At 34.6% G+C, this 72,089-nt stretch overlaps 2 protein-coding genes across 2 annotated transcripts; both read right to left on the bottom strand.

Moving 5' to 3' along the window:
• Positions 1-41,084: 41,084 nt before the first annotated feature.
• Positions 41,085-43,529, bottom strand: LOC149193305 (laccase-12-like). Its single transcript, XM_089406567.1, has 5 exons — positions 43,384-43,529; positions 43,043-43,287; positions 42,785-42,925; positions 41,763-42,680; positions 41,085-41,607 (listed from the first exon to the last, which is right to left on the bottom strand). Exons 1-5 carry the CDS (start codon positions 43,524-43,526, stop codon positions 41,423-41,425), a joined length of 1,632 nt encoding a protein of 543 aa, XP_089262693.1. The 5' UTR covers positions 43,527-43,529; the 3' UTR covers positions 41,085-41,422.
• Positions 43,530-57,652: 14,123 nt separating this feature from the next.
• Positions 57,653-65,070, bottom strand: LOC149193304 (laccase-12-like). Its single transcript, XM_089407282.1, has 5 exons — positions 64,933-65,070; positions 59,416-59,540; positions 59,075-59,319; positions 58,190-58,957; positions 57,653-58,033 (listed from the first exon to the last, which is right to left on the bottom strand). Exons 1-5 carry the CDS (start codon positions 65,068-65,070, stop codon positions 57,849-57,851), a joined length of 1,461 nt encoding a protein of 486 aa, XP_089263408.1. The 3' UTR covers positions 57,653-57,848.
• Between the last annotated feature and the right edge of the window lie 7,019 nt (positions 65,071-72,089).

Raw genomic sequence — 72,089 nt, 5'->3', positions numbered from 1 at the left:
TAAAGAAATCTCCAGAAGCTCCAAGATGGATGGTCATTTAATATGTTAGGTGTTGGAATTACTATTTATCCAACACTTATTTCGTTGCATCAATCACATCAAATTCGTGAAGACAAATCGTGAAGTTTATAAAAACATAGTTGGACTATCTATACAGTATTGTTGGGTGTGGAGTCTATAAAAACATAGCCATCACATCGCTGAAACTGCGCCATTTCAAAATTAAGGCACTCTAGCTTATAATTGCATAGCATTGAATTAGTTACAGATTGGGCAGAATAGAATATCAATTTTATTGTTTCCACTGAGAACAAATACGCCATAAATTAGATTAATCAAACGAAATATTGTGATTTCTCACCATTGTCTTTATGTATTTTGATTCGAGTTACAAATGAATGAAGATCATAAAGCTTCTTCCACTTCTGCTCTACCTTTTATGTAATGAGTAATGAATAATTGTCATAATCATGCACTATAGGTTATTATTGCATTTGCATTGAATTTGTTACAGATTAGGTGGAGTAGAATACTAGTATATGGTTGATATAGGATGAAGGCTTATAAATTAATATTACTATTATTAATAATTAATATTATTTTTTTTAAATTTATTATACAAAAATTTAATATAAATATAATTAACTACTTATCGCTATTATTTATTAATAATATTTTATAAATATAAATAACTAATTATTGTTATTATTATTTTATATTAACTAATTAACTAATAATGTTTTATATTAAAAATAATTAATATAAATATTATTTTTTAATAATTATAGTAATTATTATTAATTAATTAAACTCAAGGATTTATATTTAACCCAAGGACTAATATTAAAAAGCCTATAAATAACATTATACCCAACGAATATGAACCCTTAAATTAATAAACCTAAGGGATTGATATTATAAACCCAAAGGATTTATACTAAAAATTGAAGGGATTATAAACCCAAGGAAATAATATTAAACCCAAGGGATCAATATTATAAACTCAAGGTATAAAAACCCTAAGATAAATATTATAAACCCTAAAACAATCATGGTTGACCATGATTGATTTTCATATTGAGACAATCTTTTTCACAATGCAATGTTGGACCATGGTTGATTATGATTGATTTTAATATGCAGACAATCTTTGTAACAATGCGACGTTGGACCATGGTTGATTTTCATATTGAGAAAATCTTTATCACAATGTAACGTTGGATTGAGGTTGACCATGATTATAAACTTAATGGATTTATATTAAACCCAAATATTAATATTATAAACTATATGAATAATATATACCCAAGAGATTAATATTATAAACCCAAGGGAATAATAAACCCTAGGGATTTAAATTATAAACCCAAGATATATAAACCCTAAAATAAACATGGTTGACCATGGTTGAGACAATCCTTGCCACAATGTGACATTGGACCATGGTTGACCATGCTACACCATGATTGATTTTCTTATCAAGACAATCTTTGAACTACAATACGATGTTGGACCATTGTTGACCATGGTTAATTTTCATATTTAGACAATCTTAGTTACAATGCGACATTCGATTATGGTTGACTATGGTTGACCATGATTGATATTATAAACCTAATGGAATAATAACTATAAACCCAAGGGATTAATATTAAAAACCCAAGGGATTACGAACCTAAGGGAATAATATTAAACCTAAGGGACAAATATTATAAACCCAAGGTATATAAAGCCTAAGATAAATATTATAAACATTAAAATAAACATCGTTGATAATGGTTGGACATGGTTGATTTTCATATTGAGACAATCATTGTCAAAATGGGACATTCGACCATGGTTGACCATGCTTAACCATCGTTGATTTTCATACCAACACAATCTTTGTGACAATGCGGCGTTTCACCATGGTTGACCATAATTGACCATGGACTACCATCTTTGATTTTATAAAACATGGTTGACGATGATTATCATATTAAGACAATCTTTGTCGATGCAACATAAATTATAAACCCAAGGTACATAAACCTTAAGAAAAATATTATAACCCTAAAATAAACATCGTTGACCATGGCTAAGCATGGTTGATTTCCATACTAAGAAAATATTTGTAACAATGTGACACTGGACCATGGTTGACAATGCTTGACCATGATTGATTTTCATATCGAGACAATCTATCACAATGCGACGTTACACTATGGTTGACCATGGTTGGTTTTCATATTGAGACAATCATTGTCACAATGGGACATTCGACCATGGTTGACCAAGGTTGGCTATGATTGACCATGGTTGACCATGATTGATATTATAAACCTAAGGGAATAATAAACCCAAGACATTGATATTATAAACCTAAGGGAATAATAAACCAAATGGATTAATACTAAAATCCAAAGGGATTATGAACCCAAGGGAATAGTATTAAACCCAAGGGACAAATATTATAAACCCAAAGTGTAAACCTTAAGATAAATATTGTAAACACTAAAATAAACATTGTTGACAATGGTTGACCATGGTTGATTTTCTTATTGAGACAATCCTTGTCACAATGCAACTTTGGACCATGGTTGACCACGGTTGATTTTCATATTGAGACAATACTTGTCACAATGTGGCGTTGGACTATGGTTGTTTTTCATATCAACACAATCTTTGTGACAGTGAGGCCTTTCACCACAGTTGACCATGATTGACCATGGATGGCCATGTTTGATTTTATAAAACATGGTTGACCATGGTTAACCAAGGTTGACCATGATTTACCATGGTTGACGATGATTATCATATTGAGGCAATCTTTGTCATAATGTGACGAAATTATAAACACAAGGTATATAAAATAAAAGATAAATATATTAAAGCCTAAAATAAATATGGTTGACCATGGTTGATTTCCATATTGAGACAATCCTTGTCACAATGCGACACTAGACCATGGTTGACCATGATTGATTTCAATATGCACACAATCTTTGTAACAATGTGATGTTGGACCATGTATAATTTTCATATTGAGAAAATCTTTATCACAATGTGACATTGGACCGAGGTTGACCATTATTATTAACCCAATGGATATATATCAAACCCAAAGATTAATAATATAAACCATATGAATAATATATACCCAAGGGATTGATATTATAAACCCAAGGGAAAAATGAACCCGCGGGATAAAAATTATAACCCCAGGATATATAAACCTTAAGATAAATATTATAAACCCTAAAATAAACATGGTTGATCATGGTTGAGACAATCCTTACCACAATGTGACGTTGGACCATGGTTGACCATGAAACACCATGATTGATTTTCATATCAAGATATTCTTTGTTACAATGCGATGTTGGACAATGGTTGACCATGGTTGATTTTCATATTGAGTCAATCTTAGTCATAATTCGACATTCGATCATGGTTGACCATTGTTGGCTATGATTGACCATGGTTGACCATGATTCACATTATATACCCAACAAAATAATAATTATAAATCCAAGGGATTAGTATTAAAACCTTAAGGGATTATGAACCCAAGGGAATAATATTAAACCTAAGGGACAAATATTATAAACCCAAGGTATATAAAGCCTAGGATAAATATTATAAACACTAAAATAAGCATCGTTGAAAATGGTTGCACATGTTTGATTTTCATATTGAGACAATCCTTGCCAAAATGTGACGTTCAGCCATGGTTGACCATGCTTAACCATCATTGATTTTCATATCAACACAATACTTGTGACAACGCAACGTTCGACCATCGCTGACCATGCTTGACCATGGATTACCATGTTTGATTTATAAAAGATGGTTTACCATGGTTGATCAAGGTTGACCATCATTGACCATGGTTGACAGTGGTTGACGATGATTATCATATTAAGACAACCTTTGTCAATGCGACATAAATTATCAACCATAAGATAAATATTATAAACCTAAAATAAACATGGTTGACCATGGTTGATTTCCATATTGAGACAATATTAGTCCCAATGCAATGTTGGAATATGGTTGACGATGCTTGACCATGATTGATTTTCATATCAAGACAATTTGTCGCAATGCGATGTTGCACTATGGTTGACCATGAATGATCCTCATATTGAGACAATCATTGTCACAATGCGAAATTCGACCATGGTTGACCATTGTTGGTTATGATTGACCATGGTTGACCATTATTCATATTAAAAACCCAAGGGAATAATAAACCAAGGCATTGATATTATAAACCTAAGGGAATAATAAACCAAAGGGATTGATACTAAAACCCAAATGGATTATGAAACCAAGGGAATAATATTAAACCTAAGGGACAAATATTATAAACCCAAAGCATATAAACCTTAAGATAAATATTATAAACACTAAAATAAACATCGTTCACAATGATTGACCATGGTTGATTTTCATATTGAGACAATCCTTGTCACAATGCAACGTTGGACCATGGTTGACCATGCTTAACCCTGGTTTATGTTCATATTAACACAATATTTGTTACAATGCGGCCTTCGACCATAGTTGACCAGGATTGACCATGGATGACCATGTTTGATTTTATAAAACATGGTTGACCATGGTTCACCAAGGTTGACCATGATTTACCATGGTTGTTAATGATTATCATATTGAGACAATCTTTGTCATAATGGAATGTAAAATATAAACCCAAGGTATATAAACTAGAAAGTAAATATTATAAACCCTAAAATAAACATGGTTGACCATGGTTGATTTCCATATTGATAAAATCCTTGTCACAATGCGACGCTGGACCATGATTGACCATGATTGATTTTACTTATGCACACAATCTTTGTAACAATGTGACGTTGGACCATCGTTAATTTTCATATTGAGAAAATCTGTATCACAATGTGACGTTGGACCAAGGTTGACCATGATTATAAAGGAAATGGATTTATATTAAACCCAAAGATTAATATTATAAACCATATGAATAATATATACCCAAGGGATTGATATTATGAACCCAAGGGAATAATAAACCTTAGGGATAAAAATTATAAACCCAGGATATATAAACCCTAAGATAAACATTATAAACCCTAAAATAAACATGGTTGACCATGGTTGAGACAATCCTTGCCACAATACGACGTTGGACCATGGTTGACCATGCTACACCATGATTGATTTTCATATCAAGACAATCCTTATTACAATGCGATGTTGGACCATGGTTGACCATGGCTGAATTTCATACTGATACAATCTTAGTCACAATGTGACATTTGATCATGGTTGACCATAGTTGGCTATGATTGACCAGGGTTGACTATTATTGATATTATAAACCCAATGAAATAAAAATTATAAACCCAAGGGAATAATAAACCTAAGGGATTAATATTAAAACCCCAAGGGATTATGAACCCAAGGGAATAGTATTAAACCTAAGGGACAAATATTATAAAGCCTAAGATAAATATTATAAACACTAAAATAAACATTGTTGACAATGGTTGGACATGTTTGATTTTCATATATACACAATCCTTGTCAAAATGTGATGTTCGACCATGGTTGACCATGCTTAACCATCGTTGATTTTCATATCAACACAATCTTTCTGACAATGCAACATTCGACCGTGGTTGACCATGTTTGACCATGGATTACCATGTTTGATTTTATAAAACATGGTGATCATGATTGACTATGGTTGACCGTGGTTGACGATGATTATCATATTAAGACAATCTTTGTCAAAGTGACATAAATTATAAACCAAAGTTATATAAACCCTAAGCTAAATATTATAAATCCTAAAATAAACATGGTTGACCATGGTTGAGTATGGTTGATTTCCATATTAAGACAATCTTTGTCACAATGCGATGCTGGACCATGGTTGACAATGCTTGACCATGATTGATTTTCATATCGAGACAATTTGTCACAATCCAACGTTACACTATGGTTGACCATGCATGATTTTCATATTTAGACAAAAATTATAAACCAACGATATATAAACCCTAAGATAAATATTATAAGCCCTAAAATAAACATGGTTGAGCATGGTTGAGACAATCCTTGCCACAATACGATGTTGGACCATGGTTGACCATGCTACACCATGATTTATTTTCATATCAAGACAATCCTTGTTACACTGTGATGTTGGACCATGGCTGATTTTCATATTGAGACAACCTTAGTAACAACGTGACATTCGATCATGGTTGACCATGGTTGGCTATGATTGACCATGGTTGACTATGATTGATATTATAAACCCAACGAAATAATAATTATAAACCCAAGGGAATAATATTAAAACTAAGGGACAAATATTATAAACCCAAGGTATATAAAGCCTAAATTAAAATAAACATCGTCGACAATGGTTAGACATGATTGATTTTCATATTGAGACAATCCTTGTCAAAATATGATGTTCGGTCATGGTTGACCATGCTTAACCATCGTTGATTTTCATATCGACACAATATTTGTGACAGTGTGACGTTCAACCATGGTTGACCATAATTGACCATGGATTACCATATTTGATTTTATAAAACATGGTTGACCATGGTTTATCAAGGTAAACCATGATTGGTGATGGCGGTCTGGGTGCAGGAAGGAGTGTTAATCTCACAAATTATGAGATTATATCTTCTACTTCTGTTTGCAGGTATATTTGTTGGTTCTACGGGCTCTTTGTCATCTACTGACAACTTTATAGCTTCTGTTAAGTTAGCAGATCCTTCCCAAAGTCGCAGAGTTCCACTAAACTTCCACTAGTCCATAACCGACGATAGCACAAGCCATAGTTTAATAAGATTTGAAGTCTGCCTTCTACAAACTCGTCGGCACTTCTTCACTGTTGATCTGTTAAAGATCCAACGGTCACCTCACTACCTGACCTCGAACTTTCTCCTTACCTGTCAACCGTTGATCTTGCTCCACCAGATCTAACAGCTCAAACAAATATTGATCGGTTAGCTTGCGCACTTTAAACCTGCCCAATAAGTGGTTTCTCCCTCTCTCCTCTCTACTCCGTGTCACGATGTATATAGAATCAGAGCCAATCGAAAAATACCACTTATGGCATTTCTTCACCCGAAGTCCACTTGTGGGTTTCTCCAACCGCTTCGACTCGTTAAGTGTCGGTTAACTTCTGCGCCCGAACATCGTTGATCTGCCTCAACTGAGATCTAACAATCCAAATAAAATCTTCACACGTTGCGTCCGTAGTCTTCCTCCGTTGATCTCGATCGTCTACTCCACACTCAGAATTCACGAGAAACTCAGTTAAAAAGAAAACACAATCAACACAACTTCATTCAATCTTACAGAACACCAATTAAACTTTGAATTTTACAATAACACAGAGATTTCGAAGGATATTATCCTTCAGAATTTGACAGAGAATTTCTCATCCACATACACAGAAACTAAATTTTCCCACTTTACTAGATTCGCTCCAGGAAAGCCAAATTTCTTCAACAGTCAAAAATCCCCTTACAAAAGTGTGAAAATTACATAAGTACTGGTTCATCCTAATGACCATATCCTAATTCAAAGGCTAAAATTTATTAACCCTATCTGTCCTACGAGGCATTTTCCTTGAGAATCTCCACTACAGCTAACTAACTCGAATTTATTACATCATGATCAAATCCTATATTCTAGCTCTATGCTTAACTAGAAAAACATGGAAATTGATGGCTAAAAGATCCCACTCCTTTGCCTGTAATATTTTTTTTTGTATTTTTGGAATAATTCTTCAAATTTGTCTTCAAGCCTTATTCTACTACATCAATTGACCATGGTTGACCGTGGTTGAGTATGATTATCATATTGAGACAATATTTGTCAGTGAAACCTAAATTATAAACCCAAGGTATATCAACCCTAAGATAAATATTATAAACCATAAAATAAACATGGATGACCATGGATGATCATGGTTGATTTCCATATTAAGACAATCTTTGTCATAATGTGACGTTGAACCATGGTTGACGATGCTTGACCGTGATGGATTTTCATATCGAGACAATCTATTGCAATGCGACGTTGCACTATGGTTGACCATGGATGATTTTCATATTGAGACAAGCATTGTCACAATGAGACATTCGACCATGGTTGACCATGGTTGGCTATGATTGACCATGGTTGACCATGATTAATATTATAAAACCAAGGGCATAATAAACCCAAGGCATTGATATTATAAACCCAAGGGAATAATAAACCAAAGGGATTAATACGAAAACCCAAAGGGATTATGAACCCAAGGGAATAATATTAAACCCAAGGTATAAATATTATAAACCCAAATAATATAAACCTTAAGATAAATATTAAACACTAAAATAAACATCGTTGACAATAGTTGACCATGGTTTATTTTCACATTAAGAAAATCATTTCCACAATGTGACGTTGTGCCATGGTTGAATATGCTTAACCATGAATGATTGTCATATCAACACAATCTTTGTGACAATGCGACCTTTCGACCATAATTGACCAAGATTGATTATGGATGACCATGTTTCATTTTATAAAACATGGTTGACCATGGTTCACCAAGGTTGACCATGATTTACCATGGTTGACGATGATTATCATATTGAGACAATCTTTGTCATAATGCGACGTAAATTATAAACCCAAGGTATATAAAATCAAAGATAAATATTATAAACCCTAAAATAAGCATGGTTGATCATGGTTGATTTCCATATTGAAACAATCCTTGTCACAATGACACGTTGGACGATGGTTGACCATGATTGATTTTAATATGCACACAATCTTTGTAACAATGCAACATTGGACTGAGGTTGACCATGATTATAAACCCAATGGATTTATATTAAACCCAAATATTAATATTATAAACCATATGAATAATATATACCCAAGGGATTGATATTATAAACCCAAGGGAATAATAAACCCTAGGGATAAAAATTATAAACCCAGGATATATAAACCCTAAGATAAATATTATAAACCCTAAAATAAACATGGTTGACCATGGTTGAGACAATCCTTGTCACAATGCGACGTTAGACCATGGTTGACCATGCTACACCATGATTGATTTTCATATCAAGACAATCTTTGTTACAATGCGATGTTGGACCATGGTTGACCATGGTTGATTTTCATATTGAGATAATCTTAGTCACAATGCGACATTCGATCATGGTTGACCATGGTTGGCTATGATTGACCATGGTTGACCATGATTGATATTATAAACCTAACGTAATAATAATTATAAACACAAGGGAATAATAAACCGAGGGGATTAATATTAAAACCCCAAGGGAATAATATTAAACCTAAGGGACAAATATTATAAACCCAAGGTATAGAAATCCTAAGATAAATATTATAAACACCAAAATAAACATCATTGACAATGGTTGGACATCGTTCATTTTCATATTAAGGCAAACATTGTCAAAATGCAACATTCGACCATGATTGACCATGCTTAACCATCATTGATTTTCATATCAACACAATCTTTGTGACAATGCGACATTCGACCAGGGGTGACCATGATTGACCATAGATTACCATGTTTGATTTTATAAGACATGGTTGACCATGTTTGATCAGGTTGACCATGATTAACCATTGTTGACTGTGGTTGACAATGATTATCATATTGAGAGAATCTTTGTCAATGCAACGTAAATTATAAACCCAAGGTATATAAACCCTACGATAAATATTATAAACCCTAAAATAAACATGGTTGACCATGGTTGAGTATGGCTGATTTCCATATTAAGACAATCTTTGTCACAATGCGACTGTGGACCATGGTTGACAATTCTTGACCATGATTGATGTTCATATCAGGACAATATGTCGCAATGCGACGTTGCACTATGGTTAACCATAGTTGATATTCATATTGAGTCAATCATTGTCACAATGCGACATTTGACCATGGTTGACCATGGCTGGCTATGATTGACCATGGTTGACCATGATTAATATTATAAACCCAAGGCATTGATATTATAAGCCCAAGGGAATAATAAACTGAAGGGATTAATACTAAAACCCAAAGGGATTATGAACCCAAGGGAATAGTATTAAACCCAAGGGACAAATATTATAAACCCAAATTATATAAATCTTAAGATAAATATTGTAAACACTAAAATAAACATCATTGACAATGGTTGATCATGGTTGATTTTCATATTAAGACAATCCTTGTCACAATCTGACGTTAGATCATGGTTGACCATGCTTAACCATGGTTGATTTTCATATCAATACAATCTTTGTGACATGCGACCTTCGACCATAGTTGACCATTATTGACCATGGATGACAATGTTTAATTTTGTAAAACATGGTTGACCATGGTTCACCAAGGTTGACCATGATTTACCATGGTTGACAATGATTATCATATTGAGATTGTCATAATGTGATGTAAATTATAAACCCAAGATATATAAACTCAAAGTTAAATATTATAAACCCTAAAATAAGCATGGTTAACCATAGTTGATCTTGGTTGATTTCCATATTGAGACAATCCTTGTCACAATGTGACATTGGATCATGGTTAACCATGGCTGATTTTCAAATTGACAAAATATTTGTCACAATGCGACATTGAACCATGGTTCACCATGGTTGATTCTCAAAATTGAGACAATATTTGTAATAATGTGATGTTGGACCATGGTTCACCGTGATCGATAATATAAACGAAAGGGAATAATAAAACCTAATGATTAATATTAAAATCCTAAGGTATATAAACCCTAAGATAAATATTATAAACCCTAAAATAAAATAAACATGGTTGACCATCGTTGGCAATGATTGATATTATAAAACCGTAGGGATAAATACTAAAAACCCAAGGGACAAATATTATAAACTGAAGGTATATAAAGACTAAGATAAATATTATAAACACTAAAATAAACATCATTGACAATGGTTGACCATGGTTGATTTTCATATTGAGACAATCCTTATCACAATGTAACGTTTGACCATGGTTGTCCATGCTTAACCATCGTTGATTTTCATATCAACACAATCTTTGTGACAATGTGATGTTCAACCATGGTTGACCATGATTGACCATGGATGACCATGTTTGATTTTACAAAACAATGTTGACCATGGTTGATCAACATTAACCATGATCTACCATGGTTGACCGTGGTTGAGGATGATTATCATATTGAGACAATCTTTGTTAATGTGACGTAAATTATAAACCCAAGGTATATAAACCCTAAAATAAACATGGTTGAGAATGGTTGAGCATGGTTTATTTCCATATTGAGACAATATTTGTCACAATGTGACGTTGGACCATGGTTGACCATGATTGATTTTCATATCAAGACAATCAGTCACAATGCGACGTTGCACTATTGTTGACCATGATTGATTTTCATATTGACACATTCATTGTCACAATGCGACATTCAACCATGGTTGACCATGGTTCACCATGATTGATATTCTAAACCCAAGGGAATAATAAACCCAAGACATTGATATTACAAACCCATGGGAATAATAAATCAAAGGAATTAATTCTAAAACCCAAATGGATTATGAACCCAAGGGAATAATATTAAACCCAGGGACAAATATTTTCAACCCAAAGTATATAAACCCTAAGATAAATATTATAAACACTAAAATAAACATCATTGACAATCATGGAAAATTTTAGGGGTGAATGTTCACCCTTTGGCGAAATTAAGGGGTTTTAAATTTTTAGTGGGTGAATATTTTGTATCATAGTACATTTTTACAAATCACCTCAAATAGCCCACCTTATTTTAAGGGAGAGGGTAAAAAAGGTAAATTTAGCCCTTGAAATTAGGAGTTACAACCTTCCATTCGCCCTAATTTTCAAGAATAGGTTTTATTTAAGTGAATCCTATGGGCCAAATACCATATTTATAAAAGAGGTATGGTAAATTAATAAAAATATAAATAAATGAGAGGTATGGTAAATAAATAAAACATTTTTTATATTTACTCCATAAGTCACCTTATATACATGCATGGGTGTAAACAAATAAAAACATAAGTAAAGTGGAGGTATGGTAAATAAATAAAACGTCTTTTTATACTTACTCAAAAGGTCTGGTAAATAAATAAAAATATAAATAAACTAGATGTATGGTAAATAAATAAAACCTCTTTTTATATTTAGTCCATAACCCTCGTTCTATTTATGAAGGATCAAAAAAGAGGTTTTATTTAAGTGAATCCTATGGGCCAAATACCATATTTGTAAAAGAGGTATGGTAAATTAATAAAAATATAAATAACCGAGAGGTATGGTAAACAAATAAAACATTTATTTATATTTACTCCATAAGTCACCTTATATTTACAAACACTCAAAAAATGTGTTATATTTAGGTGAAACCTATGGGACAAATACCATGGGCTATATTATTATTAATACCATGCAAAAAAACATTATTAACCCTAATATTAGTATTAATAAAAATAAAAATTGCACGTGGTATTGACCCATGGTATTCACCAAAATGGCACATGGTATTGACACATGGTATTCACCTAGAATGTAGCCTATTTAAATGGGGGAATTAAACCAGCATAGATCCATCTTTACTCTGGATCTACTAACCCCTAAGAGGTATCAAATATCGTGATATGCAAACTAGGATAGAGTGAAAAAATATTTGATCCCTCGCGGGGCTTGGTGGATCAAGAGTAAAAATGGATGTTGTAATTTAATGTATGTTAAACATTTTAGCTTGGTTAAAATAAAGAATAAAATAAAAATCAACTATTAATTTTATTAACTTTTATAAATTACTATAGTAATTTTTAAGCTCCAGATTTATGCTAACCCATGGTATTGACACATGGTAATACCATGGTATTCATGTGAGCATAGACTATTTAAAGGGGAAATTCTATCATCTTACATCCATCTTAATTCTGGGTCTACCAAGTGCTCAGAGGGATAAATAGATTTCATCCCGCTAAGAGTGGTAGATGTGGAGTTAAGATGGATATAGGTTGGTTTTTATGATAATGAAGATATTAAATAGACTTAGGAAATTATATTGTAAAAACATCTTAAGGTGAATGGTTAAAGCATAGACATTGGACAAGTATATTTGTATACTTCTGTTTTAAACTGAAACAAATCCAGGGCTAAAAGGAATGGATTGATTGCACTAGTCATCCTTCTATAACTTTCCAACATAGGCTGGAGTAAACAAATTGTAATTTGGGTAATTTTTCTAACTGCAAACAGGAACATACTTGTGTATTGGCAGGGTTGTTACGAGGTCCCTAGAAGTGATGAATTTGAATTTTTCTTGGTTTTATATATAGTATTAGGTTTTTTCTCATGCTTTTTGTGAATGACACAGGTGAATTTTATCCTACACCCACTAGGTTATCGATATGTAATTTCGGTAATTTTGATTTCAAAAGATATTTTAAAGAAATGCAATGATTTCATTTGTGTATTCAATAAACACAATATTCTAATGGAATTCTGCATTTGTGGTTTACCTATACAGATTCCATGGAGAAGTATTAGTGGCGTGACATCAATTGTCCTCAAGCAGAGGCTTTAGTTTTACTCTTTTCTGGAAGCAAATACTTTCTTCCAACATTTTTGAGTTCCATGAAAAATTTGAAAGTCCTAATAGTATTCAATTATGGGTTCAAGAGAGACATAGCATTCAATTATGGGTTAAAGAGACCCACATTGAATTATCTATCGGCCTTATCTTCACTTAGTTTAAGACTATTCACTTGGAGAGGCTGCATGTGCCCCCACTTCAAGAGCATAGTAAAGTCATGTAGAACTTAGAGACGCTATCTTTAAGATTTTAGTGATGATTGGAAAAAGGTCTGGGTTCAATAACACCCATTCGAGCATTAAGCTTCCAATAATGCTAGATTTTAACATGGAGCACTTTTGTGATTTGGAGGAGATGCCCCCTCATATTTGTGACACACCTTCAGTTGTGAATTGGACTATTACTAACAGTCATTTCCTTTGAAAGTTACCTGATGACTTGGGGAACCTCAACTCTTTAAGAATGTTAAGGAAGGAAAGAAAGTACATTATGCTAAGTTCTCTTATGCTTTTCAAGTTTTTCTTGGATATCTACAATGTTTCAGGTAGGAAAGTACATTCTGTTAATGAAAATTTGTCTTGATAGGAAGGCCCAATTTCAAATTCTAATGCTTTCAAAAAACATTGTATAATTGTAACGTTTCTAAAAGGAAAGCATATTTTTTCAATTTAAGAATCATGATCCCATATTCCAACTTATTTTTCAGTAACCCATTAGGCTTTGTAGCTTTGAATAAATCCATGTCTTTTGATAAGATCCTCTTCCAAATTAGAACGCAGTTTCCTTTTGGCAATAACCACATACAATGTCTTGATTTTGTTATTGAGAAAACAGAGGTTGTGAAACAAGCCTATGCCATACAAGGACTTGATTCATTGATTATGTATCAATTATGGCTCTTGATGTAACAATGTCTTGATTTTGTTTCTTGAAAATAGAGGTTATGCTTTACTATTTCATAGAATTTCTTACAATCTTTCCACAAGTATTGATTTGTAATCTCAGTCACTGAGGGATGATAGTAATGAAAAAGGTAATATTCCATGGCTTGAAGTTCCCCTCTTACTAAATATTTAAATATATCACCACAATTTAACTGTTAGTTAAAGGAATTGTATTTGATTTGTAAACAATTCATTGCTTGATTTATGGATTTTGATTTTTTCCCTTTTTTTTATTTTTTTCTCAGATTTGGTATGAGATATCTTTCAAGATTTGGGTTCCCTAGTTTCCCCAACATAGCTACGAGGTTCAAATGCTATCATTAAATATTCTCAGAACGTTACAAATTTTCCAATAACTGTGCTTTGAAACATTGTTGTTGCTTTTCCATGGTGTTAATGCAAATAAGCACTGCAACTAGTGCCATTATTTAGATTAAGTGCCGAAATCTAGGTGGTCTTGTAATGATGGAGTGATTGTTTTCTAGCTACTAAGGCCATATGCATTTTTATCTCTTATGTTGTCCTAAGATATTCAAATTCATAATAAGAATTGAGGTCTTGTTTCCACTATAGATTGCAGTCAGTTTCTTAAACATAATATATAGTAGATTATCTTTTACTAATCAACTGTGGATGTGATCCCTCGCAGGAAGGGAAATTCAAAGTGACTTTGATTTCACATTGATTTGTCAAAACATCCACACAGGAAAGGAGATCCAAAGTGACATTGATTTCACACTGATTTGTCAAAATGGAGGCAAGAGAAAAGGAAACTTTGTATTCAACAATGCTCTTAATTTCATATGTACATGCACAGACATATTAGTAGAAAATATTGAAGGGTTGCCTAAGTAATATTTTCCATTCCACTACATTCTTTACAGCTTGTAAATAAATAACTCGAAACAATTCATTACACTACTTGTTATTCTTTATTAATCAGTGGTTAAGATTTTGATATTGAATTGGCTAAGATTTTTCTTCCTTCTATGAAATTGTGTGTTCTATAATGCTTCTTTTCCATTCACAATGTATAGCATATGAAGTGTGTCTAATGGAGTAGGAAGATTGGAAAGTCTTGTGATCCTTGAACTATGTTACAAGGCAGAAACCCAACAGGGCAGGGTAGGTGCATCTCCACAAAGGGGTCACAAATACCAAAGTTGGTATTGGCGAGTGCCTTGAGCTAGAAAATTTCCTTTACCCTTGTATTAACAGTGAATCTGGAGAGGATTCTAATATTATCTTTATAATATTTATATCAGTTAATATTGATGAATAAAATTCATGAGACATGAGCTAGGATGTCCTTGCAAGGTGGTTGTTGATTATTGAAAGCTATGCTGGCCATTATGTCAGGCCAGGTGGTCGCACTCCCTTAATCGTGAGCACGATTGTGATCAAGATAGAAGACTTCATAGTCTAGATTTATTGTTTAGCAGTGATAGTTAGTGGGTTCATTCAGAAAAGCTTCTATTTCACTAATCCTTTTTATAGAGTTGTCAGATTCAATTTCCAAAGGTTTTAATTACACTATAGAGTTGAGTTCTGAGAGAGTTGTGATTCACAGTGTTAAGTATAGCAGCTATGACACTTGAATGAAGACAAGCATAGTAGAGGTATCATACTCTGCTATAAGCTTACCTGCATATTATAAGGGACTTGGTTGGCTTTTTTATAATTTTATAAACAAGTTCCATGTCGTGTAAATGTGAAAAAAAAAACAATGAGATTGCTACCATGTGGCTCTTGTCATATATGGTTTTATACTTTTTCAAAAAATTCTCTAAGAGTTCACAATGCTAAGATTCACTAGGACTTTACAAAGTTTTATTATTTAGTGAAAGACTCACCAAGATCTTACAAGATTTTATAATTGAGTAAAATATTTGCCATGCCTGGTGAGAGATTCGTGAAAAAAATTATATATACATATTATATTATTGATAAAATCACCTTCCATTTTTCCTATATACCATGGAGATTTGCCCATTTATTATACATATAAATTTAGGGGGGGTTCTTAAAATTTTCCCTATTGACAATGGTTTACCAAGGTTGATTTTCATATTGAGACAATCATTTTCGCAATGCGACGTTGGACTATGGTTGACCATGCTTAACCATGGTTGATTTTCATATCAACACAATCTTTGTGACAATGCGACCTTCGACCATAGTTGACCATGGTTCATGAAGGTTGACCATTATTTTCCATTGTTGGCGATGATTATCATATTGAGACAATCTTTGTCATAATGTGACATAAATTATCAACCCAAGGTATATAAACTCTAAGATAAATATTATAAACCCTAAATTAAACATGTTATTCCATGGTTGAGGATGGTTGATTTCCATATTGAGACAATCCTTGTCACAATGCGATGATGGACCATGATTGACAATGATTGACTTTTATATTGAGACAATCTATCGTAATGTGACATTGACCATGGTTAACAATGATTGATATTATAAACCCAAGGGAATAATAAACCAAAGGGATGAATACTAAAACCCAAAGGGATTATGAATAAACCCAAGGGAATAATATTAAACCCAAGGTATATAAACCTTAAGATGAATATTATAAATAGTAAAATAAATGTTATTGACAATGGTTGACCAAGGTTGAATTTCATATTGCGACAATCCTTGTCACAATGCGACGTTGGACCATGCTTGACCATGCTTAACCATGGTTGATTTTCATATCAACACAATCTTTGTGACAATGCGACCTTCGACCGTAGTTGATCATGATTGACCATGGATAACCATGTTTGATTTTATAAAACACAGTTGACCATGGTTCACCAAGGTTACCATTGTTTACCATGGTTGACGATGATTATCATATTGAGACAGTCTTTATTATAATGTGACATCAATTATAAACCCAAGGTATATAAACTCTAATATAAATATTATAAACCTAAAAATAAACATGGTGAGCCATGGTTGAGCATGGTTGATTTCCATATTGAGACAATCCTTGTCATAATCCGACTTTGGACCATGATTGACCATGATTGATTTTTATATTGAGACAATCTATCGCAATGCGACATTGACCATGGTTAACAATGATTGATATTATAAATCTAAGGGAATAATAAACCCTAGGGATAAATACTAAAAACCCAAGGGACTATAAACCTAAGTGAATAATATTAAAACCTAAGAATATGAACCCTTAGATTAATAAACCCAATCTATTTATATTATAAACCCAAGGGAATAATAAACCCAAGGGATAAAAATTATAAACCCAATGTATATAAACCATAAAATAAATATTATAAACCCTGAAATATACATCGTTGACCATGGTTGAATTCCATATTAAGATAATCCTTATCACAATGTGATGTTGGACCGTGGTCGATCATCCTTGATCATGATTGATTTTCATATTGTGACATTCTTTGTCACAATGCGACATTGGACCATGGTTGACCATAACTAGTTTCCATATCGAGCCAATCTTTGTGACAATGAGATGTTCGACCATGGTTGGCCATGTTTGATTTTATAAAACATGGTTGACCATGATTGATTATGGTTGACCATGATTGTCCATGGTTGACCATGATTGCTCATGGTTGACCATCATTGTTGATCATGATGAAGAATATTTTAATCAAGGTTGATCATGGTTGATGAAATTCAACCACGGTTAATTATGGGTGACCATCATTGACCATGGTTGACAATGGTTGACCATAAAGACATAGACCATGGTCTACCATATTCAAGCACGATTAGCCATCATTGATCATGGTTCATCATAAAGACATTGATTACCCATTATGACCACGGTTGATGATGGTGGAGCATGCTTGACCATGGAAGATCGTCGTGAACATGATTGATCATGATGAACAATGCTTGATATTAATTGAGCATATTTGAACATGGTTGAGCATGTTTGACCATATTCAATTATAGTTGATCAAATAAATTTTATTAAAATTAATTAATAATTTATTTAAGCTCATTTATTTTTAATAATTAATAATAATACTAATAAAAATATTAAAATTTATATTAAATAATACTTAAAACCAATTTTATTAATAATAAAAATAAAATTTTAATTAAAAACTTTCTATATAAAAAATCATTTTAAATTTTAATTTCCTTAAAGTTAAATATTATTTTTAATAAATTATTAAAAGAGAATGTTTCAAAAACAAATTATTTTTATATTAATATTAAAGTTAAAATATATAAAACATCAATAATATTAATGAAATTGTGGTTTATATAGGCTTTTGTAGTACATTGTTGGATAGAATTTGTCCAAAAAAAAAAAAAATATATATATATATATATATATATATAATGATTTTGCAGATGTTGCAGCCCTCCTTAAAAGTACCTGTCGTGTATTTTCCCACAGCAGAAAAAGAGAACGTATTTTCACGCAACAGAAGCTAATACAGTTGCAGAATAATTCGAGATAATCACACTACATAACGGTCTCTCTTTTATAATATCCCTACTGGACTTATTAGCCGTTTGGCATGAAAGATCATTCTTCGTCACCGTGCTCCGACCCTTCAATTTATTCCCTAAAATTACTTAGGTTTATAAGTCAAAATTCAGTAACTTTTCAGTAACCATTTATACGTCAAATTTTACATGTTCTTTTATCTACTTCAAATTAAATATTAAATTTATGTAATCTTATAAAATATATTCAAGATAGTTTTATTAAACTTTCATACACAACCATTTCATGTATATAAAAAATAATTTGATTTTAAAATCACCACACTACAAACAACAATGTTAATCCAATAAAAACATCAATGTTGTTATTTTATTTTTTTTAAACGAGGGGTAAGACGCTCTGAAGAAGAAGCATTATATTAATCTTGGTATACAATATTTATAATTTATATCTTAATTTAATAAAAACATCAATGTTGTTATTTTATTTTTTTTAAATGAAGGGTAAAAACATCAATGTTGTTATTTTATTTTTTTTAAACGAGGGGTAAGACGCTCTGAAGAAGAAGCATTATATTAATCTTGGTATACAATATTTATAATTTATATGTTAATTTAATAAAAACATCAATATTGTTATTTTATTTTTTTTAAATAAAAGGTAAAACGTGAAGGAAAAACATTATATTAACCCTGTATACAATATTTACAATTTTTCTACATTATATTAACCCAGTATACAATATTTACAATTTTTCTACATTATATTAACCCAGTATACAATATTTACAATTTATACATTGATCGAATATTACAATAGCTACGTCATACAATATTTACAGTATACAATATTTACAATTTTTCTACATTATATTAACCCAGTATACAATATTTACAATTTATACATTGATCGAATATTACAATAGCTACGTCATACAATATTTACAATTTATACATTGATCACAATTTATACATTGATCGAATATTACAATAGCTACGTCATATTAACGGCAGAACAACATGAATTGGTGGGTGGATCCCGGGTGAGGAGGCTATTAGCGCCCGTCCCAACCACGCGGGATATCGCCCACGTTCAACATCAATCTTGTTATGGTAAACTTAAAACACAAACATTATGCGGTAAGAATGATGCATCAATAAAGCATCCACATTGCACAAGAGGAGTTTTAACATGGGAAGATTATGAAATAGAGAAACGCATGGGAATTTTAAATGATGTTAAAATATATGTAATCAAAGCCGCCAATAGTCGTTAACGTAAATTTTTTAATTCAGAAACTGAATGTTCTTTCGGTTCCCATTATTGTTTCCATTTCTGGCCTGTTTCTTCAATTTCCATTTTTAAAATTATTAAAATAAGCTGATTACTAGCTTATGACGAGCAAAAATTAAAATAAACTAATTACTCGCCCATAAGGGCATCATAAAAATGGTTAAAATAAGTCGCTCATAAGGAGTTGGTTAAAATTAGAGAGTCATTTAATTAAGTGTTGAGTGTTAAGTGTTAAGTCGAGTTAAGTGATGGATGATTTTTAATGTGTGGTTGCATGTTAAGATATTTTTAAGATATTTTACGCAAGTAGCTCGTTGAAAGGTTAAACACCCTTAATGGGGTTCATTATAAGAATCAAGTTTTGTGTGATCAATAGAAAAGCAATGACTTATGTGTTTTATGTGTGATTTTTTGTTTTGTATTTTCTGCTTTTCCAACAAATTGATATCAAAACAAAATTGCAAAAAGCCAGAAAAAACAAATTAACAGCTTCCATCAGAAAAACGAGAAAAATATTGTATACAGTGCGTTATAACGCACAAGGGCTCAGCAGAAAGCCGCGTTAACAGGGGCAGACTTAACGTGTTTCGCATACATACAAGTCAAAGGTAAATTTGTAGCGTTATGAGATTAACGTGGGACTTCACTTTCGTGAAGGGCGTTAGCACGCATACTTCTGAATCAAAACAACGGACGGGTTAGCGTGAACCATTCGTTGACGTTTCAAAAGAATTCTGTGAGTTTTCAAAGGCGTACTTTAAAGTTAAGAAACTCACGTGGGGTACCTTTCTCATATTTGTTTCTCTCACATGGGTAGTTCTTTTGTGGAAGGGCACAAAAACTTATAAAAGGTCACTGTGTTTATTCAAAGTTCAAATTCAAGTGGTCTTTTTAATATGTGAGGTTTATATAAGTTTTTTTTTTTTTAATGGTGCGGTGAAAAGGTGTTTTTTAAAGTTTTCGAAAACGGATTTTTGAATTGGAAAAAGATTTTTTTTTAAGTGTTTTTTAATAAAAAATAAAAAATAAAAATGGGATTTTTTTATAAAAGGAGAAATTTAGGGTTTTTAAAGAGAATTTTTGAAAGAAAAGATGGTTTTCTGAAATTTTTAGCGCGAGTTCCCACCATTTACATGGAAGGATTATGATGTGTGGACCATTAAGATGGCGACCACATTGGAGGCACATGATGTTTGAGATTATGTCCAGTTTCGGTTTTCAAAACCTAAGAATGAAATAGAGGAACGAGTTCTCACTAATGCAGAGAGGGAACAATGGAAGAAGAACAAAAAGAAGAATGCACGAGCGTTGCAGCTTATCCATCAGGGAGTGGATCGAGCAGTGTTCAAGAAGATTATGATCATGTCTTCAGCAAAGGAAGCATGAGAGACTTTTGCGACAAACTATAAAGGTATGGCCATAATCAATATTGTTAAGTTGCAGAATACTAGTGGAGATTTTGAAAGTCTGCAGATGAAAGAGACATAGGACATCGATTCCTTCATGAATTGGGTCATAACACTCGTAATTCTTAAAGATTTATGGTGAACAAATTAAATATCAAATAGTGGTTGAGAAGGTCCTCAGATCTTTGTCTACCAAATTTGATGTTATGGTAGCAACCATAGAAGAAGCCAAAGATTTGGCATCATTAACAATTGATGAGTTAATGGTATCACTTATATCGCATGAGGCAAGGATAGACAGAAATAAGGATTCCACTTTAGAAATCGCTTTCAAAATCCAGGTTTCTATTTCAAGAGACAGAGATCGAGGTAGAAGTAGATCAAGAGGAAGAGGACGAGGCGGAATATATGGTGGTCAGAGAGATGGCTGAGAAGAGCGTGAACATGAAAGTGGAAGCAACTATAGAAGCTTCAACAATAATCAAAGAGTTGACAAATCAAAGGTGAGATGTATTGCGTAAATTTGGTCACTATGCTCGTGATTGCAGGGAGAAGATAGCTCATCAAAGGAACTAGATAGCTAATGTCACTACAGAGAGTACTAACTCCATGTTCCTAGCTTGCCATACCATGCATGAACTTTTTGATAATGTGTGGTTATTAGACAGTGGTTGTAGTAACCACATGACATGCAATAAGAATTTGGCTGTAAATCTGGATCAATATGTGAAAATAGAGGTAAAGTTGTGGACTGACAATACTATAGATGTAGATGGCAAAGGAGTGATCAACATTCTGACCAAGCAAGGGGAGCCAAAGACAATCTCAGAGGTATATTATGTTCTTAGTCTCAAACATAATTTATTAAGTGTTGGTCAATTGACACATAAAGGATATAAAGTTATCTTTCAAAGTCAAGAATGTGTTATATATGACAAGCACCCAAGCAAACAACTAATAGCAAAGGTGCAAATGATGAGGAACAAACTCTTTCCTCTAATTATGAATTACAGTGATCAGGTCAGTTTTTTTACAGTTGCATGTTCTAATGATTATTGGTTATGGCACTTTCGGTTTGGACACTTGCACTTTTCTGGTTCAAGATTGTTGCAGCAAAAACAGATGGTCAGAGGATTACATCCCATCAAAGAACCTACTAGTACTTGTGAGTGTTGCATCTTGGGAAAGTAACACCGTGAAAGTTTTCTGAAGGGAGTTTCATACCGAGCAAAGCAACCTCTTGAGCTAGTGCATATATACTTGTGTGGACCTATAAGGACACAGTCGATTGGTGGAAGTAGTTACTTCCTCACCTTCATTGATGACTATAGTAGAAAGACTTGGGTTTAATTCTTGAAGAAGAAGTCTGAAACTTTTGCAAGCTTTAAAGAATTCAAAGCCTTAGCAGAGAACCAAATTGATCGACAGATCAAGGTATTGAGGTCAGATAGTGGTGGAGAGTATGATTCAAAGGCATTCCATGATTACTGCAAACAACATGGAATCAGAATACAATTTACAACAAAATACACACCGCAGTAGAATAGTGTAGTAGAGAGAAAGAACAAAACCATTATGACTATGGCAAGAAGCATATTGAAAGGAAGAAATTTGTGTAATGAGTACTGGGCAGAAGTAGTTGCATATGCTATTTATGTTATCAACATATCTCCTACAAAGAGTTTGATGAACAGAGTACCAGAAAAAGCATTGTCAGGTATGTCTTGCAGCGTATCTCATCTCAGAGTATTTGGATGTGTAGCTTATGCATATGTGCCTAAGGAGCGAAGAGGCAAATTGGATGATAAAAGTGAAAAATGACATATTTAATGGTTATAGTGAGCAATCAAAAGATTACCAGTTGTATAACGATGTCACAAAGAAGACCATAATTCGCAGAGATGTTGTGTTCAAAGAAGAAGAGTCATGGAATGGAACTGTAGACAAAATAGTTGATGCACAAATGCCACTGATGGAAGAATATGATGTAGCAGAAAAGGAGCAACAAAAATCATAGGTTAAGACACCAAACAAAGACACACCAACAAGGACTCCAAGATTTTCATAGCAGCATGGTTCTTCAAGAAGATCAACATATTGAGATTCTCCTAGCAATCAATCGGGTGATTAATCAAGCAATGGTAAGATAAAGATGAGAAGTCTAAAAGATATTTATGATTATTTGGATGTTAGTTCAAATTTTGCATTGTTGTCATTCCAACCTTCTTCGTTTGAAGAAGCAATCATAGATGACAATTGGGTGCAAGCCATGGATGAAGAAATTGATGCTATTGAAAAGAATGATAGATGGGATTTGGTTGATTTAACAAAGGACAAAAATATCATTGGTGTAAAGTGGGTGTACAAGACAAAGTCGAAAGAGAAAGGTGAAATTGACATATTTAAAGCTAGACCTATAGCAAAAGGATTCTCGCAACAACCGAGAATATATTTTGGAGAAAAGTTTGCTTTGGTAGTCATATTGGATACTGTAAGAGCAGTTCTAACCATAGCAGCTCAGAACAAGTGAAAAGTATATCAGATGGATGTGAAATAAGCCTTCTTGAATGGAATTCTAGAAGAATAAATTTATGTGCAGCAGCCTCCAGGATATGAAGTTGAAAGTAACGAAGAGAAAGTTTATAGGTTGAAGAAAGTGCTCTATGGTCTGAATCAAGCGCCTAGAGCTTGGTATAGTATAATTGACAGCTACATGATTAAGAATAGATTTTGCAGAAGTAATATTTGACCTACCTTGTACACAAAGGTACATGATCATGGACAAATTTTGATTATTTTCTTATATGTTGATGACATGAATTTTACAGGTGATTTTGAGATAGATGAATTTAAAGTAGCCATGATGAAGATTTTGAGATGACAAATCTTGGTCTCATGAAATATTTTCTTGGCATTGAAGTTGAGCAATCTAAAAAAGGAATTTTCATCTGTCAAAATAAATATTCCAAAGATTTGTTGAAAATATTCAGGATGGAAAATTGCAAACTTGTCCCTACACCAGTTGCAACAGGTACAAATTTAAGCAAGGATGACGAAGGATCAAATGTCAATCCAACTCTATTCAAAAGATTGGTTGGTAGCCTCATGTATCTCATAGCTACAAGACCGGATACCATTCAAGGAGTGAGTTTGATTTCTAGATTTATGGGGACTCCAAAAGACACACATTGGAGTGTAGGAAAAAGAATTCTGAGATACATAGTGGGAACTACAGATTGTGGAATAATGTATACAAGCACAAAAAAGAAGGATTTGATTGGATACACAGATAGTAATTTTGCAGCCAGTTTGGATGATAGGAAGAGAACTTCTGGTTATGTGTTCCATCTTGGTTCAGGTGTGATTTCATGGGCATATAAGACACAACCCATTGTGACACTTTCGTCAGTAGAAGAAGAATATGTAGTTGGAACATCAAAAACATGTCAAGTAGTGTGGTTAAGAATAGTATTTGATGGACTCAAGCATAAACAATAAGAATCAACAACAATATATTTTGAAAACAACTCAGCGATTGCACTTTCCAATAATAGTGTGTTTCATCAGAAGAGCAAGCATATTGATACTAGATACCACTTTATTAGAGAACTTGTGAGCAATGGAGAAGTTCACTTGAAGCATTGTAAATCTAGTGATCAATTGGCTGATATATTTACTAAGTCATTAGCAAAATATGTGTTTGAGTTTCATAGAAGAGACTTGGGTGTTGTGATCCTAGCGGAGACATAGACCAACAAACATGTTTGAGTTGTCATGAGTAATATTTTAGTTTAGCGGTCGTAAATAAGGGGAGTGTTAAAATATGCTAATTACCCCTGCATGAGGAGTTGGCTAAAATTAGAGAGCCAGTTAACTAAGTGTCGAGTGTTGATTTTTGGAGTGTTGAGTTAAATGATAGATGACTTTTAGTGTGTGGTTGCATGTCAAGATATTTTAGGCAAGTCTCTAGTCAAAAAGGTTAAATACCCTTCATTGGGTTCATTATAGGAATCAAGTTTTGTGTGATCAATAAAAGAGCAGAAGCTCGTGTGTTTTATGTGTGAATTTGTGTTTTGTCTCCTCTGCCTTTCCAACAAAAACATCAAAATCCAACGCCTCTAATCTACGTATATCAAAATAATTTGTATTTCTTCTACTACTCTACTTCCATGTGTTGATAGCGAGATAAAAATTTGAAGGAATGTCACCGTCCTTCATGTCTTTGGAACTGAGGGAGTCGACTTGTTGCATGATGTCCCAGTTCAGGATTAAACAGCCAATCATGCACATCCCATAAGATTTGAAAGGGAACTCCTCCTACATAGATGGTACCATTGCCCCTGTATTTCCAAATCAAATGCTTCACTTCCACATCCACCTTCCTATTAACATTGATAACAAGCGTCGAATCGCTAACTCGTTTGGTTTGGCACCCAATCGATACTTCATGTGACCGTTTCCCATCACAAAACCGAGCCATCATAGAAAAATATTCCTTGTCGAGGACGTGTTACTATCTCACCCATTGAAGTCTATGTTTCATTTAACTCTCCTTAGGCAAGATCGTTGGGTATCCAACCTCCATATCAATAAGTGCCTTTGCCATCAAAACCAAAGAATATCTAGTTCGGTTCGCACAGAGGATCATCTAGAACATCTACAATGATAATTCCGCACTAAAATCACAGTTCTTCACTATAAATTGGATGAACTTAAGGTTGCATTCACTCGGAAGCTCCAATTTCCATAAGAGGATGTTGAACCTGTTGCTAAAAAAACTCGCAATAGAGGAATAGTTAGTCTTGGAGCTACGCAGTAGGATTAGGAATATGTTGTATGGAATATTCTGTGTATTTTTTGCCAATGATATGTAAATATAGTCTATTTATAAGATTATTTTGTCATTTTTATGTTAAAAAATGGAATGACCAAACTCGAACCAAACTTACACACTGAAAACTAACAGCTCACAAGGGATCAAGCTACACCTCGAGATTTCCAAAGTAGTACGCTCTCTCTCATTAATCATTAAATAATAAATATATAATTTTACATTCAATATAGGGAGATAAAAAACCATTTCCTAGAAAATAGGAACTAACTCTAATCTAGGACACACACACAACCATGAAACAAATTTTCTACATTAATTTTCAACTCTCACCCTTAATGGAGAAAGGATTCATTTGCACACCTAACATCTCCCTAAAAAATTCAAATTTAGTCTTCCCTAGAAGCTTGATGAAGATATCAGCAACATTTTCACAGGTGTTACAATATTCAATAAAAATCTCTTTGGACTGAACCTTTTCTCTAACAAAATGAAATTGAGTATCTATATGCTTTGTGTTTTTATGAAAACAGGATTATTTGCAACTTGATTGAACTTTCGTTGTCACATTTTATCACCATTTCTTCCTATTGTTCTGCTCTTGCATCATGAAGGATTCTCCTCAACCAAATTTATTCACAAGTGGCTGGACATACAACTTGGTACTCTGCTTCTTCTGATGATAATGATACAATAATCTACTCTTTACTGCTCCAAGAAATGACCCCAGACCCAATATTGAAAGCATACCCTATTATAGATCATCTATCATTCAGATCTCTAGCCCAATCTGAATCTAAATAGCCTGCTAGTCTAACATCAAAAGAATCGGTATATTTAATGTCAAAATTTATGGTTCCTTGAAGATACCTTAAGACACATTTCGCTGCCACCCAATGATTTTCAAGAGGTTTTGTGAAGAATTGACTCAACACACTGACTAAATATGCTAAGTCAGGTATGGTTGTATTCAAATAAATCAAACTTCCAACCAGTTGTCTATACAATGTAGCATCCACCTCTTTAGAACCATCATCATAGTGAAATTTAGCATTCTCTTTTATAGGTACTATAACATCTTTTCACTAATCCATTCTGAATTTATTCAATAATTCCCTGACATACTTTGCTAGACTAACAAAAGGCCAGAGTCCATCTAGACTTCAAGATCCAAACAATAATGTAGTTCTCCAAGAGCCTTCATTTTGAATACCTATGACATCTGCACTTTAAATTCTTCAACGAATTCATTAGAATTTCCAGTGATAGTCAAATCATCAACGTATAAGGAAATAAACACAATCTGCCCCTTTGAATCATATCTAGTATACATATTTGGGTAATTTTTACTTCTCTTATAACCATGTTGTAAGAAGAAAGAGTCTATCTTTTCGTACCAAGATCTGGGAGCCTGTTTCAATCCATACAATGCCTTCTTTGATTTACAGAAAAAGTGTTCCTACCCCTTTTTAATAAACCCTTCTGGTTGTGTTAAGTATACTTCTTCCTTCAACTCTCCATTTAGAAAATCGGATTTCACATCTAGCTAGTGTAAACTCTAATGGTAATTTGTAGCTAGAGCTATTTACATTATAATGGTGTTTAACTTAGCTACAGAAGAAAAAGTCTCCTCATAATCAATTCCTTATTTCTGTGAGTACCCTTTTGGCCACCAACCTAGCTTTATACTTGTCTACACTACCATCTACTTTAAACTTAGGTTTATAAATCCATTTACAACCTATGGGTTCTTTTCCTTTTGGAAGTTTAACTAATTCCCCTGTTTTATTTTTAATTATGGACTCATACACTTCTTTCTTCCCTGACCTGCATTCATCATACTAATTTGCTTCATTATAATTCATTGGCTCAACAACATTTAAAATACTAGTCAAAAGAGCATAATATTTGTACCTTGCAAGTAAGTGAGTCTGCCTACCTAATCTTCTTGGTAACATACTTGCCTAAATTATGTCCTGTGTGACTTCCTGCTCTCCTCTCAGTGGAGTTCGACTGCTAAATGTATCTACATCACTAGATTCCTCTTTTTTCTTTTGTTGTAAATGACTATCTTTGGCTTCATCATTACTATCATCAATCAATAAATGCATGTGCCACTCCTTATAACTTATTTCCTTATTCCCTTCATCAACTTGTTCATGAAAGATAACATCTCTACCCACAAACACCTTGTGAGTAAATGGATTAAACATCTTATATTCTTTGAAATCAGAAAAACACCCTACAAATATGCACTTTATAGCTTTAGCATCCAATTTCTTCCTATCTTCCTTAGGAATGTGTGCAAAAGCTTTAGAGCCAAATACTCTTAAGGGATGGACTACATGTTTGAAACCATACAAAGCCTCAAATGCAGTCTTGAAATCAAGACACCTAGTTGGAATTCTATTCTTTAAGTAAACTGCAATGCCAATTGCTTCTGCCCAAAAACCATTGGATAGGTTCTTACCTTTTATCATGATGCGCGCACACTCCACTAGAGTTTTGTCCTTCCTCTCTGCAACCCCATTTTGGTGTGGAGTGTGGGGTACTATAAACTATTGTGTTATCCCATGATCTCTGCAATATTTGATGAAGTTTCCAAGCCTATATTCTACCCCTTGATCTGAGCAGAGAATTTTGATGACTTTCCCTGTCTTCTTTTCAACCATATTTCTAAACTTTTTAAAATATTTGGAAGCATAACTTTTCCTTCTAAGAAAGTATACCCAAGAATATATTATGCAGTCATCAACAAATAACAATAAATAATAAACTCCACCTAAGGACCTTATCTGCATGGCTCCACATATATCAGTATGCACAAGTTCGAGTATATCTTTCTTTCTCCTATTTAAGTTAGAGGGAAATTCATCCCTGCATATTTTCCCAAGTACACAAACTTCACTATCAATATGTTCATTCTTTAAAACAGGAAGTCCGTCAACCATACCTTATTTATGTAGCAGCAATAAGTCATGAAGGCTGATGTGACCAAACCTTTGATGCCAAAGTTTCTCTGTAGTCATAGTCGTTGAAGTCAAAGTTTGATGTGGCACGCTTGGAAAATTCAACTTATATAGGCCTCCAACAAGTACTCATGATGTGACCAACTTCTGATGATCCAACAAATCCTTTATAATACTGTAATTTTTGAAAAATTCTACCTTTAAATTCTAAGCTGCAATCACAGAGACAAAGATCAAATTCTTCATAATACCAGGTACATACATGACATTCTAGATGCACCCGATATTACCATTAGGCAATATTACAGGCTCTACATACCATTTAATTTGATATGCTCTATCATCTCCCAGGTAGATGTTGGCACCATTGTTGGTCTCCTCAAAATTTTCATACCAATGTTTATTACCTACCATATGAGTGGATTCTCCAGAATCCACAAACCAAGTTTTAGCCTCATTGGCCTCAATAGAAAGAGAAACACAAGACACAAATAATTTAAGGTCATGATTCTGATCTTCGCCAGCAAAATGCCATGTATGCCTCTTGTGTCTATGTCTGGTTTCATCAGTCCTCTTTTTATAAAAATCTCTAACAATATGACCAGTTCTTCCACAGTAAAAACACTTAATTCCTTAATCATTTCTAGTAGATGACATACCTTGAAATGCACTTTCAAGGATGGACCACCACTTTTCTGTTCTCCTCTTGGTTTCCCTTTGAAGAACTTTTTCTTCGCCACCAATGCCAAATCTAGATTCTGTGGTTTCATATTCATATGCCTCTCTTCTTCCTACATCAAAATCCCTATCAAATCTTCAAAGGTGGGAGACTTATACCTCACCGCAAGCCCTGCAATGAACATTTGATAATCCTCTGTCATACCAGTTAAGGTCATTGTGACCAGATCTATATTGGACACTTTCTCCCCTTTATCGCCCAACTTGTCTCTCAATTTTTTGATCCGTGAGATGCATGCAGCAACAGATTCATTCTCCTTCATTTTGATGGAGAGAATCTTACTCTTCAGAAACAAGAGGTGATATGTATTTTTCGTCTCATACAAATCCTTGAGCCTCACCCAAATGTCATTGGTGGTTTTTCATAATCGGATGTGAGGGATTATGTTGTCCTTTAATGATATCTTCAACAACACCTTCGCTTTATTTTCCCTCTTCTCCTAATCCTGAACCAATGCGATTGTGGCACCACCGGCTGTAGTTGGCTTTACTTCATCTTTGTTTGCAATTGTCCACGCACTGGAACCCTTGAGAAGTGTCTGCAGCTTGAACTTCCAGTGGGCGTAATTTGACCCATAGAGCTTATTGCTCTCATTCAGGTACGTCTCTGCAATTTGATTCTTCATTGTGATAAAACCATGACTCCACTAACAAAAACATTGGTCCAAACTATAGATCCAGTAATCCAACACCTTATATATGGATCCAACACTAGATCCTCCAACAGTTGATCTGCAGATTGAACTCCAGATCCTTCAATAGTCGATCTACGAATCTAACTCCAGATCCTCCAACAGCTCCAAATTTAGGTGCTACATATCCAACTCCAGACAGATGACCTTTAAAAAAATATTAGACAGGACCACCAACTCAAGCACTTCTGTTTTCGGGCCGCCTCCTATGGGAAAAAAAACACCAATGCCCTTTCATCATACTACAGGTCGCACTGACGAAAAATTTTGTAAGTTTTCTATATCAAAGCGGGTTTGACCCCTAAAACCAACATTGATCATCACTATTTCACAATGCAGAGCCGGTGCTGATCAGCACAGGTTTCACCCCTAAAACCAGCACTAATAAGGCTTCCTCAAAATTTTAGCACTCTGTCACAAAGGCAATTGAACCAGCCACCAAGGCTTACACACTCTCCAATCTCGGCCACAAGGGCTCTCAGCCACCAAGGCTCTCAATCTAGCCACCAAGTTACATTCATCACAGACCCAATTCTCCGAGCTCCGATACCATGTTAAAAAATGGAAAGACCAAACTGGAATGAAACTTACACACTGAAAACTAGCAGTTCACAGGTGAGCAAGCTACACCTAGAGACTACCCAACCTATACGCTTTCTCTCATTAATCATTAAATCAGAAATATATAAATTTACATTCAATTTAGGGAGATAAAAAACCATCTCCTCAGAAATAGGAACTAAATCTAATCTAGAACACACGCAACCATGAAACAAAATTTCTACATTGATTTTCAACTATTTATAGCAAGGTCATTAGCATAAATTTTCCATTTTGTTATTGACCAAAGGTAACCTAATGTTGTGGGTGCTAAAATGTAATTTCAGCGAAAATATCAGCCAATTGTAAAGGTTCTATCCCATAAGCCAGCCACTTTTTTAATAGAATGTTATAACGGCTCCTTTGGAGAGGAAAAACAAAAGCCGTTTTGTATCCATCCCATTCTTCTTATTTACTTTAAATGTAATACAACTACTAATGTCTTAAGGTTGTAGATCATTATTGATTGGAATTATTCAATTGTTTAAATGACCTATCGAATAAACTATCAATTTCCAAAACCATTTCAATTTCCATGGCTCAAAAAGGCATAAATAGCTTTATCCAAAACCATTTCAATTTCCATGGTTCAAAAAAGCATAAATAGCTTTATCCAAAACATACCTTTTGTTTTACTTATCACTTTCAATTCAAACCATTCTTGATTTGAATGATTCAATTGTTTAAATGACCTATCGAATAAACTATCATAGACCATTTCAATTTCCATTGTTCAAAAAGGCATAAATAGCGTTATCCAAAACATACCGTTTGTTTTACTTATCACTTTCAATTCAAGGTACGGCAAGTGACTTTGGCTTATATTTTGTACATTGGTTATTCAAATATAAGTATATTGTATTTACCTCTCATGATACTATAACAAGATTTTATTATAATTTAATTAATAATATATTTTTATTATAATTAAATTTGTGTTAAATATAAATATATTATTTTAATGATCAGAAGTATTTAATTATTATAATTAAATTTATATTAAATATAAATATATTGTTTTTATGGTTAAAAGTATTTTTATAGAATTATTTTAAAATTTGAGCAACATCTTATTTTTATTTATCTATAATAAAAAAATATGATACTTACTTTACATGATATGAATCCATATAATCTCAAAATTATTTTCAAGCATTCCCATATAGACATGTTCTCAACTAGTAGTTCCACATGAAATTTATGTTATATAAATACTAATGGAGTAAGATACGGCATTGCAATAAGATAAGCTAAGTTGAAAATAAATAGTAGTATCACATTTTATGCTTATAATCATTATAATTACGTCATAAGGCATTCTCCTTTGAAATCAACTCCCCCAAGTTCTTTTCAGTCCCAATCCTATCCGTCAGATCCATTGTTAGACGATTAAACAATGGTCTGTCATCCAATTTAATTAAAAAACTATTAAAAACCTTTAAAAAAAAATAGATAATTAAAATTAATTTCCGTTACACAGCCGGTTACCCTAACCAACCCGCCTATCCTGCGAGCGCGGATAGCCGCATTTGCTACAGAGGAGCGCATTCCTTGCTGCAGACTAGAAACTGTACAGTTTGGGGTTTACCTGGTTATTCCTTCGAACCTCTAATTGAACCTCGTTTGGCTAGACTACTAGGTGCAGAGTAGGAGGCTTCTTGGAGATTGCTAAGGCCAGACTACTGGGTGCGGAGTAGGAGGTTTCATGGGGAATTTGTCCATCTTGGTTAATTTATGTGTTTCATGGGGAATCTGTCCATATTTTAATTTGAACCGAACCTAATTGGGTTTTCTTTGGTTTTTTTGCAGATTTACTTCATGATCCTGTCCCCCATGAACCCTCTGCTCTTGGTTCCTCTTGAAGTTGGTTCCTCTTGAAGTTCCTTCGGGAATCTATAGCTTCAAGGCTAGGGTTCTTTGCTCTGCAACTCGGTGTTGGTGTTTGCTGGCTGGTACTTCGGGTCGGCTGAGCTGCTTAGTAGAATCAACCCAAGAGAGTGCTTAATGAGGTTTTAATGGCCTCTGAATTTATGTTGGGGGTGATTATATTCTGATTATGTTGTATATCTATATGCATGTGTTATGATATGATGCTACTGATCATAGTGATGCAAGCCACTTTTCCTATATGATGAAAGAGGTGCGCATGACTGTATGGGATAACTCCAGCTTGGGAGTCTGACAAAAATAACCGCGAAGGGTAAATTGTGATGTTGAACATTTTATTTGACTATGTTACATATATTGTTCATTTACTTCATGTGTGTGTTCATGAATGCGCAAGACACAAGGCAAAGCCTTGCCAGCTCGCAAACAGATGGGTGTGGGACATAACCAGAATGCATTGGATTTGTTGTGCCAGGTTGCGTAGAGGTGTTGTGGATTTCCTACTCAGAGTCGAGGATGAGACACGGAGTTCATTATTACTTTGGCATCATTCATGATGGGAGGGGTAGAGGTGCTTCGGCTTGCCTACTCAGTCCTGAGATAGAGGCAAAAAGTCTCTCATAAGAATGTGGGATAAGGAAGTCAAATAGATAAGCATGCCTATCTAGGAGTAGAGGCAACATTTCTACTCTCAATACTTCCTGATGCAGCGTTAGGCTGCGATCAGAGTCACACAATGGAAAATATAAAACAGAAGAGCAAAGCTTGTGAATAGAATTCAACACAGCAAAGAAATTCACACACAGATTTAAGCAACTCAGAACACTGGTATCCTAAAAGGGATCAGCGTGTTTTTAAGGAAATCCTATAATCGTTTATCCTGGTTTTGTCCCTGGATTTATAGGTGCTGGAATCCAAATGGCGGTTGATCAAATTCTTCGCCACATCAACATTGCGGTTCGCTGCAGGAAAGAGTTGTCAGCTCTCCAAGATGTTGTAAGAGAGATTGAGCCTATCATCACCCACATCCAGAAATATCGCCTGCAGATAAACAAAAAGAGAGGTATTTCCACTTCTCATAGTCACAATAATGTTTCATATGTTAATGTATGGCTAAAAAGACTGGATGTGATTCTCTTACAAACATCTCCAATGGGTAAATCTAGGGAAAGGAATGATGCACTCCTTCCATGTCTTGGTGTCAACCCGTACCTTGCCTTACCTTTAATGAGGATATTTTAGAACTTGAATCTGAAAGGAAATCAAGGACACCAGGTGAAATCACAAAGATAAATTTAGGAACTTCATTTAACTACATTAAGATGCCTGCAAATGTTGAAATCATCTGCAGTGATAGATTTGCAAGGGAAAGGAATGAAACCCCACATTACAACGCACAAACATGGAGAGTAGAAACAAAGATTCCTGAGCAATCAGATGAAGTTATAAACATGAAAGGTGATGCAATCAAGAGTAAAAGGGCACGTCGTAAGAGGGATATTTCGAAGTTTGAATCACAAATACAACCAAGGAAGATTCCTGAACAATTAAATGAAGCTATAAACATGAAAGGTGATGCAATCAAGAGAAAAAGGGCATGTCATAAGAGAGCTAATTCTAATATTGAATCTCAAATACAAGCAAGCAAGTATGCTGAAGCAGAAAACACAAGTTTGGAGATGACATCGAATCAGTTAATGGCAATTCCAGACATTATTTGCAAGAAGGATTAATGACAATACAATCTGTATTACCAAATGCTTCTTCTGAAGCCTCTCTAGAAAATTTTGAACCTGGATTTGGAAGTCATGCCATGGTGGTAGGTAAATGGCAAAGGCAGATTCAAGGACGATATTTAGAAGCAGTCCATACATTCTTTCTATGGGGGAGTTAACGATCACATTGCCAAACATTCCCAATGTAGCCTCTGCAGAAAACTTTAAGGTGGATATTTTGGAACTTGAATCTGGATGTCAAGAAAGGATGGTAGGTGAAATGGAAAAGGTGGATTTAGGAACTTCATTTAAATTCTTGAAGATTATTGCATATGGAAAAATGAATAAACGTGGGGAATATCCAAGGGAAATGAATGACATGTCCCATCCCAACTGACAAACATGGAGAGTAGAAACAAAATTTGTTGAACAATTATATGAAGCATTAAACTCAGGGGAACTTGCAATTATAAAATGGAAGACAATAATTAAGGAGCCTATTCTGGAGCTTAAGTCTGAAAGACAAGCAAAGAATGTTGTTGAAAGAGAAAAATCATAAGGAATATTACAATTCTACTCCCTAACCTAACACAATTTTGTGCCTTTCTCTCCAATGTTGTAACCATCCAACAACTCTAATGTTTCCCTGAAATCTACATCATCATTATGATAGGATTGAAAATGCTTCCCCCTAAAGCCATCTTCATAAATGGTAGAATTGCATAGTGCCTAAGATTGGGATTAACTACTAACCGTAGAAACCCTATATCTTATCTTCACAATAGCCATTGGAAATAAAACATAAAAACTTGCAAATTGCAACAATATGTTTTATAGAAATCAAACATAACTTAACCAGAACTCTATATTGTCTCCAATACTCTGGTTCAAATTTTCAATCATATTAATACATAAAGGTGTTAATGACAAGATATTTCAAATAAATTCAAGAAAAACCATTAAGAATTACAGTGAAATAATCCAGGATAACCCATAAAGCATTGTTTAAATGATATATTCTAGCAAAATGCAAAAAAATATAAGCATAAAATAAGAAAATCTGACATACCATGGGAAATATTTTTCATTTTTCTTTGATGAGGCCTTATTGTGTTCAAGAATTCCCACTTTCGATGATTTTGGTAAAACAGGATGTGAATTTATACAAGAAATGTTGAACGTTAGATAGGGTCAAACCATGAATTGAACCTAGCCTTCAACCCTGCAACTTTCTATTGGTGTTAATGGTTGGTTCCAGAGAGAGCCCTATATTCTATATCATTATGAAAGAAGTAAATGAAGCAACAATTTCCTATGAAATGAGGTGTAGATGTTAGAACTTAGTGCCTGATGAATAATTGCAGCTTTCCTTTCCAACATTTTTCATTGTCAAAAGTTCACCATTGGTAAAACTTTCTGATTTATCACATTTTCCTTTTTAGATCTAACAACATGTTAAACAGACATCAAAGAGACACTCACAATGAAAGAAGATGTTGTGTACCAAAATTTGATCTCTGATTGACAGAGTAGCATTAAACACCAAACCAAGGTTTGTTATGAAGCATGATCACTGGTTCTAAAGGTTGTAACAAAGGTTTCCTAAGTTTGGCAGGCCAAAAAAATCATAAGGAATATTACAATTCTACTCCCTAACATAACACAATTTTGTGCCTTTCTCTCCAATGTTGTAACCATCCAACAACTCTGATGTTTCCCTGAAATCTACATCATCATTATGATAGGATTGAAAATGCTTCCCCTTAAAGCCATCTTCATAAATGGTAGAATTATGTAGTGCCTAATATTGGGATTAGCTACTAACTGTAGAAACCCTATATCTTATCTTCACAATAGCCATTGGAAATAAAACATAAAAACTTGCAAATTGCAACAAGATCTTTTATAGAAATCAAACATAACTTAACCAGAACTCTATATTATCTCCAATACTCTCGTTCAAATTTTCAATCATATTAATACATAAAGGTGTTACAATTCCTTCAACATGTGCATGAATATCTTCTGGTCAACATTGGAATATTTTGGAACTTGAATGTGAAAGACAAGTGAGGATTGCAGGTGAAATTGGAAAAGCATCCTCAGATATTTCATTGAAGTACTTGAAATGGTTGCAGATAAAGAAATAATCGAAGTGATGAAATTGTAAGGGAACAAGAAGACACTCTCCAACAAATCTATGAGACTTGGAGGGTAGAAAAAAATATTGCAAAATAATTAGATGAATCCTTAAACTTGAAAGAAGACACAATTAAGAGAAAACAGACATGACTTAAGGAGGCTATCCTGGAGGTTGAAGGTGAAAAGCAAGCAAGAAAGGTTGCTCAAATAGAAAAAGTAGGTTTAGAGACAACATTAAATCAGTTGAAGGTGATTTTAAATAGAGAAGTCAAGAAAAGTGATGAATTCAAGAGGAAAAGAGATGAGGTTTTTTGTTAACTAGTAGAAGCTTGCAGAGAGAAAACAAACATTGCCAAACAATTGGATGAAGTATATAGGGAAAGGAATGATGCACTCCATCAAAATGAAGGAACTTGGCAAGAAAATAAAAGGATTTCCAAATAATTAGCTGAGGTTTTGAGATTGAATGAAAATGCAGTTAAGCAGAAAGATGCAAGAATTTTGGAGGCTCTGTCAAAACTTGAATTTGAAAGGCGAGCATGAAAGTCTATTGAAGCAGAGAAAACATATTTGGAGATGGCATTAAACCAAACAAGGGTATTTTCCCACAAGGAACTTGAAAAGAATCATGCACTAAAGAGGCAAAGAGATGAGACCATTTTTCAAGCTTGCAAAGGAAAAACAATAATTTCTAACCAATTAGATGCAGCTTTAAGATTGGAGGAGGATGTTCTTAATCAAAGAAACAAGATTGCATGGCAACAACAAGGTCTTAGCAACGGGAGGAAAATGTTGTATCATCCAACAATACTGTCTTCTGGTCTCGCTTTCGTCTTATATTTATTTCACAAAGGTAGAGCTAGACTAAAAGGAGCTTTCAAGAATGAGCAAGACAATAGCAAGGCCAAAGGTATGGTTTAGTCTACCTCGTAACCCTGCAAGTTGTTGATGTGAATTTCGACATACCTTAAATATTGATACCCTTTTCTAGGACAACACTCTTGCAATTAAAACGATAAACTATATTAATGAGTTACTTTTAAGCAGAGTATGATTTTGGTAACTGAGTTCCTGAGCTCCTCTGTTTGCTTTAGTGACATGTTATTTATATGTTCCTTCTTGATAGTTGATTTGATGTCTTGTTTGATTTTATTTTATTTTGTTTCAGAATCCTTTTTCTTTTCCTATTAAATATTAAAGATAAATTAATTTATTAATTTTTGTTTAAAAATTAAAAATTAAAAATTAAAAATTGTTTTTATATGCATAAAGCAAATAATTTTTTAATAAAAATAATAAATTGAATTCCTTTGTTGATATATTCTTAATATTTTACTTATTTGTAAATTTGTATTTGTAAAATTGTTTGTTAAAAAAGTTATAATTGGATGCATATTTTTATTTTTATTTTAATATTATGTTATATATATTGAATTTTATAATAAATTTTGTGAAAATATAAGTTTATGTAATTTTGGAAATTTTATGTGAATGGAATTTTTTTTAAGGATTAATTATAACTTTAGTGTTTGAATCTCTAATGTATAATCACATTGTTTTCAAGTTTTAAGTTGTTTTTTATATTGAATTGTAAATTAAAGAATATTAATTTAGATAAAGAAGCTTTAGAAATTTTTTATGAAGTGGAATTTCTTTAAGATAAAAATGGATGTTTAATGTTTGAATCTAACATGTCACTTTCTTTAGGTTTTAAATGTTTTTATTTATATTGGCTAATTTTTCACTCAAATTGAGCTATAGTTAGATCATGTAACATATCACATTTTTTTTCATTTATGCTCTTCTTCAGCGTTTCCTTTACAACATCTGATGTAAATGCTAGTTATAAATAGTTTGAGAGGGAAACTTCCCAAATACAATAAATATATAAATTTATTATATTTTTATTAGATTTAATACAATTTAAAGTTGAATTTAAAAGTATTTTATTTATTTATTTAAATATAAAATTTAAAGGTAATATATAATTTTTAATGTTATAATATATTTATGGGAGAGGAAAATAGATTTTATGTTATAGTTTAAGAGGATGAAAAGAAATTGTTATAAACATAAAGATAAAGCACAAATAAATTAACATATTATAATTATATTTTATATTTTTTTATCTTTATTTTTATTAACAAAATTTATATTAAATTTATTTTTAATAATTTATCATATAATTGTTGAGTTTTTTTTTCTCATTTCACTTGGAAATCGTGGTATTTAAAATTTTAGTGTTTATTTTTTAAAATCTATTTAAATTATTATAGGAATTTAGAATATTTTATACATAATCAATAGATCATTAGTACATAGTATAATTACAAAGTACCTCACTTAAAAGACATACATTAAAATACAATCCTGTCTTCATTAAATTTTAATTAGATTTCAAACTATGCAATTTGTCAAAATAACATATAGGAAAAACTTCAATTGTAACAACCCTATAGAAATTATCATATCATTAACATCCTAATATCATAATATTAGCACAAGAATTAAAAAATAGGTGATAGTTTACCATAAATGCAATGCATTCAAGCAATCATTACAAAATTTTTAACTCAATTTACTTCTACTTACTTCTACTATAGAAATATTAATTAGTAAATTCTTTACTCACTTACAATTTCACTTTCACCATCGAACCAATCACTCATGTACACCACGTTTGGTTCCACTGATCATGTAAGTGTAATAATTATTCTTAAATGTAACTCTTGCCACATGAGTGAAACCCTAGCCTCATTTGAATCCTTAGCCATAGGAATGAAACCCTAGCCACTGTTTGAATCTCTAGTGATAGGAGTGAAACCATAACCATTTTCTAAATAAAAATAATCCTCTCAGAACCATGCCATTGAAGCCACGTTGAGTCTTGTTAAAGTAGTAGTTTTGCCACGTTGAGTCTGGTTAAAGTAGTAGTTTTGTAAATTATAGTTGTGAAGAACCATTGTGTGCAATTTAGAAAGTAGTTAGTTGAGGGAATGCTATTTAATTGATATATATATATATATATATGTTATGCCATGATTATGATTAATGATAGATAGTATGTACAACATGTTTATAGTTAATTAGAGACATTATGCACAACATATTCATAGTCAATTATAAGCATCATGCTCATAACCAACAGTCAACATGGCCATAGTCAACTATAAGCATCATGCTCATAACCAACAGTCAACATGGCCATATAAATTAATATAGTAATTATAATTAATAAATTTAACTTTAATAACTTTAGGTAATAAATTTAATATATAAGATAATAGTATTAGTATTTAAGCTTTTTCAATATTTAATTTTTAATATGTTTTTTATAATTGTTTTAAATAGAAGAAACATATTTAATTTTGGTCAAAAGAGTTCATCTATGGTCACCATAATTACCCATAGTTAACATGGTCAACCATATTCATCTATAGTTAAACATTGATAACTATGTATTAAACAATGTTCACCCATTACCAACCATAATTAACCATATAAAACCATGATCTCCAAAAATTACATCACAATGTATCAAACAAAATTCAAAGTTGCAATCTAATAAACAAAATTTGATGTAACAATGCGATGATAAAAGTTCATCTCACTCCCAAATTTAATACATTAATTATAAAATAAATCTTGATATAAATTTACTAAAATGCTTACGCTTCAACTGAAACTCGAATTAACATGATGTCAACAGATATTCTGTTCACCACTATTAATATGCTCTGCGTAGAAAATATAAAATCGACCATTGAAATATCTTTAAGGAACACCGTGATGACAAAGGAAAGCAGTCAAATATGAATGATAACGAAGGTATCGCTAAATACGATGTAATAGTTGTTTTTTTAAACAATATAAAATGGAGCATTCAATTCAATGATTAAAAACTAAGAGCATTCAATTTGGAAGAGTTTATCTTCTCCGGAATGATTAAACACTATGAGGACGAATGGCTGTGCAAACTCATTATTTGGACGGGAAAGGAAAAGTATAAAATTGAATATGGTGAGTATGAATGCCTTTGCAAAGTCCTAAACAAATAGTTTAATGTGGCTGGAATAAGGTAATTAACTCGTTGTGCTGCTGTCGAAGTCCGGTAAGATAAGTTGCTGCTCAATTTCTGAGCAGCGTGGAAGATCTGACGGAGGCCGCTGAAGGCTGGATCCATAATCTGGTCCATTCTCAACTACAAAGACCATGGCCAAACCCCACGTTACGTGTACATCCAGATGGCAATGGAACATCCAGACACCTGCGTTTTCAAAACAAATGAGCAATTAAAACAATATAAATGCCTCTCATAATCCATGTACGATATGAAGTGTAGGATGAAACCATGTATTCAAAAAAATGACATCAACCATAGATATGTGTCAGATGAAACTATGTGGATGTATATACGCTTACCAGGGTTGTCCGCTACAAATCTTATAGCCGTCCATCCATTGACTGGAACGTTTACAGTGTTGCGCTTTGGGGGATCAACCAGGTTGAAGTGTTTTGGGTCTCTTCTTGGATTGTAATTCCCGAATCCTGTTCCCACGATGTAGAAGTCATAGCCATGGAGATGAATGGGGTGGCTTTCACCCGCAACGATATTCGTTCCCTGAAGTACCACTTGCACCGTTGTGTTGTATTTCAGCACTTTCACTCTCGTGTCTTTTACAGGAGACCACAGGCTTGTGCTTATATTCTCTGCGGTATAATCGAATTGCAGAGGAGGGTTATCGGGGAAGTTCTCGGTGAATACGCCTTTTATGCCAAAATAGTGTGCTTGAAGCATTGACACCGTTGATGGCAGAACAAAAGAAAAGTTATTCATACTTGCTTCCAATCTTGTTCCATTGAACAACCCAATTCCCACAGTGTACAGCAGATTCTCTTCAACGGTCTGAGGGACAGAGACTGGGTGCTGGGGCGAGGACAAGCTTCTCAGAGCCGCGTTGAACTGTGTCATAGATTTAGTGTCGTTAAAGAACGGCAAATCGGGCATCTGTGGAGATGAGGAAGTGGAGTTAACTCCAACGTATTCCAAAATGGCAGTGGTTGTGGTGTTATCGAAGGCAACTCCTTGCCCACTGGAATATGCGCGCGCAGCCATGTAATAACTGCCTATAGACTGATCAGCAGTAACAAGTACGTCTGTAGTCTGCCCAGGGCCGAGCATCAGAAAATTGGTCTGAACAGGCTTTGTATACAAAGCATCCACAGCTACAACGGTCATTGAATGATTTGCCACCGCAAAGAATAGGTCATTGTTCATTGCAGCGTTGATAACGCGTAGAAGATTGGTTTCTCCTGCCTTCACTCGAATACGAGTAGTATCTGCATGAACAAGAATAAGATATATCACCCAGTCCAATAATTCAACATAACAACTCAATTAGTAAATCGATAAAGATCAGACCAGATACAACAAATTCGGATACCTGAAGTAGAACAATTGTATAGGTCTTTGTATAGGTCTCCAGGCTGGCCATTTATAGTATAAGCGTCTGAACTGTTGGGGGCAGTTCCTGTGAGTGTCGCTTCATTCACAACATCAATGGGATTTGAATTCCACCATTGTCCTGTCAAAGCACAAACGAATTACAATACATATTATGATCAAGTTACCACTCTATTTAATTATTTAATTAGATATTACTGCTTCAAAACAGCACACCGGTATCGTTAAAGCTGCATACCCAGAACGATGGGAAACTGTTTATCCGGGACAGTATAGGGATAAGCAGTTCCCCTCTTGGGATAGATAATTAAGGCTCCATAGACTGTAGCTCTAAGCCATGAACTATGAGCATGCCACCAGAGGGTCCCTTCTTGACCAGTGATTTTGAATTTGTAAATGTAACTTCCACCAGGGCGAATGGGGCATTGGGTTACAAACTCAGGTCCATCAGCCCACCCTGTGCGGAACTGCCGTATTCCATGCCTGCAAATATATAAATATGGAGTATTATGCATAAGAAACGAATTCATCATTATTTAATACGGAGACAAGAACGATAGACCATTACAGATTACAGACCAGTGAATGGTGGCGTTATACTGGGCCTTGTTGCGGACTTCCACTATAAGAGTGTCTCCACTGTGAACATGGAGTGTTGGACCGGGAAACTGTCCATTCACTGTAATTATGTTGTGTGTCCGGCACAGCCTTGTTACGGACATGGATTCAATCTTCACACAACCAGATATCATCAGTTTCCTAACTCTAGGACACAATATTGGAAATGGAATGAAACCAATCATGCAAAAACGGTTGGAGGTCAAAAACTGAGACACTTACATCAAACGTGTATCGATGTATGCTTCCCATGGCTGTAGCAGCGGAAAGGTTCAGGCACACCACCAACAGAAAAATTAGCTTCGCTGAAAATGGCGGCATTTTGTTGACATGCGGTCGATTCAGCCCTAATTCTGCCATTGTATAGCCAATCTTTGAGAGCTATTAGCTAACAAAACCGATTTGTATTTCCTCCGCTTGGTAATTAAAACTGTTTGAACTCGACTCAACTTCTCCAGGTATCACAAACTGTTTGAACTCGACTCAACTTCTCCAGGTATCACAAACTTTCTTAAACAGCAAGCGGCCTCTGTCCAAATGAATTTTCGTGACAGATAAAGAAGAAGACCAATGCAATGTACTGGAGAGGAACTGAGCCCCGCGAGGATTTATATAAGTAAATTGCCAATGGCAACGGAGACTTCTTCTACAATCAGTATAGGTTTCTGGGGTTGGTGAGAGTTAGTGAAGGATTGTTAATATGGATTGAAATCAGTGACTGAGCATAGGAGAATTAGGACTGGAACTGTTCAACGAAAAGGCAATAACAAGAGTTGTAATAGTTAATAAGAACGCGGTAGTAGTACGAATATATTGATTTTGTTGCGTTTACTTTTAATTCCGCGTGGATAAAACGTCAGATGCTTGCATCACTAATAGCGTGTATGCCTGTTTTCCACAGATTCTTCCCCTTCCGCATGTTTTCCTATGGTTGAAAAATAAAAATAAAAAACTAAAAACTGTGACCAGTTCTCCATCTCACGGTTGAGAGACATACAGAACCTTCCAGTATGAAAAGTTGAAACGTTTCATTAATAAGAGTTGTAATAGTTACGTAAACGACAGTATTGACGAAGATCAGCCTAGTAGTGTACATTCTGATTTTGGTTTTGTCGGGTTTACTTTTATTTACCGCATGTATAAATCGTCTTGCTTTATTAATTATATAGCGTGTCAGATGCTTGCTTTATTAATTATATAGCGCGTATTCCTGTTTTCCACATACCCTTGCCCTTCCCCATGTTTTATTATAGCCGGGAAAAATGAACTGTGACCAGTTCTGCTCTTTGCGAGCTTGACATTATTAATTTAAGCATGAACGCGTCAAGAACATTTATAATTTGTCATAGACTAGTCATACCTTGTATCGATCACGTGTTTTGAGAGGATAATATCATGAGTTTTTTTTCGGGGAGGGAGGAAGGATCATAATTTGTAAAATTAAAATAAATTTTATAAATAGTTATTTCATAATTTGAAAATAGTTACTTTATAATGTGATATGTATCCATGGTTATGTCCCATAATAACATTTTTCAAAGGTTATGTTCATCTTTTATTGTTCACGGAGACTATCTTATGTTATATATTTATCAAAGGTTATGATGTATTATGGCATTTTTAAATGTTTATGTTCCATTAGAATATCTATGGATTATGTGTTTTTTAAAACAATTATTGATGTTTTGTTGCATATATGAATTCACACATAAAATACGAGCCGCTACTTTTTTATTGATCACATAAAATATGATGTTTACAATGAATCTGGTGAAGGGTATTTATCTTTTTCTAACTAGCTACTTGCCTAAAATATCTTGACATGCAACCACACACTAAAAGTCGTCTATCACTTGACTTGAATTAACACTCAAACACTCAATCACTCAATTAATTGACTCTCTATGTTTTAGCTAACTTCACATGTGGGAGTAATTACAATTTCTAACACTTCCCCTTAATTACGACCGTATGAATCAACATGACTCAACATGACTTGACTATCACATAAACATGTCTGTTGGTCTATGTCTCGGCTAGGCTTACAATGACTCAAGAATTTTACAATTTTGCATTTTCTTTTTCTCTTCTTCCAAATTTTAAATCCTTGAAATTGCTTCATTCTCTGTTGCGTTTTCTTGTTGTAAGCTCCATATTCCTTTACTTGCTGCTGCAATTTTTCTTTCACTTTTCTTGAATTTGTGTTGAAACACAATTTGATCTTGTCTACTAAATCTTCTTCTTCAAACATTTGTTCAACCATGGACTGTTGCCATAACATTGCATCTTCAAAAATGGTTTCAATGCATTCATCTTTGTCTTTCATATCATTCTTTTCACTTTTATCATCAGGTACTGTTGCTTTTTTCCTCTAATCTGCACACTCAAGATCAATATTCGCCATTTCATTCAATTCTTTTATTCCAGCTGCTTCTTTAAGACTCGCATCAATTTGTTCTATTAGTTTCTGAATCCATTCTTCAATGAGCTTCAAATTTGCATCAAATTTAATAACAACCTTGCTTTCAACTTCTTCTCCCTTGTGCTATTTTGAACACCTACATATTAAAAAACAATGTTAAAAACAACTATATTATGCTCTTTAGTGAGAGCTTCTTGCTCTACATCTGCCTTCTTTTCAACTGCATGGAGGTTGTCTTCCACTGTAATGTTGTTAATGGATATTCTCATCAAAAAATCTTCAATCACTTTATCCTCTTCTTGATCATCAACTGTTGCTAGATGACATACTCGTTCATGAGCAGTTCCAACTGCTTCATGTCTTGCTGCTACAGTGGCAGCTTCAACCCTCAATGTTTCATCAAACATTGCACTTACCATATTGCCACAATCAATCTCTGTTTCAAAAAAGAAGCCACACATATCATCAACATAATGTTCATCCACACTATGGTGGGATATCTGACCATGTATGTGCTCATTGACAATTTCAACTTCACCAAATCCATCAGTTGTGACTGGATTCACCAATTCACATCTTTGCAATCATCATCCACATGTGTCTCATCACAGTGGGATTCACAATCATCTGTATCATCCACATTACAGTGGAGTCCTTGAGCATTTATTTGCTCTTTCTCTGTTTCACATACAGAGGCTTCAACTTCTCTCTCTGCAATCTTCGATGCATCTTCTTCATCCATATGCATGTTTGCATAATGGGTTTTAATTTTATGGTCTTGACAACTATCATCCACTTTTGAGTGGGGTTCTTCAAGCTCTATTTTCCTCTCAGTCTTTCTCATCTACTCTCAGATTTGCGGCTGACTTTTTTGCTTGTGACATAACCTGTTGTTGCATGTCACTCTCCTTTGTGCCAAACTCTGCTTCCAAGATCTTCCATGCTTCCAAGGAAGTTGTAGCTTTTGCTACGTTGCACAAACACTTCTCATCCAATGCATATTTTATAAAATTCAATGCTAAAACATCACATACTGCATCATATGGGTTATTAGATTCATACTCAATTAACTCTTTAGCTCTAAGAAAAGTTAACATCTTGATAACCCAATGATCAAAATATTCACCTGTAAACATAGGAGGTGGTAGCAAATCAAAGCTACACCAATCACCCTCGATTTCTTCTTTGTCTTCTGCTAGACTTTTCAGTTCCTCAGCTACGGCCTAAACCTCTCTAACCATGGCAACAATCTCTACCTCTTATTTTTTATTCATTTTCTTAGTCTTCTTCAGTCACGCTTTGCGACCCATGACTGTTGTCATTCCTTTTCTTATAGTTTTTTTGCTGATTGCATGAGGTTGTCTTCCATATCGCCCTTGAAAAAAATATATAATTTTCAATATACACCCCGTAAGGCACAATCTTCACCCAAAAAATTGTCATGCTTGACAACAAAAACAAAATATTTTATAGACAGATAAACTTTGCAAAGCCCTAAACTCTCTTACCAATAAAATCTTTTTATTTATACCATGAAACTTTGTCTTAAAAAAAAAAAAACAAAAAACAAACTAAAAAACCTTTAACCAAGATCCACTTTATAATATTCAACCATAAAACGACCCTTCGAGCCTTAAAAAAAAAAAAAACTTTTCAAGTCTCCTTCACAAAAAAAAGTACTTCACTAGCCAATAAAAAAAAACTTATATCATTACCTTTTCTTTAAACCTTGCGTTAAATCCCTTTAGAATAAAGCACTTTCAATATCTCCATTTAAAAAGGACTTTCGAATGAATAAACCACTTTGAACTTGCTTACCAAAGAATAAAACTATCTCGTTCTCTCCAAAAAGGTTTAAGATCTGTACTTCTAATGGGTTGCACGTTAATTCCTTGCCACCGTGGGTTATCAGCCGACAGCGTAACTCAGACTTTGACTTTTTAATAGCCGGATCTCTAACTCGAGGGAGCGTGATAGTTCTTCACAGCAGAGAAGGTGGGTGTCGGCCTATATGGTGGCACGAAAAAGATGCGACCCTCAGATAGGATGGCTCAAGGCGGCTCTGCAAAGCGGCATGCAGTCTGTTGTCGTCTCTTCCTTCAAAAATTTATAAACTATGGACTTTCACCTAGATCTGGCTCTAGAGACTCCAGTAGAGACTCCAGTTGCATAGTGTTGAATACTTTTTTATTTCACTCTGATACCAATTTGTTGGAAAGGTGGAGGAGACGAAACATAAATTTACACTTAAAACACGGGTTGCTAGGCTTTTATTGATCACACAAATATTTATCCTTTTCCAACTAGTTACTTGCCTAAAATATCTTGACATGCAACCACACACTAAAAGTCGTCTATGACTTAACTTGACTCAACACCCAATCACTCAATCACTATATTAACTGACTCTCTATATTTTAGCTAACTCCACATGCAGGAGTAGTTACAATTTCTAACAACATTAACATTGATGTGTTTCTTTTAATAATTATTAGTGCTCCTCTTCCATTAACCTTGATGTATTATGATATATTTAACTGGTTATGTTTCATTAAAATATTCATCGGGTTATGTGTTTTTTTTAACAATTGTTAGTGCTCATGTTGCATTAATCTTGATATATTATGACATTTTTAAATGGTTATGTTTGATTAGAACATCCATCAAGGGTTGTGTGTTTTTTTAACAATGATTAGTGCTCATGTTGCATTGTAATGTTCTTTGACGACATAGGTTGCATTCTTATAGTTCTTAATGTTTTTCTCACATTGAGACATTCAAAGGTTGAAATCATCTTAGATGTCACACTACGATATTATGACATTTGGTTTCATTACAATATTGTGTCATATTATGAAAATAAGATGTTGACTTCAATATTACGACATGTGTAACAGTAAAGTGTTTATAATGTGGTTATAATGTGGTCAACTTAACATTATATCACATTGTGGCATTTAAAGGGAAAATTTTGAAGAAAACAATATATGAGGTCATGTTTGAGGTTAAAAATTAGGTTGATTATAAAAGTGTGGCATATTGTAACATTTTAATAGTAAAAATGTAAAATTGTCATTTCAATATTCTATCATATTGTGATATTATAAAAGTAATAAAAGGATTTACTTGAATGTTGATGCAAGAGTATCTTTCGTCTATAGAAATTTGCATCAATAAATTTATGTTAGTAGTTAGAGAATTAAATAATATTTTTGCAATAGCAATGCGAATCCACTTTGCTTTGATAGTGCTATGACTTCACTTCATCGTGACAGTGTTGCAACTCCACCATTGTTGTTACATTTTTCAGAGTTCACCTTACTATCACAGTGATATGATCTCACCTTATTAGTCAAGTGCTACAATTCTACCTTGTTTTTACAATGTTGTGGCTTTTTCTTGCTATTACAATGCCACAACTTTTCCATTTCTATTACAGTGTTGCAACTCTACCTTATCGTGACTCCATCAATGGTAGCAAATGTTACAACTCTATTATTTTTGTTATAGTGCCATGACTCCACCATGTTGTTAAAATGTTTTAATTATACTACAATACAACAAATCTTCCTTATTATGATTCAACATGTCTTACAAGACTTTATGGCAAATCAATGGACTACTTATATGAGGAAATGATAACAAGTTTGGGAAATAGATGACGAAGTTGATCTATTATGACTATCCAGCTTTGAGACCATCATTTAAGAGAAAGGAACAAATGGAGGATTAAAAAAAATAACAAAAGAAGAGGAAAAGATCCAAAGGGAGAAGGCATTGTGAAGTTGGGAAGGAATGGAGGAACAAAGATAAAAGGAATGACTAGTTATGTCTAATGGTAAATAGAAAACAACGTGTATGCAAATCCATACTACATAGTAGTAATATGCATGTATTGTAAGAACATATTGATGTCTATATAAATAAGAAATGAAAATTTTTTGTTGTCTTTTGTCTTTTTTCTGTAACTCTCAATTATTGAATGCATTTGTGAATTTTTAAATTTTGTTAACAATATCATACAAGTAGTATTGCGATATGTGGGTAGAGACTGGGTTCCTATCATTGACTATGTATAAGATTATGTGTTCCTCTACATTAAGTGGTAATGGAGTTGGTTTAAGCTCCTAATCATGGTTCTTGTTAGTTCTTCTATCACACATGGTTTTGGAAGGACCTAAGAGGATTTGCTTAGTGAAATTGTTGGAAGGCAAGTTGTGAGAGACCAATCCTAGTCAAGGCTTGTGAATTTTAGTTTGGCTGAGGGCCGCTAGACAACTTGTCAGAATGATACTATGTAGAGGAGAAGCATGAGGATATGTGAGGAATTGAGAATTGAAGGAACTATGTAAAATAATAATGGATCTAGAAAATAAGAGACTTGGTGATGTTGAAAAAACCTCAAAGTTGAAAGATGAGATTGAAGAAGACAGAAATGCTATGGAAGTGGACACATTATTATATTTTATTTCCTTTATGAAGGATGGAGGTAGCACAAAGGTGCAATTTCCAAGCCATGGTGGTATTTTAAAGTCCAAGTCTCTCGTTGATTGAACTTGGGAGTTTAAAAGGTACTTTGAGTATGAAAATGTTCAAAACCCCAATCACATTATATTTTCATTGGAAAATTTAAAGGGGCGTGCTACACATTGGTAGAATATGCTAGAGAAGGAAATGGTAGAAAACTAGTAGGAGAAGATTAAAATCAAGAGGAAGATGATGAGAAAAATTGAGAAATTATTACCTATTGATTACCAACAAAATGTATGTAAGAAAGGACATAACTTAAGATACAAATGATTGATTGTTTGGGAGTGTGATACCCTAGGTTTGATCCCCCCATTATAATATATATGTACATATGATTCTTAGGTTGTTAAGCTAGTACATGCTAATTAAGCTAGTAAGCCAGGTTCTGTTGAGGTTTGCATGCATATGTGTTTAATTGTATTAAGCTAGTGCATTAGTATACATGTGTTAAGGCTAGTATGCCGATGAGCTTAGGACAGAGAGGCTATGATCTAAAAGGCTAGCAAGCCTAGTAGGTGTACCATGTAAATGTATATGTATTAATAAATGACATCATGGCCATAGACGAGGGGATAGAAATAACATGGGGGGAATAGGACTCAACAGGAAAGAAAGGTGAGGGGTGGAACCAAGACATATTTCATGATCCAGATAACTATTATTTTTTAATATTGTTAAAATAACTTTATGAGATGATGTTCAAAGATATTTTAACATATTTTAACATAATATTAGTTATCCCTAACTATAAATAAAAGGTAAAGGGAGCCTCCCTTTCCATTAGAGCTTATAAGGGGATAACTATGGTGTTGGTTCTGGGGAGAACAAGAGGTCCCCTAGCTATTTTACCCTAAGAACGTTAGGTGCGTATTGGTATGGCCGCAGTTCTCCTTAGGTTTATGAGGGGAAGGATGGAACCCTTTTGGAAGAAGTGTTGGGATAGGTGTCTCCATATGGGACTAGAGTGTACCTGGAGACTATTAAGGGTAGTTGGAACACCTGGAAACCACAAGACTTCAAACATCCCTGACAAGCAGGGTTGGAAATCCATCGATAAGTAGTAGCAAACAGTGATTGACTATAGGCATAGAGAATGGATTGCACTACCCTATGTTCTATCGCCTCATGGGGATGTGATACTTGTTATAGGCCATTTTGTCACATCCGATAAATAGGCCTCCTAATGGGGTATATCAACATCTTATTCTCCCTTGTCATCATATTACACAAATCCCTAAGCATGTCTCTTTCATTCCCCATAATTTATGTCTGAAACTGCATCATCTGAGTCAGTTTTAGGACCAATGCTCATTGGCCTCTTGTTGGATAGCATTCACCTATAGGTTGCTCCATTGTGGCCTACGTTAATCACCTACAACTTGCTCCCCTTTGCACCTGCATTAGTTCTATAAATTCAGGAGAAAGAGAGAAATTTTGGAAGCTTCCTCTTCCAAAAATTGTTACAACCATTTACCTCAGATAAAACATTCACATCATATCCTACCCTACTTTGGAGTTTCCATCCCTTATCCTTGTTAGAAAATAAGAAAGGAAGAAATATTTTCTTGTACTTGATAATTATTTGTGATGTTATTGATTTCTTATTAGATTTCCTTTATATCTTCTTTCGTTTTTAGTTCATCAAGAAATTACCAAAACAATAACACATAAATCAACGGACACCAGATATAAGCACACAACCAAGGAAAAACCCGTCTCTAAGGGAAAACCCAGTCAGTAGTTCTTCCTTCAATAGCTTTCTCGAGATAATCCAAGAATCTAGACCTTGACACAAACTTTCCTCCACACCAATTCAACATTCTTCTTCCTTTGCAGATGATCCTATTTGACCTGGAAACAACAGTAACACTATGCAACACTTTCTTGGACCCAGTAACTTCGACCTTGCTTTGGAGACTTTGATCTTGGCTGGAAGACTTGGATCTTGACTTAGGAACTTTGATCTTGGCCCAATACAACTTCTTGAGGCAAAAACACTCGACAACAACAACTTCAAACTATACTTGTTCTAGTGGCAACAACATGTAGCAACTGGTAGCGACATCAACAAGAGAAATTAGATCTTCAATCTTCCAATCTAGGGCACAAGGGAGAGAGAGAGATGCACCAAAATTTCGATTGTCCTTTCTTCTTTAACCTTTACCAAATTCACACTTCTTTATCCCTCTTCCTTCACTTTGAACTTTTTCTGGCTTCCAAAGAGATATCAAACTTGTTTGAGATGTTCTACTCCAAATGAATTTGAACTGCTTCTTTTATAACCTTTAAGTGAGGTTGAATAGCCCTCCTTGAGGCCGACTTGGTGTGGAGGCAACATATTTCATTTTTTACTCAATACTAAATCTTTTTACATGATTCAAAAATCCAAGAAGGGTCTCTTTAAAAGTATAATGACTCTATTAACTCAAAATAAATCCTAGAAGTCATCAATGGGGACTTTGACCTAAAACATGATGACCCAAGCATGAAATTCATGTTTTAATAAGTCATAATAATAACAATAATAATAATTTTCTTTCTTCTTTTGAGAAGTATATTACATGATGACTCAAATACATTAATGAAGACCGAACCTAGTTACATTTTCTAACACTTCCTATTAACTAGGGAGGTATTCATCATATATAAGTACAAGGAAGATCTCAACTATATGAAGAATGAAGGATTTTTGGGCATCACAATTCCATGGACAAGATTCCTAAAGAGGGATATTTATTCATTTGTCTCTCAACAGTTTAGGCACTGCAATTCCATGGAGTAGATTCCTGACTAGGGAAATCTATCTAAGTGGGACTATAATGGACTCAAGATTTCAGCCTCTCTAGGTACCATAATGTTTACTTACTAACCATCAACCCAAGTATATAGGTGTCTATTTGAGGTTAGAGCTCTATGACCAACACCACCCTCCCAACTTCGGGACCTAGACATTAACATAAAGTGTCAGCTATATGTCCTCTAAGGCAATGCTTCACTCACAAAGCCTCAACACTCCTTGATCCAGTAGATCAAGGATAACAAATCTCGCTTGTTCAAACTAATCGGTAACCAACATGCTATCAAAATCTTTGAGAGATTTACCTGTACAAACACAACCCCGATCAATAATATAGTTTCACATGTTCATAAACAAACACAAACCTTCGGGGTCTTTCAAAAAATTGATGTTGCTTCTTAACACAGTAGGACTATCAATTAAATATTTTACAGAAGATTCCTCAATAATACACTTTCCTTTCCTACTTCACATGCAGCAACATATCCTTCAAAATGCATTCTCCAATCAAAACTATGATATGCCCTCCCTCTCAACCACATAGATTTCCTCTATCCAGGCTCCCTCTAAATCTCGAGGAGATTTCTTCTATCCAAAATCCCTCTTAACCCACAGAGTTTAGATTCTTATTGGATAATCTTTCATGGATTCCATCTTTTTTATCATAGTCATTCGTATATCATTCTTATCGCATCAACTTTACTTGTGATCATCTTCGCCGTCTTGAGTACAACGTACCTGCACAACTTAGATAGAAAGTACAACCACAACTATAGAAGCATGAAGTTAGCCATATTAAAATCTTATAATAATAGAAGCATTAAACTTTACAAACATAATTAGCAAGATACTATACTTCAACTTCCTGCCCATATTTTGTTACAAACCCTAAATCACATCAATAAACCAAAATATTAAGCTCTTCCAGGGTTTCAATATTATTTAAATGATATGAAAAGTTCTATATAGCAAACACTAGAAAAATTTCAAACAAGTATAGTGTCTGACAACTATAGGAATTCCTATGATGGAATCGTCACTAGGATTTCATTCATATACTAGATTTCATACAATAGATTCAAAAATCAAAACTGATCGTAGCTTAATCAAAAACATAACTAGCTTCTACTAAGGTTTGATGTACACCGTAGATTTCTCATTTACACAATCTCAAAAATCACTATATAGATTCATAGATTCAAGGTTGTCATATCACACATACCAGAGAATTTAACTACTATTAGGGTTTAGCTACAAAACCCAATATTTCCCAAACACCATCATCCTAGAATATCAAACTGAGAAAATGGCTTATATTAAACCCTAAGACTTATAACCATCAATAATTAGGTCAACACACATATCTAGGAATTTGTTATCATGCATAAGCATATCATATATCAAGAAATATTAATACATTAAACATATATCGACCTAGACCAAGCTAGTGTTTTGACCAGATGGACACATATACACCTAGGGTTTCATTCCTAGGATCTTAACCTAAAGGCATAATAAGGATTTTGCTCATAGGCCTAACCAAACCCTAAATATTTAGGGTTTCATAACATAACAATGCAAACCCTGCTATAACAAAAATTCGAAGGTTTGGGATCTTAGACAACATCATTCAACCATAACAAGTTAGGTTTTCATGATCATACCAAAACCCCAAGCATCATAAAAAAATTCAAATAGCATTTCCAGAAACCCTAAGCAGACTAGGGTTTAACACATTATCATACCCTTATGTTAGGGTTTTCCAGAGAACCTTTCTAGGGTTCAATATAATCAATCAAAAACATGAGGAGGGTGGATTTATGAAATGATGAATCACTCAAAGCAAGAATCATTATGATTTAATACAATTAGACATAACGATATTTGTAATATATTATCGAATGAATAAACCTTTATTATGAAGAGATCAATGTTTTGTAGTTTAAGGCATACCTTTGTTCCTTGACAAACCTTGTCTTGTGAGGCCCTCTTCTATACTCCTTGAGGATTTAGCAGATGTTTTCCTAATCAAGACAATAGAGGTAGAATAGTGATTAGTATTGAATATAACTAAAACTTAAATAAGTACATGAAACCAAAAGTTGAATTTAAAAGTATTTTATTTTTACGATAGAATTTTCAGCGTAAATCACATGGCATTTCATTTGTCGACGCGTTTCGAATCAACCAGAGTGGTTCATCGTCAAGACAAGTTGAATGAACAGATCTCAAGTATTTTATTTATTTATTTAAATATAAATTTGAAAGGTAATATATAATTTTTAATGTTATAATATATTTATGGAAGAGGAAAATAGATTTTATGTTATAGTTTAAGAGGATGAAAAGAAATTGTTATAAAGATAAAGATAAAGCACAAATAAATTAACATATTATAATTATATTTTATATATTTTTTTATCTTTATTTTTATTAACAAAATTTATATTAAATTATTTTTAATAATTTATCATATAATTGTTCAATTTTTTTTTCTCATTTCATTTGGAAATCATGGTATTTAAAAATTTAGTGTTTATTTTTTAAAATCTATTTAATTTATTATAGGAATTTAGAATATTTAATGATTGTCACACAAAAAAGTTCATATGCATAATCAATAGATCATTAGTACATAGTATAATTACAAAGCACCTCACTTAAAAGACATACATTAAAATACAATCATGTCTTCATTAAATTTTAATTAGATTTCAAACTATGCAATTTGTCACAATAACATGTAGAAAAAACTTCAATTGTAACAACCATATAGAAATTATCATATCATTAACATCCTAATATCATAATATTAGCCCAAGAATTAAAAAATGGGTGATAGTTTACCATAAATGCTATTGCATTCAAGCAATCATTACAAAATTTTTAACTCAATTTACTTCTACTATAGACATATTAATTAGTATTAATTAGTAGATTCTTTACTCACCTACAATTTCACAGTCGAACCAATCACTCACGTACACCACGTTTGGTTCCATGTAGCTCACTCACTACATGCAAAGGTAAACTCACTTACACTCTCACTTAGAAGTAGTGTGAATCAAATGTTGCCTTTAATCACGTAAGTGTAATAATTATTCTTAAATGTAACTCTTGCCACATGAGTGAAACCCTAGCCTCCATTTGAATCCCTAGCCATAGGAATGAAACCCTAGCCACCATTTGAATCTCTAGTGATAGGAGTGAAACCATAACCATTGTCTAAATAAAAATAATCCTCTCAAAACCATGCCATTGAAGCCATGTTGAGTCTTGTTAAAGTAGTAGTTTTGTAAATTATAGTTGCGAAAAACCATTGTGTGCAATTGAGAAAGTAGTTAGTTGAGGGAATGCTACTTAATTGAAAAAAAAGTATCTTCTGCCATGATTATGATTAATGATAGATGGTATGTACAACATGTTTATAGTTAATTAGAGACATCATGCACAACATATTCATAGTCAACTATAAGCATCATGTCCATAGCCAACAAGCTAACATGGCCATATAAATTAATATAGTAATTATAATTAATAAATTTAACTTTAATAACTTTCAATAGTAGAGTTTAGGCTTCTGTGATCCATATCAAGTTTACAAAAAAAAAATTCGGCTAAGATCACATGAGACATCATTTGTCGACGAGTTTCGAACCAACCAGTGTGGTTCATACGATAGAACTTGTCCTGACGATGAACCACACTGGTTGGTTCGAAACTCGTCGACAAATGATGTCTCATGTGATCTTAGCCGAATTTTTTTTTGTAAATTTAATAACTTTAGATAATAAATTTAATATATAAGATAATATTATTAATATTTAAGCTTTTTCAATATTTAATTTTCAATATGTTTTTTATAATTGCTTTAAATAGAAGAACCATATTCAATTGTGGTCAAACGAGTTCACCTATGGTCACCATAATTACCCATAGTTAACATGGTCAACCATATTCATCTATAGTTAAACATTGACAACCATGTAGTGAACAATGTTCACCCATTACCAACCATAATTAACCATATAAAACCATAATGTCCAAAGATTACATCACAATGCGACAAATAAATATTGTAATAAATATTAATATCACAATGTATCAAACAAAATTCAAAGTTGCAATCTAATAAACAAAATTTGATATAACAATACGATGATAAAAATTCATCTCACTCCCAAATTTAATACATTAATTATAAAATAAATCTTGATATAAATTTACTAAAATGCTTACGCTTCAACTGAAACTCGAATTAACATGATATCAACAGATATTCTGTTCAGCACTATTAATATGCTCTGCGTAGAAAATATAAAATCGACCATTGAAATATCTTTAAGGAACACCGTGATGACAAAGTAAAGCAGTCAAATATGAATGATAACAAAGGTATCGCTAAATACAATGTAATAGTTGTCTTTTAAACAATATAAAATGGAGCATTCAATTCCGAAGGAAAAGAATTTATCTTCTCTTGAATGATTAAAAACTAAGAGCATTCAATTTGGAAAAGAATTTATCTTCTCCGGAATGATTAAACACTACGAGGACGAATGGCTTTGCAAACTCATTATTTGGACGGGAAAGGAAAAGTATAAAATTGAATATGGTGAGTACGAATGCCTTTGCAAAGTCCTAAACAAATAGTTTAATGTGGCTGGAATAAAGTAATTAACTCGTTGTGCTGCTGTCGACGTTTGGTAAGATAAGTTGCTGCTCAATTTCTGAGCAGCGTGGAAGATCTGGCGGAGGCCGCTGAAGGCTGGATCCATAATCTGGTCCATTCTCAACTACAAAGACCATGGCCAAACCCCACGTTACGTGTACATCCAGATGGCAATGGAACATCCAGACACCTGCGTTTTCAAAACAAATGACCAATTAAAACAATATAAATGCCTCTCATAATCCATGTACGATATGAAGTGTAGGATGAAACCATGTATTCAAAAAAAATGACATCAAACATAGATATGTGTCATATGAAACTATGTGGATGTATGTACGCTTACCAGGGTTGTCGGCTACAAATCTTATAGCCGTCCATCCATTGACTGGAACGTTTACAGTGTTGCGCTTTGGGGGATCAACCAGGTTGAAGTGTTTTGGGTCTCTTCTTGGATTGTAATTACCGAATCCTGTTCCCACGATGTAGAAGTCATAGCCATGGAGATGAATGGGGTGGCTTTCACCAGCAACGATATTCGTTCCCTGAAGTACCACTTGCACCGTTGTGTTGTATTTCAGCACTTTCACTCTCGTGTCTTTTACAGGAGACCACAGGCTTGTGCTTATATTCTCTGCGGTATAATTGAATTGCAGAGGAGGGTTATCCGGGAAATTCTCGGTGAATACGCCTTTTATGCCAAAATAGTGTACTTGAAGCATTGACACCGTTGATGGCAGAACAAAAGAAAAGTTATTCATACTTGCTTCCAATCTTGTTCCATTGAACAACCCAATTCCCACAGTGTAGTGCAGATTCTCTTCAACAGTCTGAGGGACAGAGACTGGGTGCTGGGGCGAGGCCAAGCTTCTCAGAGCCGCGTTGAACTGTGTCATAGATTTAGTGTCGTTAAAGAACGGTAAATCGGGCATCTGTGGAGATGAGGAAGTGGAGTTAACTCCAACGTATTCCAAAATGGCAGTGGTTGTGGTGTTATCGAAGGCAACTCCTTGCCCACTGGAATATGCGCGATAAGCGTATGAAATGTTGGGGGCAGCTCCTGTGAGTGTGGCTTCATTCACAACGTCAATGGGATTTGAATTCCACCATTGTCCTGTCAAAGCACAAACGAATTACAATACATATTATGATCAAGTTACCACTCTATTTGATTATTTAATTAGATATTACTGCTTCAAAACAGCACACCGGTATCGTTAAAGCTGCATACCCAGAACGATGGGAAACTGTTTATCCGGGACAGTATAGGGATAAGCAGTTCCCCTCTTGGGATAGATAATTAAGGCTCCATAGACTGTAGCTCTAAGCCATGAACTATGAGCATGCCACAAGAGGGTCCCTTCTTGACGAGGGACTTTGAATTTGTAAATGTAACTTCCACCAGGGTGAATGGGGCATTGGGTTACAAACTCAGGTCCATCAGCCCACCCTGTGCGGAACTGCCGTATTCGATGCCTGCAAATATATAAATATGGAGTGTTATGCATAAGAAACGAATTCATCATTATTTAATACGGAGACAAGAACGATAGACCATTACAGATTACAGACCAGTGAATGGTGGCGTTATACTGGGCCTTGTTGCCGACTTCCACTCCACTGTGAACATGGAGTGTTGGACTGGGAAACTGTCCATTCACTGTAATTATGATGTGTGTATTGGAACTACTACACACCTACATGCGGACTCTCAGTTAGAGCATGGGACTACATGCAAGATTCATTTTGCATGATTTACTCCTTAATTTGCTCCTTCTTTAACTCCGCAATTGGTTAGTTCTTCTGCATGATTTACTCCTTGATTTGCTCCTTCTTTCACTCCGCAACTGGCTAGTTATCTCCGGAACTTGTTGTAGGTGTTGAGTCTTCTCATTGATCACCACTATGGTGCATTACCTTGGGATCTTCACCCAGTAATGCTATATCATGAGCATTGTAACCTATTTTCTAATGAACCATTCTTTTGTTCTTTCGATTTTCTTTTAGTGTTTTTGCTCTGCAAAACTGTGTGTTCAACCTTTACTAGCTAGATTCATCTATGCAGGTTTTCTAACACATTTACATGGTATCCGAGCCCACAGGTTGCTAGATAAAAGGCGCACCAGTACTTTATTTTGCATGTATTACAGCTTGGAGATCGAAGATCGACAGAAAAATGGAGTTTCCCAAAGCATCGATCCTAACACCGTACAACTATCACAAATGGAAGGACCAAATGGCTCGATACCTTCGTCATAAAGGGTTGTACAGGATTACCATGGCTACAGAAGTGGAACCCACTTCAGCCATAGAGAAATCCAAGTACCTCAACCGTATGGATGAGGCCCATGGATCCATATGCATGTGCATCTCTCCAGAGTTGCAGTTTCATCTATCTGCCTGCAATACTCCCAATGAGATTTGGAAAAAGGTTGAAGATCTCTACGGGAAACAGGATGAGATGAAAGGACATCTGCTCGAAGTGGAGCTGCTCTCATTGGATCCACGGAACTATGACAGAATTCAAGACTTCTTCACCAAATATAATGATTTATTGCTACAACTCAAGGGTTGTGGAATTGACAAATCCAAGGAGGAGAGTCGCGAAGTTCTCTCTATTATGTCAAAGCTCGGACTGGAATACTCCATCTTTGTGTCTACATTTCATTCAGTAAGGCTCGCAACAGGTAAATTCTACACTATGCCTTCTCTCAAAGAATTTATGGAGTCCCTTATTTTTGAGCAAGATAAACTCATTGGCATGGGAAAATCAAACCTCCAAAAGCGCATGCACTTGCTGTGCATGATGGCAGCCACAATAAAAATCACAGATCTAATTCAAATCAGAAAAATCAACAGCAAAAAGACAAGGGAAAAGCGCATTCCCATCCAAAGAAGGAAGGGTACACCAAGCCCTTCAATGACTCCTCCGACTCGAGAAATGAGAAAGGGAAGAAAGGAAACAGATGCACCTACTTTCAAAGAGGATTCCATCTAGAATCCTCTTGCATGAAGAAACAAATTAACCAAATGGCAGAAATCTTTCAGAAGCACAACCTTGGAGACCACATCCCTCAGGGCGCCAAGAAGAAAATTGAGGATCTGCCACACGGGAAAGGTAACAATTTTCATGCTTTAGTTGCAATTAATTCTTCTCCTGATGCATGGATTATAGATTCTGGTGCATCACATCATATGGCTACTGCAAAGGAAGTCTATTCCTCTTTGGATGCATGTAAAGGACCTCCCATCTTCATGGGAGATGACTCACCTATTGAGGTCACCGGAAAAGGTAGAGTGGAACTTTTACACAGAAACTTTGAAGATGTGCTTCATGTTCCAAAACTTTTGGTAAACCTGCTTTCAGTTTATCAGATCACTCATTCCGGCACCGGAAAGAGAGTGGAATTCACTCCAGATGCAGTGAACATATATGACCTACATAGCAGCTCCAAAATTGCAACTCGTGAGGTAAACAATGGAGCCAGACTGTATACATTTTCTAAATTTATTGAATCTGAATCCTCCTAATTGCCTACACATGTTGATGATAGTAGTAGGCTTTGGCACAAGAGGTTTGGTCACTTAAATTACAGGTATATGCAGCAGCTAAGCAAAAATGAGATGGTGGAAGGCTTGCCAAATATCAGTTTCTCCAAAGGAGTTTGTGAAGGGTGTGTCCTTGGCAAACATCCTAGAGAAAAGTTTGACACCCGCAAGACTCACAAAGCATCCTCTCCTCTACATCTGATCCATAGTGATCTCATGGGGCCTTTTCCTCATCCTTCCATCAACAAAGCAAGGTATGTGCTTACATTTATTAATGATTTCTCACGGTATACTTGGGTGTATCTTCTCACGGCCAAATTTGAAGTTTTTGCACACTTTGAAGATTTCAAAGCACTAGTTGAGACACAGTCGGAGAGAAAGATCAAAGCCCTCTGTACAGACAATGGGGGGGAATATGTTAACACAACACTTCAGAACCTTTGCCTTCAGTCCGGCATACAGTTGCAGTACACAATTCCATACACTCCGCAACAAAATGGAGTTGCCGAGAGAAAGAACTGATCTCTCAAAGAGATGGCTTCCTGCATGTTGCATGCTAAGTCACTACCTCATAAGCTATGGGCCGAAGCACTTAATTGTGCTAATTACATCCAGAACAGATCTCCTCATAGGTTTGTCAAGGATCAGACCCCCTTTGAGGCTTGGAGCGGCACTAAACCAGAGGTCACCCACTTCCGTGTTTTCAGCTCCCGAGCATGGGCCAGGATCCCCTCTGAAAAGAGGAAAGCTTTTGATCCATAGAGCATTGAGTGCATCATTGTTGGATACCCTGATGGTGTGAAGGGATACTGACTCTTGATTTCCTCTACAGACAAGCTCATCATTGAGCGAAGTGTCAAATTTGAGGAAAGTCTCTCGCATGCACCTCAATTACCGCATGCAAACACCTTTTATCTACCTCATGTCCGAGATGATGACTCAGTACACTCAGATGCAGATACAGATCATGCAGATACCGAGGTAGAGCATGCAGATGCAGAGACAGAGTCTTCAGATACAAATCTAGTGCATGCAAATGATGATCCACATCCAAATCCAGATCGGGCTTCCAGAAGTGAATCATATTCCCCTGTCATAAATCAGAAAACAAGGAGCTTACGTGAAATATATGCACAAGACCACTCCGCTGCTAGAAATGGTCTTGTGGGGGATAATTCTGATTTTCAGAGGACTAGTTCAGAGTTTATTGAGCCTCCTCTTGTCCTCACTGCCACCGAACCATCGCCATCTTAGCATTGTCATTTGGTTCAGTCTTCTGATCCACAGTCTTATGCTGAGGCTGCTGGGCATCCATCTTGGGAGTCCGCCATGGAGGAGGAGTATAACTCCCTCCTCGAGAACTAGACTTGGGATCCGGTCCCCCTTCCTTCAGGAAGGAAACTTGTATGATGCAAATGGGTCTACAGGACCAAGAGTGCTGCAGATGGGCAAATCACCAGACGAAAAGCGAGGCTAGTAGCTAAAGGCTTCCAACAAGTGCATGGCATTGATTATGACGAGACCTTTGCTCTAGTAGCAAAGATGGATTCCATATGCCTTACACTTGCCATTGCGGCTACCCAGGGATGGGAAGTACATCAGATGGATGTGAAGAATGCCTTTCTTCACGGAGACCTATCATAGGAGATTTACATGGAGCAGCCCCATGGTTTCATTAAGGATTCATCTTTGGTCTGCAGACCGAAGAAATCTCTCTACGACCTTAAGCAAGCCCTGAGAGCTTGGTATGCGAAGATGGATTTTTTTTCTCTTATCACAAAACTTTGAAAGATGTAAGTCTGATCCGAATGTTTACATGCTCAGGACACATGATTCTCTTCTTATCTTAGTTTTGTATGTGGATGATCTCCTAATCACCGGCAGCTCGGCTTCAGTGATTGCTACAGTCAAGAGGGCCTTGCATGATAGGTTCTTGATGACTGACATGGGTCCATTACACTTCTTTCTTGGTCTTGAGATTAGCCAGGATGCCAAAGGCATCAAATTTTCTCAGGCTAAGTATGCACGAGATCTCCTCAAGAGATTTCGCATGACTGACTGCAACCCAGCATCGACTCCTTTTCTGTCTGGGGTCTGCCTTGAGGATGGAGGTGACACTCCATTAGTTGACAACACTCTCTACCGATAGCTAGTGGGGAGCTTATTGTACCTCACCCACTCCAGACTAAATATCTCATATGCAGTAGGGGCAGTTTCCAGATACATGCAGGAGCCGCATGAGCTACACTGAAATGCTGCCAAACGCGTCCTCTGATATGTGCAGGTCACCATCACCTTCGGGATTCACTATGCAGCAGACACTGAATTGAATCTCCTTGGCTTCACAGATTCTGATTGGGTGGGAGACAACATTGATCGCAAGTCCACCTCCGGATATTCACTCAGTCTAGGATCTGGCCCTATCTATTGGTCGAGCAAGAAGCAAGCTGCTATTGCTCTCTCTTCAGTTGAGGTCGAGTACAGAGGAGTAGTCAACATCACCATTCAGGTTCTATGGCTACAGCACTTCCTCACTAAGTTGGGTGTCCAGTTCCACCAGCCCATTGTCATCTAGTGTGACAACCAGAGCACTCTCAAATTTTGCAGGGATCCAGTACAGCAGCAACGGACGAAGCACATAGAGATCCATATGCACTACATTAGATACTTAGTACATGATCAGGTCATTGATTTGCAGTTCTGTCCCTCAGCAGAACAGACTACAAACATCTTCACCAAGACATTCACTAAGCAGAAGTTTTTCTCTCTACGCGATCGTCTTGGAGTGAAGGACACAATTGCTTAGCAATTGTCTTTTCTTCCTCTTTTCTTTTGATTACATTGTATTTTGAGGGGGGGGGGGTTTCCCACGAGGTTTTCCCTCTTTCCTCAATTTTAGTACAAGTTGCATTGTGTTTTTGGTGACCTTTGGCCTTAGTTGCCAGGGCCCATTTTCTATTTTTCCCCATAGTGGTGTTTAGGGGGGGTGTTGGAACTACTACACATCTACATGCGGACTCTCAGTGAGAGCATGGGACTACATGCAAGATTCCTTTTGCATGATTTACTCCTTGATTTTCTCCTTCTTTAACTCCACTACTGGTTAGTTCTTCTGCATGATTTACTCCTTGATTTGCTTCTTCTTTCACTCTGCAACTAGTTAGTTATCTCCGGAACTTGTTGTAGGTGTTGAGTCTTCTCATTGATCACCACTATGGTGCATTACCTTGGGATCTTCACCAAATAGTGCTATATCATTAGCATTGTAACCTATTTTCTAATGAACCATTCTTTTGTTCTTTCGATTTTTTTTAGTGTTTTTGCTCTGCAAAGCTGTGTGTTCAACCTTTACTAGCTAGATTCATATGTGCAGGTTTTCTAACACATTTACAGTGTGTCTGGCACAGCCTTGTTACGGACATGGATTCAATCTTCACACAACCAGATATCATCAGTTTCCTAACTCTAGGACACAATATTGGAAATGGAATGAAACCAATCATGCAAAAACGGTTGGAGGTCAAAAACTGAGACACTTACATCAAACGTGTATCGATGTATGCTTCCCATGGCTGTAGCAGTGAAAAGGTTCAGGCACACCACCAACAGAAAAATTAGCTTCGCTGAAAATGACAGCATTTTGTTGACATGCGGTCGCTTCAACCCTAATTCTGCCATTGTATAGCCAATCTTTGAGAGCTATTAGCTGACAAAACCGATTTGTATTTTCTCTGCTTCGTAATTAAAACTGTTTGAACTCAACTCAACTTCTCCAGGTATCACAAACTTTCTTAAACAGCAAGCGACCTCTGTCCAAATGAATTTTCGTGACAGATAAAGAAGAAGACCAATGCAATGTACTGGAGAGGAACTGAGCCCCGCGAGGATTTATATAAGTAAATTTCCAATGGCAACAGAGACTTCTTCTACAATCAGTATAGGTTTCTGGGGTTGGTGAGAGTTAGTGAAGGATTGTTAATATGGATTGAAATCAGTGATTGAGCAGAGGAGAATTAGGACTGGAACTTTTCAACGAAATGGCAATAACAAGAGTTGTAAGAGTTGTAATAAGAACGCGGTAGTGGTACGAATATATTGATTTTGTTGCGTTTACTTTTAATTCTGCGTGGATAAAACCTCAGATGCTTGCATCACTAATTCTATAGCGTGTATGCTTGTTTTCCACAGATTCTTCCCCTTCCGCATGTTTTCCTATGGTTGAAAAATAAAAATAAAAAACTAAAAACTGTGACCAGTTCTCCATCTCACGGTTGAGAGACATACATAACCTTCCAGTATGCAAAGTTGAAACGTTTCATTAATAAGAGTTGTAATAGTTACGTAAACGACAGTATTGACGAAGATCAGCCTAGTAGTGTACATTCTGATTTTGGTTTTGTCGGGTTTACTTTTATTTACCGCATGTATAAATCGTCTTGCTTTATTAATTATATAGCGCGTATACCTGTTTTCCACATACTCTTGCCCTTCCCCATGTTTTATTATAGCCGGAAAAAATGAACTGTGACCAGTTCTCGATCTCACGGTTGATAGAAATATGGAGCACACTTAAATCGTTTCACTTTAGAATCCGATGGTTAGATCTCCTCTTTGCGAGCCTGACGTTATTAATTTACGCATGAATGCGTCAAGAACATTTATAATTTGTCATAGACTAGTCATACCTTCTATCGATCACGTGTGTTTTGAGAGGATAATATCATGAGTTTTTTGCGGGAAGGGAGGAAGGATCATAATTTGTAAAATTAAGATAAATTTTATAAATAGTTATTTCATAATTTGAAAATAGTTACTTTATAATGTGGTATGTACCAATGGTTATTTCCCATAATAACATTTTTCAAAGGTTATGTTCATCTTTTATTGTTCAGGAGACTATCTTATGTTATATGTTTATCAAAGGTTATGATGTATTATGGTATTTTTAAATGTTTATGTTTCATTAGAACATCTATGGATTATGTGTTTTTTTTAATAATTATTAGGGCTCATGTTGCATTATCCTTGATGTATTGTGATATTTTTAAATGGTTATGTTTCATTAAAACATCGATAGGGGTTATGTGTTTTTTTAACAATTATTAGGGCTCGTGTTCATTAATCTTGATATAATATGAAATTTTTAAATGGTTATGTTTTATTAGAACATCTATTAAAGGTTATGTGTTTTTTTAACAATTATTATTGTTCGTGTTGCATTGTAATGTTCTTGAAGGCATAGGTTGCATTCTTATAGTTCTTAATGTTTTTGTCACATTGAGATATTCAAAAGTTGACATCATCTTAAATGTCATACTACGATATTATGACATTTGGTTTGATTACAATATTGTGTCATATTATGAAAATAAGATGTTGATTTCCATATTACGATATGTGTAACAGTAAAATGTTGATGATGTGGTCAACTTAACATTATATCACATTCTGGCATTTAGAGGAAAATTTTTGAAGAAAACAATATATGAGGTTATGTTTGAGGTTGACAATTAGGTTGATTATAAAAGTGTGGCATATTGTAACATTTTAATAGTAAAAATGTAAAATTTTCATTTTAATATTCTACCATATTGTCACATTATAAAAGTAATAAAAGGGTCTACTTGAATGTTGATGCAAGAGCATCTTTTGCCTATAGCAATTTCAATCGATAAATTTATGTTAGTAGTTAGAGAATGAAATAATACTTTTGCAATAGTGATGCAAATCCACTTTGCTTTAATAGTGCTATGACTTCACTTCGTTGTGACAGTGTTGCAACTCCACCATTGTTGTTACATTGTTCAGACTTCACCTTGTTATCACGGTGATATGATCTCACCTTATTGGTCTGGAGCTACAATTCTACCTTGTTTTTACAATGTTGTGGATTTTCCTTGCTATTATAATGCCACGACTTTTCCATTTCTATTACAGTGTTTCCACTCTACCTTGTCGTGACTCCACCAATGGTAGAAAATGTTACAACTCTATTATTTTTTTTATAGTGCCATGAATCCGCCATGTTGTTAAAATGTTGTAATTATACTGCAACACAAAAAATCTTCCTTTTTGTGATTCAACATGTCTTACAAGACTTTGTGGCAAATCAATGGACTACTTATATGAGGAAATGATAACAAGTTTGGGAAATAGACGAAAAAGTTGATCTATTATGACTATCCAGCTTCGAGACCATCATTTAAGAGAAAGGAACAAATGGAGGATTAGAAAAAAGAACTAAATAAGAGGAAAATATCTGAAGGGAGAAGACAATGTGAAGTTGGGAAGGAATGGAGGAACAAAGAGAAAAGAAACAACTAGTTATGTCTAATGGTAAATAGACAACATGTATGCAAAGTCATACTACATAGTAGTAATGTGGATGCACTGTAAGAACGTATTGATGTCTATATGAATAAGAAATGAAAATGTGTTGTTGTCCTTTGTCTTTTTTTTTGTAACTCTCAATTATTGAATGCATTTGTGAAATTTTAAATTTTGTTAACAATATCATACAAGTAGTACTACAATTTGTGGGTAGAGACTCGGTACCTATCATTGACTATGTATAGGATTACATGCTCCCCTACATTAAGTGGTAATGAAGTTGATTTAAGATCCTAATAATGGTTTGTTGTTAGTTCTTCTATCACACATGGTTTTGGAAGGACCTAAGAGGATTTGTTTAGTGAAATTGTTGCAAGGCAAGTTGTGAGAGACCAATCCTAGTCAACGCTTCTGAATTTTAGTCTGCTTGAGGGCCACTAGACAACTTGTAAAAGTGATACTATGTAGAGGAGAAGCATAAGGAGATGTTAGGAATTGGGAATTTGAGGAACTCAGCAAAATAAGAAAGGATCTAGAAAATAATAGACTTGGTGATGTTGAAAAAATCTCAAAGTTGAAAGATGAGATTGAAGAAGAGAGAAATGCTATGGAAGTGGACACATTATTATCTTTTATTTCCTTTATGAAGGATAAATGTAGCACAATGGTGCAAGTTCCATGCCGTGGTGGTAGTTTAAAGTCCAAGTCTCTCGTTGATTGAACTTGAGAGCTTAAAAGGTACTTTGAGTATGAAAATGTTCAAAACTCCAATCACATTATATTTTCCTTGGAGAAGTTAAAGGGGCATGCTACACATTGGTAGAATATGCTAGAGAAGGAAATGGTAGACAACTAGTAGGAGAATATTCAAATCTAGAGGAATATGATGAGAAAAATTAAGGAGAAATTCTGACCTACTGATTACCAACAAAATGTATGTAAGAAAGGACATAACTTAAGATACAAATAGTTGATTGTTTGGGAGTGTGATACCCTAGGTTTGATCCTCACATTATAATATATATGTACATATGATTCTTAGGTTGTTAAGCTAGTACATGTTAATTAGGCTAGTGAGCCAAGTTCTGTTGAAGCCTACATGCCTATGTGTATAATTGTATTAAGCTAGTGTATTAGTATACATGTGTTAAGGCTAGTATGGCTATGAGGTTAGGACGAAGAGGCTATGATCTAAAAGGCTAGCAAGCCTAGTAGGTGTACTATGTAAACGTATATGTATTAATAAATGACATCATGGCAATAGAACAGGGGATAGAAAGATTATGGGGGGAATAGGACTCAATAAGAGAGAAAGGTGAGGGGTGGAACCAAGACATGGTTCATGATCCAAATAACTATTATTGTTTAATATTTTTAAGGTAACTTTATGAGATGATGTTCAATTATATTTTAACATATTTTAACATAATATTAGTTATCCCTATCTATAAATAAAAGGTAAAGGGATCCTCCCTTTCCATTAGAGCTTATCAGGGGATAACTATGGTGTTGGTTCTAGGGAGAACAAGAGGTCCCATAGCTATTGTACCCTAAGAACCCTAAGCGTGTATTGGTGTGGGTGTAGTTCTCCTTAGGTTTCTAAGGGGAAGGATGAAGCCATGTTGGAAGAAGTGTAGGGACAGGTGTCCCCATATGGGACTGGAGTGTACCTGGAGACTATTAATGGTAGTTGGAACACCTGGAAACCTCAAGAATCTCAAACATACCTAACAAGCAGGGTTGAAAACCCATCAATATGTAGTAGCAAACATCAATGGACTATATGCATAGAGAATGGAGTGCACTACCCTATGTTCAATGGCCTCATGGGGATGTGATACTTGTTATAGGCCATTTTGTCACATCCAATCAATAGGGCTCCTAATGGGATCAATCAACATCCTATTCCCCCTTGTCATCATCTTACACAAATACCTAAGCATGTCTCTTTCATTCCCCATAATTTATGTTTGAAACTGCATGCCAATTTTAGGAACAATGCTCCATGGCCTCTTATTGGAAAGAATTCACCTATCGGTTGCTCCATTGTGGCCTATGTTAACCACCTATAGGTTTCTCCCCTTTGCACCTACATTAGTTCTAGAAATTTGGGAGAAAGAGAGAAATTTTGGAAGATTCCTCTTCCAGAATTTGTTACAACCATTTACCTCAGATAAAAAATTCAGATCATATCCCACCCTACTTTGGAGTTTCCATCCCTTATCCTTTTTGGAAAATTAGAAAGGCAGAAATATTTTCTTATACTTGATAATTGCTTGTGATGTTCTTGATTTCTTATTATATTTTCTTTATATCTTCTTTCCTTTTAGTTCATCAAGAAATTACCAAAGAAATACCACATAAATCAATGGACACCAGGTATAAGCACACAACCAGGGGAAAACCCCTCTCTAGGGGAAAACCCAGTCATTAATTCTTCCTTCAATAGTTTTCCTGAGATAATCCAAGACTCTTGACCTTAACACAAACTTTCCTCCACACCAAGTCAACCTTCTTCTTCCTTTGCAGATGATCATATTTGTTGTGGCAGCAGAAACAACTCTATGCAACACTTTCTTGGACCCAGTAACTTTGACCTTGCTTTGGAGACTTTGATATTGGTTGAAAGACTTGGATCTTGACTTAGGAACTTCGATCTTTTCCCAATATAACTTCTTGAGGCAGCAACACCCAACAACAACAACTTCAGCCTATACTTTTTCTAGCGGCAACAACATGTAGCAACTGGTAGTGGCATCCACAAGAGAACTTCGATCTTCCAATCTAGGAAACAAAGGAGAGAGAGAGATGCACCAATATTTTGATTTTCCTTTCTTGTTTCACCTTTACCAAACTCGCACTTCTTTATCCCTCTTCCTTCACTTCACACGTTTTATGGCTTCCAAAGAGATATCGAACTTGCTTGACATGTTCTACTCCAAATGAATTCGAACTACTTCTTTTATGGCCTTTAAGTGAGGTTGAATAGCCCTCCTTGAGGCCGACTTGATCATCTTAAGGCCGACTTGGTGTGGAGGAAACATATTTAATTTTTTACTCAATACTAAACCCTTTTACATGATTCAAAAACCCAATAACCGTCTCGTTAAAAGTACAATGACTATAGTAACTCACAATAAATCCTAGAAGTCATCAATGGGGACTTTGACCTAAAACATGATGACCCAAGTGTTGGACCTCCAAAATGTCTTCAAAATGACATCCACTTTCACTTTTATCGCCACCATTTCACTCACATGTCGCAACTCCATAACCATATAACCTTTCATTAGCCACCATTTTCATAAATATATGGGTTAGGATCCTTATTTACCAAAGTTATTTATTTTATGTGTTTAAAGTGAATTTATGATTAAAAACTAGGAAATTAACATGGTTTCATGTATCTATATAAGTGGCTTGAGTTTCATGACATGTGTAGATCATTTGGAAGCTTCCAAGGCACCCTTATGTGGCCTCCAATGCTCAAATTCGAATTCCCTTCAAAGGAGATTTGGATAAAGGTCAAAGAAGGATATGTGTCCTATTTGGATTGTAACTCTATCAGGTGTCTCCTAATTTCTTATTTGGATTAGAACTCTATGAAACACTTAGGGGATATGTGTCTCATTATGAGCTATTTGGTTGTAACTATATGAGATTTTAGTGGATCCTCATTAAATAGGGTAGCTTCTTATGTTTTTGTATAAATAGGAGAGCCTTCTCCTTTGAAAGGCATGTGTAAAGTTGGAGAAATGCTCATGTTTTTAATAGAGAATTTGGAGCTTATACTTGGATATTTGAAGATTTAGTTTTGCTTGCATATGGAGCTTCTTCACTTGCCATCCTCATACACCATTGGAATTTCCATCTAATGATGGTGAGATTTAATTGTTTTTATAGATTAAAATTCGTTTGCTTTCTTAGTATTAGTTTTAGAATGATTGTATAATCTTTGCTTTTCTAAAAACATTTCAATAGGGAAGATTTATGTATTTTCTAATTGGATTAAGTTTGAGGCAAGGGCTCATAGTTATTTAGTTTCCTTTCATGTTCTGTTATTTACTTTCTTAGATCAAACCATCAATTCATTGTATAATTGAATAAAGGATCAGGCTAAGAAGTTGACTTCAAATTGGGTGATTGAATGTTCAATCTATGCAATCATTGACCTTTACTTTTTCATGCTTTTATATTTGCTTTTAAGATCCTCATTTAATTGCATTAACTGATATTCCTAAAGATCATTTTAAGAAATTGATTTAATCATATTTCAAGATTGAATGGTTGAATATTTAATACATGCAATTACTAAGTTATTTTCTGCACACTTTACTTGCTTTTCTAGGACATTAGAAGTTAAAGTA

This window comes from Pinus tabuliformis, chromosome 2_2 (genome assembly GCF_031772625.1).
Source record: "Pinus tabuliformis cultivar Carrire ecotype Pingquan chromosome 2_2, CPIR1, whole genome shotgun sequence".
Classification (NCBI taxonomy): domain Eukaryota; kingdom Viridiplantae; phylum Streptophyta; class Pinopsida; order Pinales; family Pinaceae; genus Pinus; species Pinus tabuliformis.
The sequence above is the reverse complement of the archived record's forward strand: the minus strand, read 5'-3'. Positions and strand labels throughout refer to the sequence as shown.

Excerpts from the sequence above, each read along its gene's own strand:
- LOC149193305 (XM_089406567.1), bottom strand. The coding sequence starts at position 43,526 with ATGTCCGTAACAAGGCTGTGCCGGACACACAACATAATTACAGTGAAT. Across the intron at positions 42,926-43,042 it reads ACAGTTTCCCATCGTTCTGG|GACAATGGTGGAATTCAAAT; the intron begins GTATGCAGCTTT and ends GTGCTTTGACAG. Across the intron at positions 42,681-42,784 it reads ATACAATTGTTCTACTTCAG|ATACTACTCGTATTCGAGTG; the intron begins GTATCCGAATTT and ends TTGTTCATGCAG.
- LOC149193304 (XM_089407282.1), bottom strand. The coding sequence starts at position 65,070 with ATGGCAGAATTAGGGTTGAAGCGACCGCATGTCAACAAAATGCTGTCA. Across the intron at positions 58,958-59,074 it reads ACAGTTTCCCATCGTTCTGG|GACAATGGTGGAATTCAAAT; the intron begins GTATGCAGCTTT and ends GTGCTTTGACAG. Across the intron at positions 58,034-58,189 it reads ATTTGTAGCCGACAACCCTG|GTGTCTGGATGTTCCATTGC; the intron begins GTAAGCGTACAT and ends TTGAAAACGCAG.